Source organism: Callorhinus ursinus, unplaced genomic scaffold (genome assembly GCF_003265705.2).
Source record: "Callorhinus ursinus isolate GAN/ISIS: 27379988/994484 unplaced genomic scaffold, GSC_fseal_2.0 scaffold8, whole genome shotgun sequence".
NCBI classification, from domain to species: Eukaryota; Metazoa; Chordata; class Mammalia; order Carnivora; family Otariidae; genus Callorhinus; species Callorhinus ursinus.
In genome coordinates this window covers 29,138,214-29,210,302 of record NW_027397070.1, presented here as the reverse complement: position 1 = coordinate 29,210,302, position 72,089 = coordinate 29,138,214, and the positions used below count along the sequence as shown (strand labels likewise).

At 39.6% G+C, this 72,089-nt stretch overlaps 2 protein-coding genes across 3 annotated transcripts; one reads left to right on the top strand and one right to left on the bottom strand.

The window, feature by feature from the left end:
- Window positions 1–13,423: 13,423 nt before the first annotated feature.
- On the bottom strand, window positions 13,424–40,082 carry CGRRF1 (cell growth regulator with ring finger domain 1). Its single transcript, XM_025870018.2, has 6 exons — window positions 39,876–40,082; window positions 26,958–27,097; window positions 20,262–20,439; window positions 19,955–20,102; window positions 15,295–15,402; window positions 13,424–14,883 (listed from the first exon to the last, which is right to left on the bottom strand). Exons 1-6 carry the CDS (start codon window positions 39,977–39,979, stop codon window positions 14,563–14,565), a joined length of 999 nt encoding a protein of 332 aa, XP_025725803.1. The 5' UTR covers window positions 39,980–40,082; the 3' UTR covers window positions 13,424–14,562.
- Window positions 40,083–50,947: 10,865 nt separating this feature from the next.
- On the top strand, window positions 50,948–65,107 carry GMFB (glia maturation factor beta). Of its 2 annotated transcripts, none has more exons than XM_025870020.2 (7): window positions 50,948–51,081; window positions 55,434–55,530; window positions 57,164–57,213; window positions 57,863–57,912; window positions 58,418–58,500; window positions 59,677–59,750; window positions 61,396–65,107. In XM_025870020.2, exons 1-7 carry the CDS (start codon window positions 51,079–51,081, stop codon window positions 61,465–61,467), a joined length of 429 nt encoding a protein of 142 aa, XP_025725805.1. In that variant the 5' UTR covers window positions 50,948–51,078; the 3' UTR covers window positions 61,468–65,107. The 2 variants fall into 2 exon arrangements, with proteins under 2 accessions (XP_025725805.1, XP_073751340.1); XM_073895239.1 differs by lacking the exon at window positions 61,396–65,107 and adding an exon at window positions 60,907–61,389 and having other exon boundaries at window positions 57,863–57,913; window positions 58,416–58,500.
- Window positions 65,108–72,089: the final 6,982 nt, after the last annotated feature.

The following is a 72,089-nucleotide window of genomic DNA, read 5'->3' as shown; positions in this document are numbered from 1 at the left end:
TTTTGGTGCCCTTGGAAGTTAGAGTTCTAATTGTCAATTAATACCCAGCCATGCTAGATGTATGCAAAAATCTCACAAATGTGCTAAATATATGTCAACCCCTGAAAGACGGAACAATCCTTTCTTTCTTTTCTTTTTTTTTTCCTTCCTTCCTTCCTTCCTTCCTTCCTTCCTTCCTTCCTTTCCTTCTTTCTTTTTTCCTACAAAAAGGAAAGCCCTGATGAATTTGTAGGGTAAGTATGTCCCTTTGAATGTTTCTTGGGAAATAACCCAGACATCACTCTTGAAGCAACTTCACACTCTACTTTCCCGTGAACTTCTAGCATATTTAGACAAAGAGGAATATCTGTCACTGAAATAAGGTTTTTAGAGCCCTAGAGTGGACTCTCAACCAGACATGCTGGAAATACACCCTGCTTGATCTCACCAGCTGCCCCGCTTTACCTCATTTCAGCTGCAGCCCACCACCATCACCCCCCCACACACACACCCGGGCTTATGTTCACTTGCTCAAATGGGCCAAGCTCACTGTCTTCTGGAGGACTTTGCACTTACTATTCCTGGAGAACTATGTCTTTCTGGCTCCTCATCCAGCACTTCAAAAGGTTGACTCCTCCCTTTGCTCAAATGTCACCTTCTTAGAGAGGCCTTTTCAGACCACGCTCTCTAAAGTAGTGGCCCTTTCGTCTACGGCCATACCACCCTGAACGTGCCCGATCTTGTCTAAAGTAGTGGCCCTTTCCTTCTGGGAGCAGGTACCACAAGGGAGACTGTAAGTGCTTATTCTTTTGTTTACCGCTTCCTTCTCTCTCTCCACTCACCAGATTTTAAGCTCCACAAGTGTCGGGACTGGCTCAGGACCGTCATTATCTTTCCAGGACCTGTCACACAGAGGCGCACAGTCAATATTTGTGAGTGGAATTAACAAGTCTCAGGGTTAGAAGACCTCAGAAGACCCCAGGTCTAGTGCTCCGTCCTGTACTTAAATACCCTCGAACTGTATTTTGCGACCCAGTCCATGAGCATGTTTTTACCTAAACTGCGGCAAAACAAGAGTAGCAAGAACACTGTTTTTCGCTGTTCTTAATGTATCCAACTCAAAGGGCTTCACTTTGAGATTATGCTCTTCTTAGTTTTGGGGGTATTAAAGTATCTTATATTAAATGACAGTGGTAGTAAGGAGTATTTGACTATTAATGTCTTATGTGGAGAAATAAAAAAAACAAAACTTTGGGTGACTTTATTTGGTCTCCTGGTTTTTCTGGCCCATGAAATTTAGAAATCTGTAGGTCAGAGGTCACATTATTCCCTCTAAGCGGCTGTTTCCTGGGGTGGCCATTGACACGGATGATTATAATGTGTTTTCTTTAAGTCCTCTGTTTGTGCCTCTGTAACTTGCACCCGTGGCAGCCATAGACTTGCACTGGCCAGCTCTCCTCCAAGGGTCTGCCCTGGGTTGGTGTGGCCGACTCCATCTGGTGCCCCTTTCCTCAGGGACACCCCACGCACTTAGTAGAGACTTTCTCAGAACTGTGTTGTGGTCTGAGGCCCTTCCTCCCCACTCCTTCTTCCCTCTCTGCTTTCACGGTCCTCATCTGAAGGCTGTCCCTGCCTAGTCCTGCTCCCTCCCCATGGAACCTTCTCGGGCATTTCCCCCAATAAATGGCTTACACGTCTAATCTTGTCTTGGCATCTGCTTCTTGGAGGATCTTCCTGAACAGACATCCTATCCACTGGCTTAGAGTGACCCTGGGAATGAGACAAGGGATTCCAAATGTGATCTGACCAGCTCTGCAACCAGGGACAGATGACAATCTTATTTCACCCCCTATAAAATGGAGAAAATACTACTCATCTCTCAGGGTTGTTGTGAGACGTGAGTAAATAACACGGGCAGTGCCTCACAGTGCCTGACACTCAATAAAGGCAATGACCTGTCCCCCACACACCGTTGCCCTGAGAATACGGAAATGTCTGTTCAAACGTTGTTCTGATCTATGAAGAAGTGTTTTATAGGTTCAAGGGAAAAGTGAACAGAAGTGTAGATTTTTTGAAAGTTGTACATTTTAAAGGACCCGAATGAAGGTCTCCTAGGGTTATTAATGTATAATATCAGACAATCACATGTAAAATGAGCTCTAGTGCAAATTCCAACTTCCAAAGAGCAGATGATTAGGCAGTCATCTGGGAGGAATGGGATTTAGCTGAGCTAGGAACGTCGCTGGCAGGTGGGGGAACCATTTCCTGTTGGAAGGAGACGAGTGTAGGTGGTTCTCTGTCCTCTGTCCTCAGGAAAGGTATAGAACCACTGATGTGCATGCTGGTGAGAATAGGCTGTTCAGGTGGAGATGCAGAGAAGAATTTGACAATGAAAATATTAGACTTGGGTGAGTGAACAGAAGTGCCAGGACTGAGGAAGTTTGAAGACTCATTTAATGTGAACCAAGTCAGCATCTGCATCAGACAGAACTCTGTATTTGCCACTGGGGTCTAGCGTGCTTCCTGAAAAGCAGACATAGCTCTGGCAAAGTAGCTTCTGCATTAAAAATACTATTTAGGGGAGCCTGACTAGCTCAGTCAGTGGAGCATGTGACTCTTGATCTTGGGGTGCTGAGGTCAAGCCCCACATTGGGCAGGGAGCTTACTTAAAAAATATATCATTTATACACAATTGCAAGGTTCTCTCATAAGCTCATTAGAAGGCCTGGACATAACTGGCACATTACTTGGCTCTTAGGAAGTACTTGATAAATACTAATTTTCCTTCTTTCTATGCCCAGGTTAGAGTGTGTTCGTTTGGCTACTTTACATCTTGGGTCTGCCTCACACAGAGACTTGCTTGATTCACTCTTCAAAGACATGCTCTCTCAAAATCCACGTAATGTGGCCTAGGACAGGATTGCCAGGGCTTGAGTCAGGATTCGAGGGGATGAAGAGAGAGATGTGGAGGAAGGAACCGCAGAACTGGTGACAGATGGAATGTGGGAAGGCTAAATCAGGAGTCAGGTTTGCGAAGACAGCAACAGTGAAAGGCAAGCCGGGTAAGGCCCAGGAGCCGTGGTTTAGGAGACTACACTTGAGTGCAGCTCTCATCAGAAGCAGCTCAGGAACATCTCAGTGTTCACAGGGGCACGAATTCAGATGGAAAGCCGGCGTGCTGTGAGCCCAGGGCAGGGTGGTGATTGCCTGCATCAGCTTCCCACATCCCGAGTACACTCTCACGTGGCATCGTGGCTCAATGCAGGCCAAAACCCCAGCCCTATCTGGCCGGGCAAGACTCAGGTAAGGCAGGGGGACTGGAGGCTTTTGCTTTTCATTAAAGTTCTTAATTCTCTCAGGATAGTTTTCAAATTTTCTTCAGTTCCTCCATTTAAAGAATTCTTCCCCCCACCCCGAAAAAAGACTTCTTAAACCCAGTTTTAGGTAAATAGAATGCCACTATCCAAAGCCCTTGATGAGCAGTTATGACTAGTTATTGTTCGAGTCCAACCAGATGTGAGCTAGACAAGTATGTTTAATCCAGGAAGAAAGTGGCTTTTTTAAAATTATGATAAAATATATAAACAAAACATTAAATTTACCCTTTTTCCAAATAATTCTTAAGTGTAAAACTCAGTGGCCTTAAGCACATTCACACTGTACAGCAAATCATCACGATTTCCAGAACTCTTCATCATTCCAAACTGAAACTCCGTACCCATCAAAAAAAACAAATCCCACTCCCGCCCTGTTCCCTCAACCCTTGCTAGCCAGTACCCATTCTCTATCTCTACAATTTCTTTGCCTATTCTAGGCACCCCACAGAAGTGGAATCATACAATGTTGTCCTTTTATGTCTGTCTTCTCACTTGGCATAATGCTCTCAAAATTCATCCATGTTGTGGTACGTATCAGAATTTCATTCCTTCTTAAGACTGAAGAATATTCTATGAAGAAAGCTTTTCAAACAGCTTTCTCTAAGATGGAGTTAGATAAGAGGGGGTTAACTTTAGTTTTTAGAACACTCAGTCAGGAACACTACATTTTTTACTGATTTCTAAACAATATAATTCAAACCAATTTACTGGCATGGCTATTTAAATAAAATATAAATACTAGCAAATGAACCACAGTTTCAAACACAAATGCAGATGGATTCACACTTTTTAAAAATAAACAAATGTGTGAGGTATTAATTATAGTTTTTTTACAGTAAAACATCTCATGAGATGTCATAGGTAAATTTTAAATAAATACAGTCAGAAGGTTAAATGTAAGCATTGCAAAACTACTCCTACTTACAGGATTTATATAGGTCAGAATTACAGAAGTGGGACCTCAGACCTTTTGGAGGGATAACTTGTCCCAGATTGGCATAAGAGAGTAAAAATCACTTGTTCTCATCAAATCTTTATCCTACTCTTCGTTATTAATTTAAGAATTGCCAGGATCTTTTCAACTAAAAGTGCGATTGAAATGTGTCTACAGATTTGGGGAAAAGTTGAAATTTTAAAATGTACAAATCTAGGGTCATATTCCTTTTTTTAAAAAAAGATTTATTTTGGGGGGGGTCAGAGGGAGAGAGAGAATCTTGAGCAGACTTCCCCTGAGCGTGGAGACTGATCCTGAGATCATGACCAGAGCTGAAATTAGGAGTCAGACACTTAACCGACTGAGCCACCCAGGCGCCCCTTGGGTCATATTTCTACAATCTAAGCAAAGATCAGACTCCCCTTCCCCAGTATTCTTTTTGAAATTTATTTAATATTATGTTTGTTTATAGATTTTGTGGTACTTGTATTAATCTGCTTTGTTATATTTATAATTTGTTATACTTTCCCCCAGTGCTCCTTGCAGCAACCTCTGTATGATGAGAAGATCTCTCTGCTGCCGGCACCAACAACTACTGTTGCACAGGATATGTTAGATTAAATATTGCTTAATCCCACATTTTCCAAATCCTCAGAATGTTCCCAGTCAGAAAAGGTATGAGAAACTGCCTGGTTACATATTTTAATTTTATTGCAAGATTTTTTCAAAGCCTTTATTAAGCTAATGTTCATTATGCCTCTTCTGGAGAGTATAGTCTAGGGCAGGCCCCAAATTTACGTGAGCCCAGAACCCATTCTTCACTGTGTAGTCTTGTAGTATAGCATTGCCTGGAATATGTTTTAGGAAATGCTTGGCTCTGATAATAGGGTCAAGGAAAGCAATAAAAATGATGAAAGAATTTTTAAATTGTATCTACAGTCCAGTGATGAAAAACCATGTGTTTTTCAGACGATGTAGGAAGGGGACTAGTGACTAAGGGTACAAGCTTCAGGCAAAATAAAATACAGCAAAACTGGATTCAAGTCCGCACTCTCCCAATATCAAGTAGCTGTGTAATATGGGCTATTTAGCCTGTTGGTCTCAGTTTTCGGTCTGCTTTAGTAAATTGAGCCAGGATTATGGGAGATATTTTCTAATTGTATCAATTAGACTATAGCCGGGAGACAAAAAACACAACAATCACTTTATCAGAGATTATTAATATAAAGAGTCATTAACTGAAAAGTCGAAAGGAAAACATGAAGGTATTTTAGAGGCAGCAACTGCAGAGAGCAGCTACCATCCCCAGGGCTGGAGAAACAAAGTAAAGAAGTTGGAATTACAAGAACTGAGAAGTTTGGAGGAGGGGCCTCCCAGAGCTGAATTTCTCAGACCACTGAGGCCGGGGTGTTGCTGGGCTGGGGCTGGTGTCCTGAGTGGGGAGGTGAGGAAGCAGGGTTGGCAAATGTCAGAAGAATAGCAATGGGGATTCAGCTGCTGCTCCTGGAATCAACCACCACTGCCCAGTAGACTGAGGTAATGCTCTCGAAGGAACAGGAAGCCCACAGAAAAGACACAGGAAGGAGCAAATCTTTTCTTCCTCTTGTCTGCCAGTCTCCCCCTGTTGCTCTGATTTGCAAAGCTTTATAGGCAGCCCACTGGGGAAGCATAAATGTGGTCTACAGAGTCTTACCCCAGCATCACAAAGCAGAGAATAGAAGGACGGGTCTGGAGCTGAGAGGCAATAGCTTCATCACTGGCACAAACACAAAGTGCTTAGCTCATAGAAACTAGACAACAGCTATTCCTCCTCCTAACATGACTAATTGACTCAGTCCTATACCTGGTACAAATTTACAGAATTTCTGTAGGACGTAGCTCTGATAAACACAGAGGAGACTAAATGCTAGAGGTTCAACCAATTACATAAAACAAACAAGGTAAGCATAATGTCACATCTTAAACTTAAAATGTCTAAAATAGAACTCTTGATTTTGCACAGCCCCTTCCCCAAATGTGTTCCCCTTTGGTCTTTTAAAAGTGCAATTCAGACAAGGTCACCTCCCTATTTGACTCTATTATCTTCCCACTGCATAGAAGACAGTCCCAGCTCCTGCCATGGCTAATAAGGCCTGTCCTCTTTCCGACCCCATCTACCTGGCTCCTCCTCATTTAGTCAGTTCCGGTCACACAGGCCTTCTCTCTGTTTCTCCAACTCGCAAGCTCTTTTTCACTTTGAGTCATTGCACTTTTCATTTCTTCCACCCAAGTGCCAGATGTACCACCACCACCACCACCACCACCACCACCAGATGACTAGTCTCCTATCAGTCTCTGGGCCTTCTATCTTGACCCCTTCCTTCTCAACAACATACCAGTTCATCCTCCACATTCAGCCAGCTAGCTCTTTTTTTTTTTTTTTTTTATAAAGAGCTACTCAGATAAGGTCACCTCCTTGCCTTAACTCTCCAGGGTTTTCCCATTGTTGTTGTTGTTTTTAATAAAACAAATCAAGTTACTTCTGAGTAAAACCCTTCAATGACTCCTCTTTATTTCATAATAAAGCTTAACTCTTATCAAGCCCTTCCTGATCTTGCCTCAGTTTATCCAGTGATACCTACTCTTGTCACTGCTATTCAACATTTTGTCAAGTGCTTTCTCTGCATCTATTAAGATGATCTTATGATTTTTATCCTTCATTTTGTTAATGTGGTGTATCATAATCATTGATTTGCATGCTGAGACATCCTTACATCCCTTGAATAAATTTCACTTGATCATGGTGGATGATTGTTTTATGTGTTGTTGAAGTTACTTTGCTAATATGTTTTGAGGATTCCTACATGCAAAAGAATGTAGTTGAGCCCCCCTCCTCAAAGTATATATAAAATTTAACTCAAAATTATTCATAGACCTAAATGATAAAACCCTTGGAAGAAAATACAGGAGTAAATCTTTGCAATCTTGACTTAGGCCAAGTCTTCTTAGATATGACACCAAAAGCACAAGTAACAAGAGAACAAATAGATAAGTTGGACTTCATCAAAGTTAAAAACTTCTGTGCTTTAATGGAATATTATGCAGCCATCAAAAGGAATGAGATCTCGCCATTTGCAACGACGTGGATGGAACTGGAGGGTGTTATGCTGAGTGAAAGAAGTCAGTCAGAGAAAGACATGTATCATATGACCTCGCTGATATGAGGAATTCTTAATCTCAGGAAACAAACTGAGTGTTGCTGGAGTGGTGGGGGGTGGGAGGGATGGGGTGGCTGGGTGATAGACATTGGGGAGGGTATGTGCTATAGTGAGCGCTGTGAATTGTGCAAGACTGTTGAATCACAGATCTGTACTTCTGAAACAAATAAGGCAACATATGTTAAGAAAAAAGAAAAAGAAGAAGATAGCAGGAGGGGAAGAATGAAGGGGAGTAAGTCGGAGGGGGAGACGAACCATGAGAGACGATGGACTCTGAAAAACAAACTGAGGGTTCTAGAGGGGAGGGGGTGGGGAATGGGTTAGCCTGGTGATGGGTATTAAAGAGGGCACATTCTGCATGGAGCACTGGGTGTTATGCACAAACAATGAATCATGGAACACTGCATCAAAAACTAATGATGTAATATATGGTGATTAACATAACAACAACAACAAAAAACTTCTGTTCTTTAAAGGACGCCATCAAGAAAGTGAAAAGACAACCAAAGGATGGGAATATATTTGCAAATCATATTTCTGATAAAAGACTTATATCTAGAATATACGCTCTTACAAGCCAATAATAAAAAGTCAACCCAATGGGCAAGAGATCTGAAGAGGTATACAAATGACTAATAAACACCTGAAAAGATGCCCAACATCATTGAGCTGTTAGGAAAATGCAAATTAAAACCACAATTATACTGTGAATGGTGGTTGCCAGGGGCCAGAGTGAGGCTGGTAGAGTTTAATGAGTATAGAGTTTCAGTTTTGCAAAATAAAAAAGTTCTGGAGATTTGTTGCACAAGAATGTGACTATACTTAACAATACTGAACTGTACATCTAAAAATGGTTAGGATGATAAATTTTATATATTTTTTAACCACAATTTTAAAAGTCTAAATTATTTTTAAAACCCCACAATTATACCACTTCTACCCACTAGGATGGCAATAATCAAAAAGATAATGAGTGTTGGTGAGGATGTGGAGAGATTGGAACCTCTTTGCATTGCTGGTAAGAATGTAAAATGGTATAGCTACTTCAAAAAACATTTGGGAAGTTCCTTAAAATGGTCAAAATAGGATAATATGACCCAGCACTTCCACTTGTTGCTACATATCCAAAAAGAATTAAAACATATGTCCACCCAAAAACTTGTAACCAATGTTCACAGCAGCATTACTCATAATAGGAAAAAAGTAGAAAAATCCAAATGTCCATCAACTGATAAATGGATAAGCACAATGTGGTATATCTATGTAATGGAATATTATTTGGCAATAAAAAAATAAAATGCTGACTCATGCTATAACATGGATATAACTTTAAAAACATTATGTCAAGTGATGTTTTGTGGCCAATCACAACAGGTTACATATTGTCTAATTCCATTTGAGATTCTACATGTGATTCTATTCCATGAACTGTCCAGAATAGGCAAATCTATAGAGATCAGTGGTTGCCTAGAGTTGGAACAAGATGGCAGGGATTGGGGGTGACTGCTAATGTGCACAAGATTTCTTTTTGGGGGTAATGAAAATGTTCTGAAATCGACTGTAGTGGTGGTTGGAAAACTCTATACTATAGTAAAACTAATCACTCTATACTATACTAAAACTCTATACTATAACCAGTCACTATACTAGTAAACTATTGAATGGCACACTTTGAATAGGGAAACTGCAGGCATGTAAATTATCTCCATTAAGCTGTTAAAAAGAAAAAAAAATACAAAACAAAAAAGGCCATGCAGCAAATTTTACCCTGTTCACTAGGAATACTTGCTCTTGGAATCCTGAGCCCTCTTTAAAGAAATCTGACTACTCTGAGACCACCAGGCTGTGACAAAGTCCAAGCCACAAGGAGAGGCCACATGTCCTAGATCAGCCCCACTTTCAACTTATCACAGCCCAGGCATCAAATATGTGAGCAAAGACTTCAGATGATTTTAGCCCTCTGGCCTTTGAGTCACACTCCCAATCATTTGAGTTTTCCCAACATAACTCCCAGGCAGGCCCATGCCTGCCATATTTTGCCCCAATATTGACCACAGAATCTGTGAGCATAATAAAATGGTGCTTACTTTATACGACTCTGCTTTGGGATGGTTTGTAAATACCACTCTTCTGGCTTTCCTCCTACTTCACTGTCTACTTCCTAGTCTACTGGTTCCTCCCTAAACTCCCTGAATGTTAGAGTATCCTCTTAGTACATGGACTTCTGTTCCTGGGCGTACTCCTTCAGCCACCTCACACAGATCCATGGCTTTACATACCACACTGATGACCCCTAAATTTGTATCTTCAGCTGGACCTCTCCCCTGAACTTCAGAATTACTATATTCACCCGTTTATTTGACATTCTTACTTGGTTTCCAACTGGTGTCTAAAACTGAACAAAAACAAAATTGGTCTTTTCCTCCAAACCTGATTTTTCCAGTTGGCTCTATCTCAGCCTTGTAGTCGTTAAGTTCTCTTTGCCTAGAAATTCACATGGCTCACTTCCTGGCCCCTTCAGGTCTCCACTAAAACTCCTGGTGAGGCCTTCCTTGACATCCTATTTGAAGTAGTAACCCCACTTCCAACCTTCCCATTCCCTATGTGCCCAACTGAGCTTTGATTTTCTCTATAGCCCTTCCCTCCACCTGGGGATGATCTGCTATATCTGCTATATCTTTTACTAATTTGCTTCTCTCTCTCTCTCTACTAGAATGTAAGTGCCACAAAGGTAAGGGTCTTGCCTATTATTTTCATGCTGTATTCTCACGTCCAAACAATGTGTAATGTCTTTGGCCCTCAATAATTATTCAATTATTGAATGAATAATCAAATGAGTTCAGGGAGCAGAGACGAGATCAAGAACACAAAGTAGTGTTGGCTTCAAAAGTAGATATAATATACCTCCTCTTTTAGGGAAGAGAGAAAAGAAAGTCCACTGGCTATGAACATCTAAACAAAGTAGTAACAGTACTACATATCACACATAGGGCTTCTGTGCTCTACCCAGGTCTAAGCACTTTACACATATTAACTGGGCTAATCCTCTCAAGAGTCTATTGGTAGTTTCTATTACCAGCATTTCTATAGACGAGGAAACTGAAGCAGAGTGAGATAAGTAACCTGTCCAAGGGCCAAGTGGCAGAGCTGGGATAAAAACCCAAGACATAGGGGGCGCCTGGGTGGCTCAGTTGGTTAAGCGACTGCCTTTGGCTCAGGTCATGATCCTGGAGTCCCGGGATCGAGTCCCACGTCGGGCTCCCTGCTCGGGGCGGGGAGCCTGCTTCTCCCTCTGACCCTCCCCCCTCTCATGCTCTCTATCATTCTCTCTCTCAATAAATAAATAAAAAAAATAAAAATCTTTAAAAAAATAAATAAAATAAAAATAAAAAAATAAAAAATAAAAAAAAACCAAGACATAGGACTTCGGGCTCTATCACGTTAACCACCACACCAAACTACCTCTTGAAGGTTCTTTGCTGGAAGTGATACAGGACTGGTGGGATACAGAACATGAGAGGAGTTGAGATTTGCAATAGCTATTGGGAGTTCAGTAGGGGGGTCCAAGAGGGGGGAAAAAGTGAAAGGATTGTTGAGCAGCAGTGAAGGCCTAGACACAACTAAACAACATGGCTCTGTGGTAGACTCCATTAATTGGTTAGTTCACTTGACCTTCTGTGGTAACAGCAGTAAAGAAGCACAGTTGAGTTCAGCCAAGTTTGTGGGTTGATGGGGCAGGTAGAGCAGGTATCAAGAAAGTAAGCTAAGATAAAAACACATTTGTTTACCCAAAGGATAAAACAATACAGATTCAAAGGGGTACATGCACCCTGATGTTTATAGCAGCATTATCAACAATAGCCAAACTACGGAAAGAGCCCAATGTCCATCAACTGATGTGGCATACATATACAATGGAGTATTACTCAGCCATCAAAAAGCATGGAATCTTGCCATTTGCAATGATGTGGAGGGAGCTAGTGCATTATGCTAAGCAAAATAAGTCAGTCAGAGAAAGACAAATACCATATGATTTCACTCATATGTGGACTTCAAGAAGCAAAACAGATGAGCAGATGGGAAGGGAAAAAAAGAGAGAGAAGGAAGCAAACCATAAGAGACTCTTAACGATAGAGAACTGAGGGTTGGTGGAAGGAGGGTGGAGGGAGCTTGGCTAGATGGGTGATGGGTATTAAGAAGGGCACTTGTTATGATGAGCACTGGGTGTTATATGTAAGTAACAAATCACTAAATTCTACTCCTAAAACCAATATTACACTATATGTCAACTGACCAGAATTTAAATAAAAACTTGAAAAGAAAAAAAAAAAACCACATTTGAAGTAGTTGAGTAGGGAACCTTGGAGCAAGTTAATGAATTATTAGAATAAACTCAGGGACCCAGGAACTAGAGGTCATTATGTTACAAGGATGAAGATTCAGGAGGAATATAATATAGGGAGGCATGTTCGAAATCTGGGAAATGGAGTTGGGGAATTATCCAGTGATAGGGCCTGTCTTAGGCAGAACAGGGGTTGAAATCATCTCCTCCTACCCTTCCTAAACCCGGACTATCTATGTTGATGCTTCAAACACCCACAAGCCAAGACAAGGCTCTTCACCCCACAAAATTGGGAAGGCTTAAAAAATACAAGAGCCCCATGGGAGATAAGTCAATGACTCGTGTTGAGTCCTTGAGTTTTTAGGTTCCTCCTCTAGAACTGTTTTGGACATTAAGAACCCTTCTAGGCACTAAGTTGGGAAGAAAAGGTCACTGAAGGAGAAGGTGGCCAATCATCTGTCAAATCTGCTTAATGTAGCCCTGGGTGGGATTTTTGGAAAATAGCAACTAATCTATATCAACCAAATATTTTCTCTAATAACCCATTCAAATAAAATTCTTTTGTAGATGTTCTCATAAAATGTTACTTGTTCACTGCTACTGGAAAATTCTGACATAAGCCTGTAGGAGTCAGTGTACTTGTTTTTACTTGATTACCTACCAAATTCCTCATATTTATTACCGCCAAGGGCAGGAAGATCAATTACTTTAGTCACATCAAGAGAAGCTAAGGGCAAATCATCTTTAAAAGTTATAAAAAATGATAGGCGAATAGATAAACAAAATGTGGTCTATACATACCGTGGAATATTAGCCTTAAAAATGAAGGAAATTCTGACTCCTGCCATAGCACAGATGAACCTTGAAGACATACCCAGTGAGATAAGTCAGGCCTAAAAGGACTAATATTGTGTGATTCCAGGTATATGAAATACCTAGAATAGTCAAATTCATAGAGACAGAAAGTAGAATGGTGGTTACCAGGGGCCAAAAAGAGGGAGAATGGGGAGTCAGTGTTTAATGGGTAGAGTTTCAGTTTAGAGTGATAAAAACATTCTGAAGATGGTTACTGATGATGGTCACACAACAGTGTGAACACACTTGATGTCACTGAACTGTACACTTAAAAAAATAGTTAAATGGTAAATTTTCTGTTATGTATCTTTTACGACGATAAAACAGTTATGAAGAATGGAGGAAGATGGCAGGTAGAAATCTATCGCCAAGGAGAAAGCATATGTCTCTGACAGTTTCAGTACAACAGATCTGTAAAAAGCAGCAGGATGGCTGAGATGGACAAAGTGATCTTTGAGGATCCCCCAGTTGACACCACAGGGTGAGTTTCCCAGATGAGCTGTTGCTAGCTAGCTGCTGCAGAGGCTGTAGCTTTCGCCTGCCCCTGCTTCCAGCGGGGGACGTGTTTCTAAAATGCCATCAGTGTTCCTTTGAGGCACAGATACTTTGACCGTCAGAAGCCTTGCCTGATTCTTTGTAGCCCAGACTGCCAAAAGGTATCTGGCCCCGAGAAGGTATTTAATACATAGCTGCAGAGCAGAGATGAAAGTTTGATTTAGTTTATAAAATGGAGAATAGGTAATGGCTTTTTCAGAGCGTTATATTTGATTAGAATGAAATGATACTATGTAAAAACACTGATAAAAAGATAAGGCAATATTCGTAATACAAACAGGACAAAGAAGTCTTGAAAATTTCCCTGAAGTTCAGTTTATTTGCCGTGATCTAATTTCTTGGTGAGTGGGAGGTAATTTCCCCTGAAGACACAGAAAGCTCTGATTTACCTTTTTCTTCTTTGTCATCTTGGAAAGCACGGGGGATGGGGCTTTTTGCCTATCAGGTTACTATTCTGGAGGATATGGGTTTATCTGGAATAAAAATACAGTAGAAAAAAATAGTTATCTGTTTCTCTTAACAGCTTTTCTGGCTCCAAAACCTCTCCAGTTTTAGATGGATTTGCTATGCAGGAGGAAATCTAAGGTAAGGCATTACGAGTTTCACAGTTCTTCCCTGATAGGTCACATCCTGCTAACCTAGTCATATTTGACAATAATTTTAATTATCTAAGAAACTTTATTATCCAAGTTTTATATATCTGCTTCCTATAGATGAGTATCATTTTAACCTATGATACACTGAGAACAGACAAGAATTGTATCTTGCATTTACGATTTAAGACACTATATTAAAATTAAGACTTGTGTTTATGGGACTATAAGGAAAATTAGATGGATATTTATAAAAACTGTTATTTTAGGAAAAGATCTAGAGTTAGAAGCACTTTCCAACTCCTTTGTAAACTGGGGAACATACAATTACTTTAGGAAGAATTCAGTTTTTTCCCAATTGCTCTCCAGATGATGTCAAAGGCAAAAACATCCAGAGATCTTGACTTTCACCTCAGATTTTAGATGGGTTGCTTTTCAGAATTTTCCTAATCAACATCATATGAAATCCTCTAGCTGATAAAAGGCCAACATTTACATTCTTCTCAAGAGTTGAATGCATTTTTATGTATTAACACAGATGGTATTCCAGTATTTATCATACCAAACAGGAAGGAATTCATTTGCATCATCCATGTACCATACAAATGTGAAGTTAAAATAGAATTTTCATCGATGGTCAACACGGTAGATTCCATGTTATGATTAATTCCAAGGATACAAATTTCTACATCTTCAGTGGAAAGCATACTCTTCAGTCATAACAACACTCTCAAAGAGCTCTCAGTTTGTCTTTCTCTTGCTCCTTTTGACTGCAAAGGGTAAAAGATTCCTGAACAAACTGCCTGCACATGGGGCACTGCTGGAAATACCGAACACAGCCATCACACAAGCATGCGTGTCGACACGGCAGGAGCACCCAGTTCACAGTTCCGTTCTGGCAAACCACACAGTCCTTGCTGTTCTCCTCCGGAGGCTCCACTTCACTCTCGGACAGCCCGGCTTTTTCCAGCAGACTGTGCTCTCTGCTTTGTTCTTCTGGAGAAGAATTGCTGGAGGGAGTGGAATTATTATTTGCAGACATGAAAAGTTGCTGAAAATCAAAGAGAAAAGGTTAAGGATAATCACAAATGACAATTCTTCTTTTTTTTTAAAGATTTTATTTATTTATTTGAGAGAGAGGGAGAGGGAGAGAGGGGGAGAGGGAAGCAGACTCTGTGCTGAGTGTGGAGCCTGATGCAGGCCCAATCCCACGACCCCAAGATCATGACCTGAGCTGAAATTAAGAGTCAGACGCCCAACCAACTAAGCCACCCAGGCGCCCCAACAATTACTCTTTAAATCTGGGAGTCATAAAAGCTGCTAAAAATTTGTGAGCAAACAAACCCAATAGCAAATAATAGCTAACTTCTGCGATAACTGAAAAATATTATCTCTTTATAGATGGTCATTCTTTGAAACTCTGCAAATAAAAGGATCAGAGATAAGACAACAGGGTACTTACCTTAAGATCATGAAATTGACCTTGAGCCAGGAGTAAATATTGATACAATATTCTACAGGAAAGTTTATAAGTCTTATCAGGAATATGAATTACTGACACCATGGAAATCTAAAATAAAAATTGAATACCAGTCAGTAATTAACCTCCTTACATTATTTCACAGGTATGTGAAATAAAAGAAAAATAAAAGGTTGATAAATCAGAAAACTTACAATAATTGATTTAAATCATAGTCACTAAAGAGGAACCAGTTACAGAACATATTTTTGCCAGTTATTTTTAATTATATGCAAAGTTATAAATTTAGTGCGATCCCAACAAAAATACCAATGAGTTTTTTCATAGAGTATATGAGTTGACTCTAAAATTCTCATGTAGAAAAATAACACATAAGAATAGCTAGGAAAATACTGGAAAAAAGCTGTGGGGAGGATCAAGCCCAGTCAGATATTAAGACATAGTGCAAAGCCTCTAAAATTAAAATAGTACAGGCACATGAACAGACAGGTGGCTAGAACAGAACAAACAGTCCAGAAGCAGACCCAACTATCTATACAAATATAACAAAGGTACCATCTGAAATCACTGGGCAGTCTTTTTAATAAAAAGTATTGGGACAACTGGATAGCTATTTGGAAAAATATAAAATCAGATGCATTCCTCGAACCATATGTAAGAATAAGCTCCAAAAGCATAAGAAACTTAATTATAAAAAATAAAACCATGCAAGCACTAGAAGAAAACATGTGAATTCCTTTTACTCTCAGCATAGGGAAAGACTTTCTAACTATGACTCAAACCCAGAGGCAGATGCATTTGACTGTATAAAAATTTAAAGCTTGTATGACAAAAAGCCCCATAGGCAAAGTCAAAAGACACGTGATGAACTGGAATAAAATATTCACAATATCCCTAATTTATGAAAAACTTTTAAATACTGAAAAAAAGTAACCAAAAATCCTATTAGAAAATGGGCCAAAGATATGAACAGACAATTCACACAAAATTATAAACATGGTCCTTAGCCATATCAAAAGATGTTCATTTCACTCACAAGATAATAAACACAAATTAAAACTTCATTGAGATATCACTTCGCACTAGTGGATTAATAGATTTCAAACATTTATCAATATAATCTATGGAGAAATAGTCACTTTCATATATTGCTGGTGGAAATGTATAAAAAAGAAAAAAAGTTACAACTCCAAGGATATAACCCCAATGGAGGGGAATTTGATAATAGGTATCAAAATGACATACCTTTACCCTGCAATCATACAACTTCACCAATATGAAAATACATATGCATAGGTTATTCAGTGCAAAATTATTTGTTACTGCAGAATACTGGAAATTACCTGAATGTCCAGCCACAGGAGACTGACTAAATAACTATGGTACCTATACATTCTACATACCATCGAATGCTACACAGTCATTGAAAAACAATGTGAGGAAGAGCTCTATGAACTGATCTGGAGTGATTTCCAGAGATATTATGAAGTGAAAAAAACAGGAAAATGCATAGTATATATAGTGTGATACCTTTTGAGTAAGAAAGAAGAGAAAATAAGAAATATATACATCTGTATCTTCTCATCATTACAATAAGATGTTGGAAGGATAAACCAGAAAACAATAAACTTGGTTATCTACAAGAATTGGGGTGTATAAGAAGGGGGGCACCTGGCTGGGGTGGAGCATATAACTCTTGATCTCAGGGTTGTGAGTCTGACCTTCATGTTGGGTGTGGAGATTACTCAAAAGTAAAACCGTAAAAAAAAAAAAAAAAGGCATTGTGGGAGGAGATGTGAGCAACATCTGAGTATACTTCCTCTTCATGCATTTTTTTGACTTAGGAGAACTAATCCAAGTAATTTATGGACACAGAATTTGACTATAAACTCTGGGGCAGAAAATAAGGAAAGGGCAGTGGAGCACCAAAATAATTAAATTCAGTAATGAATTATAAATCACTGGGGGAAAAATGGAATTTGTGAGGCCATATGGATAATAAATAAACAAAGAAATAAAGGGAGGTCTATTGTTTATAGTAGAATCCTGAAGACTGGCTGAAGGGCTGGAATTGGAAAATAATCATTTTGCAACCATCATGGTAAAGATAAAATCTGTTAAGAATTATCAGTGGATATTAAATCCAGGGGGGCAAATTTTCATAAAGACTGGGATTTTGCATGGTCTTAAAAGTGCCCCCCCCGATTGCTTATTATTTGCAAGGGAGGGGAAAAAACAGAACAGAGGAGAAATGAGATGCCACCTTGCTGAGAGATCAAAATTAACATCACCAATAAGGGGAAAGAACCGCACGTGCCTCCAAAGAGGAGGAGTCCCGGGATCGAGTCCCGCATCGGGCTCCCTGCTCAGCAGGGAGTCTGCTTCTCCCTCTGACCCTCCCCCCTCATGCTCTCTCTCTCTCATTCTCTCTCTCAAATAAATAAATAAAATCTTAAAAAAAAAACAACAATCCCTGCTTCTACCTAAAATGACAAACTGACTACACTATCAAAGTGTAATTTTTACTGTTAGAACAGGAATGGTAGAGTTTAATTTTTTTTTCTTTAGATTTAGACTCTGACCCCCAGATAAAATATTGAAAAACCAAATGCTCAGTTTGCTTTTTAAAATTAAGAATAGGGAACATTAATACAAACTATGCTAACAAATATGCTTTATTTCCAATATGAGCCCAAATCTGAGTGATAAGAGATGGAGAAGCAAGATTAACAGGAAAAAAGAGAGGGAGCCTGCTGATGAGAAGAAAAGACCCAGAGAAGAAGACGTTAAAAGGAAAAGAGAAAATGCCTATTAAACTCCCCTGAGGGCCGGCCACCCCAGCTCCCCCGTGGGAATGCATCTCCCACAAGTACAGCTGGGCCATATAGTCTTCGTTCCAGTTGGATCTGGGGGCTGAGAGCAAATCTTTCCCTGTTTATGATGCCATTGACTTATACACTGGAAAGTGGTTAAAACAGTAAATTTTATGTTATACATATTTTAACACACACCTCTGTTCAGACTGAGGAAGAAAGTTAGAAAACAAAGAATACTCTGAGTTCCTTAAATAGATAGAGATCACCATCAGTGAGGGGGAAAGAAGCCAAAAGGGGAGGCTGGGAGGAAGGGGACAGATCTGACCTTTTCTGTTTTGAATGAGAGGAAGGAAGGAAGGGAGCTTGGAAGACACGGGTGACACGGTGGTGACAGAAGGGTTACCTTGCTGGGACAGGCGGGGTAAAGAACGGAGGCTGGAAATATGAAACACCAACCTAACAGTTCTTATTTATCTTCAACTGAACAGGGTGAGGGGGAAGAGGGGAGGAGGGGGAGGAAACCAGATCTCTCATATGCGCTTCTCATGCACAAGTAACTGACCTGCTGTCAAGTTCTATGAGGCTCAGTAACATTGCTTGGTATGACTTTGGGTTGTTTTTTTGTTTTGTTTTGTTTTTCACTTATCATGCTTATTGAGCACCTATAGTGTTCTAAGCACTGGGTTAGGTGCTGGAAGCATACTGTTTTTAGTATGACTTATTTGGAAAAAAACAAATTGACTTCAGTTGAATGGAACTTCAATTTGGTAAGATTAAAACCTCAAACTGTATGAGCAGGGTCTAGATTTCTCAATAAGGGTCTGCAATTTCCAAATGCATGAAAATGTACACTTGTTTCGAGGAGATATCCCTTTAAAAAAAATTTTTTTTTAAGGTACTGGCACAAAGTACAGAGGCTTACTGGTTCCATCTCTTCCTGAATGACTGGGAGTCTTCTTTAGACTCCCATTTCAGTCTTTATAAGGAGAGTATTTGCCCTAACACACAAGGTTGTTGGAAGGAATAAACAAGTTAATGTTAGCCAATGTACTGTATATATTACAAAGTATCGTAAAAATGTTACCATATCATTAATAATAAACATATCGATATCATGCACTTCAGAAAAGTAGTAAATTGGGCATGAGGGCGTTCTCACCATGAAACAGTTTCACCAAAAGTTTATTTCATGTATATGCTTCTACCATACTCAGAGGTACGTCAGGGCTCAGGTCCTCTTAGATCCCTAAGATGCTTTTATCTTACTAATAGGAACAAACTACCAGACTAACAAAATAATGAGCACATAATGAGAAAAGGAGATCACTACAATTACTGAAAATACAGGGATCAAATACATAGAAGATGTAGGTGCGGCAGGGGCTATGATGGAAACAAGGCGATCTGCAAGCATGTAAAGAAAAGAGGGAATATGGTCTTAAAGTGGAGCACTTCAGATGATTACAATGCTTATTCACTCAGTGTTAAAAATGCTAAGAATAAACATGCTTCCCAAGACATTTTCTATCTAGCAAATATGACAGAATACAGAATGATAAAATTAACTTAATTCAACTATACCTTTTGTTTTCTAAATAATATATTCTTGTAACTCATATGAAAAAAAGTCATACTCTGAAGGAGCTGTTACATGTATGATCATCATACAGGTGTACTTCCCAGGTATTCCTTCTTCAAGAAAAATGTGTCTGGGCCAAATGTAGATCCTCAGAAATTAAAATAAAACTGTTCCTATTCACCAAATAATTATGACCCATCATCCAAATCACTTAAAGGAATGCTTCCAGAATTTTAAAGTTACTTACAATATCATAAATGTCTCGGTCATCCTCATCAGCTAGGGTCAACAGTGCTACCAATGGATAGCGAGATCTGGGCACTGTACCAAAGTCTTCAATTTTAGTATCTCTTGGTAACTGGCAATATATTTCTTCTTTGCTGTCCTTTTTAATACTTTGTGAAAATGTAAAGGTAAATTGCCACTATAACCCAAAATACAGTAATACACCAAAGGTGATCAATAATAACTGAGCAAATACTTTATTTTATCCATAAAAAAGTCTAAAGTCTAAAATTTTCATTGGTTAATGGATATATCAGATAAAAGGATACAAATACTGTTCTTGATAGAGGTATTCACTATACAGAGCATCTTCCAGGGCTTGGGGAGTGCTTATTCGGAAGCAATAGAAGTGCTTCTGCAGAGCTTCATATAATTTTTGAACACTGCACCCCCAGTAGCATGTCAGGAGGCTATCTTCAAGGCAATCTGTTGTCAAAGTTATGCCAGCTGTAGAAAACAAAGAAGAAAAGAAGACAAAGAGAAGAAAATTACCTAATGTAATTTCTCATGCAATTATACACACTGAATAACAAAAGCTTCCTTTTGGAGGCTGGCCCGGCTGATGGCAGTTAAAGGAACTCATTAAAGGGCACGTGCCTGTAAATGAAGGAACTGGTCCCTAAACAAGTGATAGAAAAACCTCAACATCTACACAATTTTGAAGCACTATCAGTAAACTCTTATTTATACATTTACACTTGGAAATTATCAAGTTAGTTTTTTGTGTGTGATTTAGAGACTTCTCCCGCATAGAGTTTAAAAACTGAAATATAGTTCACTATCGATAACCTACTGCTCTAATAGCATATATAATCCTAACTACAAGAAATAGTAGAGCTGTCTCCAAAAGTGGATATACGCAAACTTGTAACTGTAAGAAACAGAGCAGGACTGTCTCTGAAAGTGGATACACATAACTAATGGGGTCCAAAGATGATCACTGGAGTAGAAAAAAATATGAAAAAGAAATCAAGCCTAACTAATATTAATATACACATTGACAACATTAATATATACTCTTGTCACACAGTTAATGTCCCACATAATATGCAAAACATCCCAAGGAAAGAGCAGGGATTCCAAAACATGAAGGGCTTAATAGCAATGCCCTCATTCATTTATTTGCTTTCAGCATAATAAAACATATTATAATTTGAGTAAACCTGATTAAGTGGAAAAATAAATTATAAGTGGACATACAAATTATATTGTTTTATTTATTTATTAAACACTCACATTGGACATACTACTAGCATCCATACGGTTTTTCCCCTTGCTCATAGCAGTTGTAGCAATATTAAGTTCAAGGGCAGCAATATCTAGGGTCTTATACTGCTGGCAGTGGAAACTGTAGCCTCTGGTGCTCAGTGGTAGTGGTGGACTTGCAAGACCAAAAGTACATGGTCTGGGGCATTGTTCCTGGCTGAACAGCCTTGGTCTCTGATTCTGGGTCTCCAAACCTATTGGCAATTCTGTAAGTTACCCAGTACCCTTTGACTGGAGTCATTTCTGTTACTTGCTAATAGGAATTCTGATGGATACATTATGTAGTTTTAAAAAGGTGATCAATGGGGTGGCTGGGTGGCTCAATCAGTTGGGTGTCTGACTCTTGATTTCAGCTCAGGTCATGCTCTCAGGGTTGTGGGATGGAGCCCTGAATCAGGCTCTGCACTCAGCGGGGAGTCTGCTTGAGATTCCCTCTCTCCCTCTCTCTCTGCCACTGCCCACCGCACTCACTCTCTCTCTCTGTAAAATAAATAAATAAATCTTTTAAAAAATATATAAATCATCCCTTTACAAGAATAAAATGAAAAGGTGATCAAGAGCATGTGTTGGAAGGATATACACAAACACAAGCAGATGCTCTACAGGATACCAAAAATTCAGTTTCTTACTTTTCTTCCCCATAATTAGTAGTATGTGCATAGAGTTTCAGATTTGGAGTATGCATAGTAGCAGCAACATAGGATAATTTCCAATCATAGTTCAGCAAAACTTTTAATCGGCAGGAACATTGCATAGGTAATTGGAACAGAATTTGATTCCAAAGTTTTATATGATTCCAATCATCAGGTATTACTCAAGAATGGGAAATTTAATTAGCTATTATTTTTCAGTTAGCTATTAAATAGCCAAAGAAAACCACTCCATCAATACAAATTTAAATATATATTTATATATATTTAATATACAATTGTTATATTAATTTATACATATATTAAAACATATATCAATATGTCATGTTCATATATACTATTTATATTATATTACATAACAATGTTTATATATTTAAAGTTAATATATATATTAAAAATCATATGTCCTTTTCTCTATGAACCATACAACATGAGGTAAGGAGAAAAGCTGACATAGATACAAAAGGGAGAAATAGAAAAGGCATATAAAAGAAAGTAGAAAAAGAAAAAAAGGAACCCAGAAAATGATTTAATATTCTTGGCAGAAATGTGTAAATGTGAAAAGATGTTATGTATGGAGCTCTAGTTATATCAAAATGCTGGAATCCACCCAAATGTCCAACAATAGGAGATTAAATGAATGAAATGTGGAGTATTCTATAATGAAGTATTATGGAGCTCTTAAAAAAGAACTGAGGCATGGCAAAATATCAGCATATACTACTTTGGAATGATCTTCAGGATATATACAAATGAAAAAGGCAAAATGGAGGCAAGTATACAGCATACCCCTGTTTATCTCACAGGAGAGGATATCCATATCTAAGTGTTTGTTTACACTAAAAAAGAACCATGGAAGGATAAGCCCTAAAACATGTAAAACTACCCAGTTTATTTGCTTTGTAAAAAGCATCAGAGTTCCAGAGATTCAGAGCTGCATAAAAGGTCTGTTTACAGACTGCATATACGTGACTGAAGTGGGGAGCGTGTCAAAGACTACTGATAAGCGGATATTAATCAGACTTCAACAGAGTATGTCTCTGAAATTAATATTATAAGTTAATGAGAAGGGAGAATACAATCAATAAATTCTACTCTCCATAATCTCTCCTACACTTGTCCATGACATAGACTGAGAAGACAATGTGTTGATTTACACTAACTGATGACAGTTCAAATCCCCCAGGAAAACTGTTCTCCCTTTTGTTTTTCCTACTTCTTCTGCAGACAGTTCTCATTCTTACATTTTCTCAGTCTTCTAAAATTCAATGCAAACACAATACCATCTCAGATCGAGAGCAATAGCAGACTTGGAACACAGCCTTAAACTAGAAAAGCCAGAATCGAAGTTAACTGAAGCAGCATGGGGGTGATTTCCCTCAACCTGCCCTTATGTGCCTTGCTGTAACAGCCAAATGAAGCCCCCCATAAGAGACAGCCTTGCAAAAAATTGCAAAAAATAAGGATTACAGTCAATGAGTTGAGCCATTAAAAAAAGGAGAAACAATGGGGCTGAAAAGCCACAAACTTTCTTGAGGAGAGTCCCTGAGAAAGACGAACTAATGTACAAGGTGATCATGCATGAGGATAATAAATCTAGAATACTGGGAGATGAAAATTTTACATTGTAGAGAATAGAGGTTCACAAATTCCTCCGAAAATGCTATGTGTGTCATTTTGTCTAACGCTTTTACCTTTGTTAGGTCTCACCAGGGTGAATAAGCCAAAATATAAGGAAGCTGTTACAAAGGGACAGGAGAATTTCTGAACCAGTTGAATTAAACTCAACTAGCACATCCTGAGTACCTCCTTTCAATTCATTAGAGCCTTTTACACTGGGGACATGGAAACATCATAAATCCAAATCCTGTATCACCACATAACAACAAAAGAAATCCCAACAAGCCACCCATTGTAAAGAGAACTAAATGACTAAGATTAAAACTGATTCTCTTGCTCATTTTTGAGTAAATCAGGTCTTTAGATATTTCCCTTCCCTCCCTACATGCCAGGCACCTTGGGTATAGTGGTGAAAAAAGACCTGGATTTTTATTTTTTTTTTTTAAGATTTTATTTATTTATTTGAGAGAGAGAGAATGAGAGAGAGAACATGAGAGGGGTTAGGGTCAGAGGGAGAAGCAGACTCCCTGCCAAGCAGGGAGCCTGATGCGGGACTCGATCCAGGGACTCCAGGATCATGACCTGAGCCAAAGGCAGTCGCTTAACCAACTGAGCCACCCAGGCGCCCAAGACCTGGATTTTTAAACTATCTACACAACAAAGGAAATAACCTTTTAAAATGTCACAATTAGTGCTTAGAATATTATTTAAAATGCCTGGTTAGACATCTTTAATGATATCCACTGTTCCACAGTTTAAACAAATGAATTTTATCCTGCCAAATATAATTCCCACCAAAATCCTTCTCCTTATTTACCCAAAGAAGATAATGAATGATAGGCACTGGTATTTATTTTATTTTTTTAAAGATTTTTATTTATTTGAGAGAGAGAGAGAGAAAGAGAGAGAGGAAGTATGGGGGGAAGGGCAGAGGAAGAGGGAAAAGCAGACTCCCCACTGAGCAGGGAGCCCAACTTGGGGCTTGATCCCAGGACCCTGAGATCATGACCTGAGCTGAAGGTAGATGCCTAACCGACTGAGCCACCCAGGCGCCCCAGCACTTGTATTTTAAAAATTAAAATACTTCAATAAGCATGCTATAAATCCACACGTTTAAAAATCTTTTTGTGTACTTTGGTAATGCTACTGTTGCTTGGCAGCTGAGAGGTCTTCTACTTACTGGATATCTTTTCATTTGCTTCGAACATTTATAGGGATGCAAGGGGGACAATTTTTGATACTATTTCTGCCTGAAAGGAAGACTGGTGGATTTCCTCACACTTTCTAGCTCACAAGTATCCTGTGTTTGCTCACAATTTTTCAGTTTTTCAGCATTTCCCGACTTGTGGAACTATGTAGCAGGAAGGACACCTTTGTACTGGCAGCTCTTTGTATTGGCAGTCCTACTCAAGACCCCAATGTGGCAGAAGGTCCAAGACCTGACCACAGAGGTCAGAGGTCACTAAGCTACCACTGTTCTGTACATTTTAATTAGGCATGTTTTCTAAACAGGTTAATTTTCTCTGTCATGTCTTGAAATTTGGTCTTCCCAAGTGAAAAATGTCAGAATGAACCCCTTATCTACCATTAGAGGGGAAAAAAAAGAGGTCCTTGGTTCTCTTCAAGTCATTGGGTGATAGTATAGCATTTACAGCTAAGGAAGAATAAGAAACTTTGTACTTCTTCATTATGAATTAGTATTTACTTAAGGTTGATAATCCCTATTGACTAAGTACATTGATTTTTTTAAAAGATTTTATTTATTTATTTATTTATTTATTTATTTATAGAGCGCATGTCAGCAGGAGGAGGGGCAGAGGGAAAGAGAGAAAGAACCTCTAGCAGACTCCATGCTGAGCACAGAACCTGACTCAAGGGCTCGATCTCACAACCCTGAGATCATGACCTGAGCTGAAATCAAGAGTCGGACATTTAACCAACTGGGCCACCCAGGTGCCCCAGTACACTGATTTTTGACATGGGATTCTGGAAGTTAGAGACAGGAAGATGACTATACAAGAAGGGTCACAGAAGCCTAGGGAGCATGGTATCAAGAAGGAAGGATTGGTCAACTCTGTTAAACTCTGCAGAGATAGTGTTAACTCAGGCCTACAAAGTGTGCACTGCTGGGGGTCAGGGTGGGGGCAGAAGTGATGATCAGTGACCTGTGGGAAAACCATTTCAGTAGAGGGAGATGGGCAAAAATCCGACTGCACTGATCTGAGGAGTGAAAGTAGAGCTGGCTAAGGGAAGAAGGCAATGCAACCTGCTTTTGAGAAGCCTGGCTGTGAAGGGAAGAGAAAGAGGGCAGTAGTTACAATAAGATAAAAAGTTGAGAAAGTTTGGGATTGTTTTTAAGATCCCAGAAATCTGAGCGCGTGTAAAAGGTGATAGGGTCTCAGCCCAGAAATCTCTGTAGAGTCATGGAGCTGTACCTAGAACTGCCCACTCCAACATCCAGAAGTTCAAAACTGAAGTCATTACCTTTCTTCCAAAACCTGCTGCTCCTCCTGTATTCTTTATCCTGGTCAAAGGATCTGTCTATGGAGAGCCCCTGCAAAGAACCTTCCCCCGCTCTTCTCTCTTACCTGTCCCACTCTGTGTTTTATCCACAACAAACCACTATTGTTTCTCTACTGCATTATTCTGTTTCTATATCAGTGCTTTGTTCATACTTCTCCCTCCACCTAGACTATCTCCCAACCCCATGAGATAAACACCTACTTACCTTTCAAGATTCTACTCAAAAATGAATAAATAAATAAAGAGAGAAATAAGATAGACCCAGCACATTCTTCAATGAAGCTTTTCCTGAATATGCCTCCCCACCTCAGCAAACTTAAACCATTTCTTTCTTTCTCTCTCTTTCTTTCTTCCCTTCCTTCTTTCATCCCTTCCTCTCTTTCTTTCACTCCAGTGGTTCCTAGATAGTCTTGCAGACAATTTATTTTTCCAAGTAAGTGCAGAAACAAACAACTATTATCTATTATTACCATCTCCCAATATAACATCTTATACCAAAATAACTTATACCCAAAATACCATAATTTCAGATTACAAACACTTGTTCTTGAGAAGGTTGGCAACCTTCCAGTAACTGTTTATGCTATACGATCCATACATTTCTCACTGCACTTAAGACTCATGAAAATGGCAGTGTCCTAACAAACTTCTCTTATTAACAGTTAAGATACTTTATTCTTCTCACATGAACGCCTCTGTTTGTTAGTTGATAAATTCCTGAGGAGCAAGTTTGGCGAATTATTAGTCTTTATATCTGCAATACAAAGTACTACATAGTACAGCTCCCAGAATAAAACAGGTGCTCAATAAATACTTGGTAATTCTAATGAAGAGAAAGCATATAGAAAGAAAAATGCTAAGAAAGGGGCACAGAAAGAAAAAGATCTTTGGAAAATAGCCACCAACTTGTAATTGAAGCTGAAGATGGATTAGTGATCTCTAAACCAAAAGGATTCTTGACTTGTCTCATTTGCTTTTTGAAAACTCTTGTGTTGAACTGGGTCTCTTCTGAATTTCTCAAAATTACTGGAACATCCCAACCAAACCTGAAGAAAAAGAAAAATAAAATAATACATAATTCTAGCAAATGTTGAAACTTTGTTTATGTGAAGTATGTTGTGCTTCATTAGTTATTCCTTTTAACATAAGCACCACAACAAGAGATCAATTTATTCAGTTTAGATTATATCACGGAATTAATCTAGAGTTGAGAGATTAGAGGCCCCATATAATTGCAATATATTGTTCAGCTGGCTGAACTGATATACTCCTGAAAATAAAGAGTTCTATTGTTAATATTATTGCTGATAACAAAGTACTGTGGTCATTACAGAAATTGTACTTAATATAACAGCAAAAATATGAGAATTATTCAATTTTTTAATTGATATAAAAAACAAATTCATATTTAATATGTAGACTATTTGACATTATTTATGGAACAAGAGAACTTTTTTTTTTTTAAAGATTTTATTTATTTATTTGAGAGAGAGAATGAGAGATAGAGAGCACGAGAGGGAAGAGGGTCAGAGGGAGAAGCAGACTCCCTGCTGAGCAGGGAGCCCGATGTGGGACTCGATCCTGGGACTCCAGGATCATGACCTGAGCCGAAGGCAGTCGCTTAATCAACTGAGCCACCCAGGCACCCGAGAACTTTTTTTAATTAATTTTATTTTATTATGTTAGTCACCATACATTACATCATTAATTTTTGATGTAGTGTTCCATGATACACCCAGTGCTGGAACAGGATAACTTTTAAACACCAAATACAGCACTTCATTTATATAACATATTTTCTACTTTTAAATTTCATGTAAAACTGTGAAAATGCACATTGAACAGATTAGAAGGAAAATGAAAGGGACCAAACTCAATTCCTTATCAAATTAGAAAGCAGCGAAGTTCACTCAATTTAAAAAAAGTAACTTAAAATGAATACACATTAGTTAAACCAGGGGACTTTAGGTTAAGATGGCATTCATACTCTGATGCACTCTCTTCTCTCCAGACACTTAGTAGTGATGGATAAAAAATAAACAGAGAAATCAAAAAAGACCCCACTGAAATGAGCAAACTGTGGTGTGTTGAAACAAAGGAATAGTAGTATTCAGCAATGAAAAGGAATAAATTATTGCTACAGCCACATAGATAAATCTCAAAAACAACATGCTGAGCAAAAGAAGTCTTAAACAAAGGAGTACACACTATATGATTCTGTAATATAAAATTAGAAAGCAGGCAAAACTAATCCATAGTAGAAATAAAAAAACAAGGCAATGGTTGCTTCTGTGGGGTGGAGGGGTATGGACTGACCAGCAAAAAGCATGAGAAAACTTTCTCTGGTGATGGTAATATTGTAAATCTTGAGAAGAGGTTTGAGTATAGATGATGTGTTTGATAACACTGAAGGCTTGTATATTTCATTGTGTGTAAATATTACTTCAAAAGGGAAAAAAGGAACTATAAACAAAAACAAATGTTGAGGGACACCTAGGTGGCTCAGTCGGTTAAGCATCCGACTCTTGGTTTCGGCTCAAGTCATGATCTCAGGGTTGTGAGATCGAGCTCCGCATCAGGTTCTCTCTCTTTCCCTCTCCCTCTGCCCTGGCCCCCTTTTCCTCTCCCTCCCCCCAAAAAAACAAAACAAAAAAACCCAAATGTTGAGCCCCAGTTAATAATATGTAATACTTTAGTGTCTATGGGAAGAGTAACGACTTACTTTGAAGTGATCAAGAAATAAGATGGACAAGGGGCACCTGGATCACTTACTTTGAAGTGATCAAGAAATAAGATGGACAAGGGGCACCTGGGTGGCTCAGTTGGTTAAGCGACTACCTTCAGCTCAGGTCATGATCCTGGAGTCCCAGGATCGAGTCCTGCATCAGGCTCCCTGCTCAGCAGTGAGTCTGCTTCTCCCTCGGATCCCCCGACCCCGCCCATGTTCTCTCTCTCTATCTCATTCTCTCTCTCAAATAAATAAATAAAATCTTAAAAAAAAAAAGTAAGATGGACAAATATGTAATAAAGACTCTATAGCAAAATATTGATTGTAGAACCTAAGTGATGGGCATATATATGTTCATTGTATAATTTTTTCAAGTTTTCTGTATGTTTGAAATTTTTAATAATAAAACATTGTAAAAAAAAAGAGACATAGCAGGTTCAAAGACAAATCTTTATGGTTCTGAAAAAGGAAAGAAATATAAAGTAATGAGTAAGGCTGATGCCATGGTTTGATGGGTCCTGAGTCTGTCAGCAGGCATTGGCAAGTAAGCCTTCCCATAGTAAAAGGACCTTATAGGTTGTCCACTTAAAACAAGAGCCAGAGCAAGGTTCATAATTTGAATCTAGGAACTGGGTTAAGCCAATATCAATATGGAACAGAACTGTCATTGTAAGACCTGGTCCTTGACCAGGGAGCACCTAGGAATTGGGTTGGAGACAATTGTAAAATGGTTAAACAGCAAGGGTGATGACAAAGGGTAGGGAAGAAAACTTCTACTAAAATTTAGGTTGCAAACCAAAATTTCAAAACACATGAATGAATCTAATGCCAAGAGAAGGCCAATAAAAGTAACACATGGAATAAAGTTACACTCTAGATGAATTTAATTTTATGGAACAGTTAGATAAGGCTGTTCTGGTCCTGCTTAAGAAAGCCAAAAAGCAAGCCTCTAACAGATCAAATTGTTTCCAAGTAAGTTAACTGTATCCCAAAACAAAGCTCAAGAATATATATATATGAATACAAAAACATCCAGCACCCTAAAGTAAAATTCAGTGTTTAGCATCCAATAAAAAATTAACAGCCATGCAAAGAAGAAAATATGACTCATTATGAGGAGAGAAACTAATCAAAAGAAATAGACCCTAGAAATGACATGGATCCTAGAACTAGTAGACAAGAACATCGAAATAATTGTTATAACTATACTCCATATTTTCAAAAAGGTAAGTAAAGATTGAGCAGACTATATGGAGACATGGAAGATATTTAAAAAGACCCAAATCCATTTCTGAAGATGAAAAAATACAATATTTGAGATGAAAAATACACTGGATGAGATTAATAGCTGACTTAACATTACAGAACAAAAGATTAGTATATTTGAAGACTTATCAACAGAAAGGATCCAATATGAAACAGAGAGGGAAAAATACCTCAAAACATCAGTGAACTGAAAGACAACTTCATGCAGTTTGCAGAGAAGGGGCAGAGAAGTACAAGAAAACTACAGATGCCTATCACTCAGGAGCATAGATGCAAAACTTAATAAAATGTTAACAGATGAAATCCAACAATATATTAAAAGGCTAATACATCATGACCTAGTGATGGCTTAGCATAACATTAAAAATTTAATGCAATTCACCATATTAACGGACTGAAAAAGAAAAACCATATGATCATCTCAATACATGCAGAAAAACCACTTGCTAAAATCCAATGCCTAGTCCTGATAAAAACTGGCAGCCAACTAGGAAGGTAAAGGAACTTAACCTGGTAAAGGACGGCAATAAATATGTAGAGCTAACATCATACTTCAGGAAAAACTGCTTTCCTCCTAAAATCAGGAACAAGACACTTAATAACTATGTGTCCTTAAGCAATTGCTCAACCTCTGTGTAACAGGTTTCCAGATGGGAACAGGGCTTGGCACTATATAAGTGCTAGCAATGATAATGCTGATCATGGAGTAGACACAGGGGGTGGCAGAAGAGCTAGAGAGAAGGAACAAATCCAGTAATTTCTCCTTTTTGAACCTCAGAATCAGTTACCCCACAGCCTCTGTGTCCGCTGCCCAACATTGCCCCAGTGCCTTTTAGCGGTTGTCAGGAATGTGAAATGGTAGGACACAAGATATAATCTTCTCACGAGAGCCATAAGATAACACCTTCTTCTTCTTTCCTTCATCCCGTGGAGTGAAAAAAACAAAGGGAGAAAACACCATTCTGTGCTATACATACTCATTCTATTTCCTGGCCCCTTCATCATTTGAATTCTCCCTACCGTCCCCTACCCCTTTTTCTTTCTTTACCCCCACCGCCTGGCTCCTTACACCCACACTACCAGCAGTAAACCCTGGAATCAGAGCTCATTGTGTTCAGTTCTACTGTAGGTTCGAGCATTATATTTCAGACACTTTATCATGTTGTACCTAAAAATTTCAATTAAAGAATCTTTAAAGGTATAGGAGCCAGAAACCCAAACAGCAGGGCTTTGAAGAAATACCTGGAAGCAGCCTGTTGTGAGCACAGAATTCCTTTACAATATGCTTTATTTATTGTGTGTCAACTATACTTCAATAAATAAATTTTCAAAGAAAAAATATGCTTTATTTATTCCATGATATATCTGGTTTTAATATAAAATGTATTATTTCTCCAAATCTTTATATAAAATCAGTGTTGTAGGAAGATATGCCATATCTGGTCTGTGCCTTTGAATACACCTCAGAATGGAACAAATAATTTGAGATGTAAAGTTTTGCTTCTTTTTAAACATGCTTATCCAAGGCTGCTTGGCCCAGCATCATCTCAAGAGCTGCCAAAGCACACCTATTATTAAAATAAATTCATCTCCCTAGATTTTTTTATTTCTCTGCCTCATGCTTACTCTTGGGTCTGCATTTTCTAATAGCCTCAGGTCCTTGATTTGAGTCAAATACATCTTTTAAAATTGGTATTATGGATCATGCTAAACCCTTGGCCTTTTTATGCTACATAACCTTTTTACCGTGAAGGATAACATACAGAAAAGTACACAAGACACAGTTCAATGAATTAGAAAGTAACTGGTATTCGGGTTAAGAACCCAAACAATATTCTCAGACAGTCTCTTGTGTCACCATCCCTCTCCACGATCTTGACTTCAATTACTGTAATTTAGTGTATTGTTTTGGAATTATTTATAAGTGGAAGGATGCTGTGTATACATTTATTTCCTGTTTTACAGCTTTATGCTTGCAGATTCATCCATGCAGCTATACTTAGCACATTTTTGTGGCTGTACAGTATTCTATTGTACAATAAATGTGGTGTAACTTGCTTACACGTTCTACTCTTAACGGACACTTAAGTTGTCCTCACATTTTGGCCATAATGAATAATGCCTATACAAACATTTTCACATAAGGCACTTGGTGCACATGCGTGTACCTGCATTTTTGTTAGGTCCACACACGCTGAGAATGGTATTTCTCGGCCATAAGGTCTGTGCTTCTTCAACTTCAGTGGGTAATGCTAACGAATGTTCTACGGGGTAGTATCAATTTACACTCCCATGTTCCGCTTGCGCCAAATCCTTGCCAAAACCTTATTAGACACCTAGTAGGTATGTGGTGGCACTGTGTTATGGTTTTAATTTCTATTTCTCAGATGACTGATTATCCTTATTTATAGGAATTCTTTACATATCCTGAATACGAGCCCTTTGTTGGATATATCTTCACCCGTCCTACGTCTTGCCTTTCACATTCATAATGGTATCTTTTGATGAACAGAGTTCTTAATTTTAACACAGTTATTAACCTTTTCTTTTAAGGTTAATGCTCTTGCTCTTTGGCTTTTCATTACTGGCTTATCTGAATTATGTCCTGACAGTGCCACATTTCTGAATTATGATCTCGGACATTTTTGCATTCCTGTCCTCTTAAAAGACTTAGCCAGGCATGACTAGAGCAGCCAATGCTGAATCAAGGCGTCCATATCTGACTTCACCAGCCCTGTTACCCCGATATCCTTATGCTTTGGGGGAAGCAAGGGTTGGGGGAGGGAGGGTATTCACTGTGTAATAGAGTGATGTCGCAGTCTGAACACAGCTCTTGTCCTAAGCATTATGTTTAATGTAGTCTGAAATCATGTAAGCCGGTTTTGGGGCAGCTGACACACGGATGACTCACGCTGAACTTTCAGCCTAGTATAATCCTAAACCTTTTCACATACCTGACCCAGCATGAACTTGCTCATTTTTGCACAAAAATCCACAACTGCCACAGTTTTAACCTGTTTGATGTGGACCAATATTTCTATCTTTAACATATTACTCAAAAGCCTATATGCAGAGATGACCTGGAATAAGGTTAAAAATTGGAGACTGGTCAAACAGTAATCCGTAATTGGTGCTGACAAACGGTTCTGTAAAATCCTGGTAAACAGACCCAGTCACGTGCCTCTGGCCACCATCCTAACATCTGGTCTTTTCCACATTTTTAATCAAAAACTAGAATAAAGACATTATGCCCTGTGTATCAGACCATGGCTGATATGACATTACAAGGAATAATAAAATAAAATAGTAAAAGAGAAAACTGACAAATTTTCTTTTCAATCAAATTTCATCCTATATCTTTTTACAATCAAAGTCATGTTGGCAACTGTTAGTAATAGAATACCAACTAAATAAATGTTTCTAAACTAAGTTTCTAAAACTTTCTTTTATATAAACTTAGTTCCCCTTTTTTTCATAAAGAGAATTTCCTATTCTCTTTCCTTTACTGATACAATTTTATACTTATTCCTCCTGGATTTTTCTGTAATTCTAGTTTTTCCCATTTCTAAATTGTTTGTTGTACTTGTTCATAATGTTTAAACTTCTAGCACAGCAATAATCTGTGGGCCTCCAATTCTGACATTTTTCTTATTGCCTATATAATGTCTTACTCTGCACATACTTCTGAAGCTTCTAATCAGAGGCTGAATTGGTAGACTGGACCTCCTTTCCTTGTGTCTGGAGTCTCATGGAGCTCCTCATAAATAAAGCCTACTTTGAAGCTAAAATTCCAGGCTCAGCAGTACAAGTTTTATTACCCCTGCAGCCTTGAGTTCTCAAGCCAATCAGAAAGCAGACAGGCAGTTGTTAATTTGGGGGGGTCTTCTCCCCAGGGCGATCTCCCAAAGGTGGTCTCACCCAGCTAGCTGGATACTGACACTGGATCAGGATATAAAAGCCATTCGTGGGGCAAGGCTTTGCAGGGGAGGACAGTCTCTGAGGGAACTGCTGTGCTAATGCTATGACTTTGGGAAAATGACTCAGTCTCTAAAATTCTGTGCCTTTACTTATAAAATGAAGGGTTAAAATAAGTGACCTTAAGGCCCTACGAAGGTGTGAGATGTCATTTCTAACAGTTTTGTGTTTTCTTCTAGATTGTTCTAAAACATTCTTGCCAATGCCAGAGTCAAGTATTGTGTGCTCTAAGCAAATACAAACTAAAGTCATCTTCTCTTCCTAAGGAGGAATCTGTACCTCATCACCAGCGTCATCACACACACAAGCTACTGCATTCAACAAGCGAGATGAGAAATAGTCAAGGTCAGTGTATCAGGCAGGGTCAGCAGGAGACAGAAGCCACATCTGTTATTTAAACATAAAGAATTTAATACTAACATAAAGAATTGTTAATCAAGTACCAAAGACTGAAAATGCAAGAAGGGGACACTGAGGTATCCTAGCACGAAGCAGTTACTCACTCCTAGGGTGGGGAAACAAAGAGAAGAGTGGGGATTAATTACAACTTATAAGCTTCGATAAGGGATCTCCCAGAACTGGCATGCAGACTTTCATGGTAGGAGAGCTGGCCAGCTAGTGCTGATATCTCAGAAGGAGTATGATAAGGCTAGTTCTAGGTCTGAGGAAAAGTTGTCCGCCAAAATAAACTGCTGCTACTCAGGCCAACTGCCAGGGCAAAGGTCAGTGCTGCAGGAATGCAGACCAGGAAAACGAAGCAAACTGTTAAGAGGAAGTCCCTTCTTCCTCCTCCAGCCTTCCAGTCTCTTTCTAGCATCCTCTACTGGCAGATTCTAATAGGGAGCAAAGGACAAGAGAAAAATGGTTTGCAAAGTCCCATCCCCAGTATTACCAAGCAGAGCACAGAAGAGCATGTTTGCTTCTGAGACACAACAGCCTTTGAGAAAGATCTGGAGGATGATTGATCGTATGTCCTTGTGGCAGCACTGAAGGGTACAGGGTCCTTCGTCTAGGGGACCTCACCTCCCCTTTAATCAGACGCTCCAGGTCTATGGATTGGCTTATATCTGTAAACTGGGTGAAAGATGCTAACTCTCCATTGTGATGACTCAAGTCAGGTTTCTGGCTCCAGACGTGGAGTTTTTCCTTCTATGTAGTTCATGTAGCATTTAGTAGGCTGCCCACCTATTTTATTCCTAGAGACACTATAATGCATTAGCCACTGCCAAAAATCCTTGTGAGCCAAAACATTCTCTGCTTTATCCTCCACTGCCCATTACGGAGCATACGTCCACCTCGACTCCTGTGGGGTGCCACTGGACCTCAAGTCAGAAGCTCCCACCATCATAAACAGCCTACAGAGAACAGAGATTTTCAAGGATACAAGTCTCCTCCCAGCAATTTATTTCTCAGTGCCTTCATGAAAAGTGTGTCTTCTGCATAGTCTTAAAGGATGCAGTAGCAGGGTGGGTGTGCAGGTTGCACATAATAAATCCAGTCCAATATTCCTATCTTTCTAAGCCTTCAGAGTCCTTCCTCATTATGCCAGGAAAGTTCTAGCACCTCAACCTTATTACATATAGGCCATCACTGAGTCCAAGTTTCAGTCAACCAAATCTGAGTTAATACCTTAGATTCAAAATTTCTTGAGAACACACCCAGATCAATAAATTTTATCTGGGGCACCTGGGTGGCTCAGTTGGTTAAGCATCAGACTCGATCTCAGCTCTGGTCTTGATCTCAGGGTCATGAGTTCAAGCCCTGCCTTGGGCTCCACACTGAAGGTGGAGCCTACTAAAAAATAAATAAAGAAAAGAAAGAAAAGAAATAAATACATTTTATCTGATTTAGTGTTACATCCTATCCTTCCTGGCCTAACCTATTTACAACCCATTCTCACAGATACTGCTCCTTCCCAATGATACAAATTAGCAAACGTTTGCAAATCTTTTAGAGGCTAGGCTCTTTCCAGCCAGGCTGGATTTTCTCCCTGTCCTTTGGAGCATGAAGAGATCCGGGCCTCATAACAAAAGGTTATAGAGATAGGTCTTGAGTATAGACATCCTCTGCAAAGCAATTACTCTAAGAAAGGTTATTACAGGACCTTCAAGCCAAGAAGGGACAGTTTTTTGGACATGGAAAGCTAAGCAGGCTGCTTCCATGAACAAAGGAGAGTCAGAATGACCAGGGTTTCAAGACTCTCAGTTTTATCCAAGTCAACTTAGATGTTCCCATTCCAAGTCTCAGGGCTCTGGTTCTTTCCACTCAGTGCCCTAAATGAGACATTGACAAGGTGGTGTAATTCTATTACCAGCACAATTAAAACTGTGTTCAATGTTTAGTTCTGTGGCTACATGACAGAAAGTGCTTTAGAACCCAGACCCTCTCTAATTCTCTAAGAGTTAACCTGGGTGTTTTAAGATCTTAGCTTATCATTTTCTTTTTGGGCTCCAGTGATCTCAGAAGCAACCATCCCACCCATCCCTCAGTCCTTACAGTCAAAAAGTGCTTTAGCCACTAGGTCCCCCAAACACTTCAGAAATCTTTTTATCACAATCAATCAAAGGTAGTAATCTGATGAATTGTGATGCCAGTACATGCCATGGATTACTAGAACCTTATATCCTGTTGGCAAGGAGCTGAAGATGTGACCAAGGTAATCCCTGAAGCCCATCTTTGAGAGTTTCTCCCCCGGGATCCCAATTGTAGTAACAACTTCTTTATTAATACCTTTTATAAGTCCAATCAGGAGACAAAAAACACACCAGTTATTTTAGGAGGGCATTTAATATGAGTAATTGTTAACCATATGCTGAAGAACTGAAAAAGCTAAAAGGGGACAGTGAGTATCGAAGCAGCACCAGTAGGAAGCAGCTATCACTCCAAAACAGGAATAAAGAGAATTACTACAGCTATCACTCCAAAACAGGAATAAAGAGAATTACTACAGTTGAGAAATTTGGAGGAAGGACTACCATGGAGCTGGGACTCAGATCTTGATATCTTTGAAGGGGTACGATAGGCTGGTTCTAAGAGAGTGGAAAACTACAAACTGGAAAAACTGGGGCCAACTATTAATGCCAGAGTGAGGCACTATCACTGTGGTGAGACAGAAAAGAAAAAGAAGCACACAGGAAGCAGCAAGCCCCTTTGTCCTCTACCCTTCCACTCTCCCTCCCCTGCTGGCAAAGCCTGCTAGGCAGCCAACTAGCAAAGAAGAAATGTGGTTTAGAGGTTCTGCCCCAGATTCACAAAACAGAATCTAAAGGGGTGCTACGAAGCTGAGGGACAATAGCTTAACAACCTGTAGTCAAGAGGAAGCAGGGAGCAGCTGCCGGGTCAGGGTACCTGATTATCTGAAACTGTTAAAGGATGTGTGGCATTTTGGTCTCCTTTTTGCACAGTGCCTGGCAAATAGCAACGGCTTAATAAATGTGAGCTATTAGAGCTCACGAAACCACTGAGAGTTAAAGAGAAATACCATACTTCAGTGGCATGATTCTTTGCTATTGCTATTGGGATTCCAATATTCAGATGTTCTTGTTCTTTCTCCACTCCCACACAGTGCAAGCAGACAAGGAGAACAGTAGAAAGAAGCAGTGGGAAAGAAAATTAAAGCAGTACTGAGATAATGGTGAAGACACAAAACAATAGGGATTATATTTTGGGAGGTTAAAAAAAATGACACAGGTGAAAAGCATAGTGGATTCATGGGTTTACCTTCTGTCTGGGTACTATTAGAAAGTTGCTTTTATGAGATCTAGATGGTTTTCTTTTTTTCTACTCAATGTATCTGTTGCCTTGGCTTAGGTTAGCAAATAAACACTAGTAAAAAGTTTATCTATATGGACAAAGCTTACCCAGCTAAAGGGAATGGTTGGGTTAGGTTCAAAATAACTGGTTAGGCCCAAATCAGAATGAAAGTGATTGGCACTTACATGGTCTTGGGTCCTCAGCAATGCTTAGCCCAGATTTCCAAAAATTCTACAGGTATCTGGCCTTCCACCCCTCTAAAGTCATACCCAAATGGAGGGGTTATGCGATCATTAAGTTTTCAAAACAAGTCTTAAACTTGGCAGAGCCAGAATTTGAATCTAGGTTTGTCTGACTCCAAAGTGTCTCTTAACCACTACAAACATGAGGTTCCTGACTACCCTTACCCACAGATGCTGCCCATCATTGTCCATGGTCCTCACTCATTTTCCTCTTCCCAATATTATAGACAGATATCTAAGATATCTAATTAGCTGGCCTACAGAAAATTAAAATTTAAGGATATAATGCAATGATCAATGAGTTAACTATTTTCCTGAATGGAGGAAAATTACATTTCTTTAAGAGAGTAACATTAACATTACAGTCATTAAGAAATCTTGTGTTCGGGTACCTGGGTGGCTCAGTTGGTTAAGCGTCTGCCTTCGGCTCAGGTCATGATCCTGGAGTCCCGGGATCGAGTCCCACATCAGGCTCCTGCTCAGCGGGGAGTCTGCTTCTCCCTCTGACCCTCCCCCCTCTCATGCTCTCTCTCTCCCTCTCTCTCTTTCTCTCTCTCTGTCTCAAATAAATAAAAATCTTTTTAAAAAATTTTAAAAAAAGAAATCTTGTGTTAAGACTGCTTTACTCACTTAGGCAACCAAGTTGCAAATTCCAGTTACAAACTTTCTTGAAATGAACAATAAATAACAATAAAATTTGAGGTGTCAATAACAAATTGCATAAGACTAGTCTTAATCTTCTCCCACCCACAAACAAGGAATTTTGTGCTCTACAGCAGGCAAGGTGAGGGGCAGTATGGAAATATTAAGACTGGGCTTAGTTTTTAAAGATGGCATATCGTTTGAGAAATTAACAAGGGCTTGTTTCCTTTCTGTAAAGTAATCCTATATATGTGATCAAAGGGTATTTTAAGATTTGTTTTACACAGGCTGATCCATTCACTAACACGCTTCCTCTGTCCCTCTGCTCATGTTGTATCCCTGAAATGCCTTCTATTCTCTATCATACACACTTAACTTCATTTGTTTCTCAAAATACCGATTCTTCAAAATCCAGCTCATGTCTCTCTCCGCAATGGATGAATTAGTAAGATGGTTTCAACTAGCCGTATTTATAAGGCTTCTCTAAACATGATACAATGGCTTCTCCTCAAGAGAGAAATTTTAGAATCTCTGAGCTAGAAAAATTGCTCAGGGATTATCGAACAGTCTATTCTCCTTGTCTCCAGTGGGTAAACTGCCCCTACCCGTTAACGTAACTTATCTCAAAGGTCTTTTCCAGCTCTAAAATTATGACTTCATAGTTCTATCGACTAAATATTACTTCAAAAGGCGTAGAATATATCTAGAAACCATTAAATTCCCAAACGGTAACGGAGTTCAGTTAGAAGTTACGCTGAAAGATCTGAGGTCAAGTGCTCAGTTCTGGTCAGAACAACAATCAACTGTGTTTACTGTCCACGTCTGTGCACTGTACCGCCGGTGACTGATTCACTCTGGGCACACAGTAGGCCCCAACCCGGGACAGAAGCCTGCTGGTCAAGCACTCTATCCCAACACCGAGACGAGGCCCTCACTGACCGCTTTATCTCTTAGAAACAAACCTCAATCCGGCACCACCCCCAGATACCCGCTGCGACGGGGACGGCACAGTGATACAGAGCAGTGATGCAGGTGCACAACGCACCTTGTTTTGCTCCCGGAGCCAGTCGGAGTTCGCGATACCAGCTCCCCGACAGCCCCAGGAGCGCCAGCCTCGCAGCACCCCCGGCTCCGATGCCCCCCCACTCCGCTCTCCGCGACCCCACTGCCCCAGCGGTCCGCCCCTACGTCCCTTGTTTCTAACCATGGGGCACTTACCATCCCAATACCAGGCCGGTGGTCACGATGAAGCAGGTAAAGACCACCGCGATGTAGAAAAGCGGCGAATACTCATACAGCGTTACCAGAAACACCGCAGCCATCAGGATGTCCTAAACTGAGCCGAGCTTCAGCCGCCCAGCCCAGCCCAGCCCAGCCCACTCCGCCGGTGTCAAAGCCACTACGGTGCCTCAGAGCTGTCAAACTTCATAGCTACGCACTCGCCCGGGGTTCTAAGGCTAGACGTCAGGGCAACCTCGCCGGCTGCGGGAGCCAGAGTGCCAATCACGACGTCGCCTGCAGGGCTCGCCCCGCCCCTCCTGCTCCAGTCCCGAGCTATTGGCTTCGCAGAAGGGCGGTGCCCAGACTGGACTCACGGGATTGGTAACCGGAGAGCGTCTGTGTGTCCTAGCGGTCAGGGCTTTTCTGCGGCAAATTCTAAATACGCATCGCGGCCAAATCTGTTCAAGGCTCAGGTAAGGTTTTTGATGACGCAGAGAGGAGGCACAGTCCGAAATTCACGTCACAGAGTCTAAATCCCGCATCTTGGATCCTCGGCAAATTTGAGAGGAGGAGAAGAGCCGGCATCTTGGGTTCTACAAAGTGAAGTAACCTCACATCTGCTCTTGTTTTATCTAGAAAAGTTACAGTTAGACACTACGAAAGACCAAAAGGAGTCTTACAAGCAGTTTATACGAAACTTGTCGGCCTTTTCAAGTTGGATATAATGATAAAGGAAAATTAGCATTGCGTATCAAGATTCTCATAGAAGTAAATCAACTGTCCTCCCACATTCCCTTCTTTTTCTCCTCCCCCTACCTCCTTCACATTAGAATTAGATATTTGAACTTTTTTGTATTAATTTTTACTTTAATAATAATTTTAAATATATATATATGTATATATATATGCCTTTAAGAAAGGAGCGAAATGCTCATCCCCCTCTCCTCATCCGCATTCAGCCAGCCCCATCAAGGTAGCCTCCTTGGAAGTCCCTCACACCTCCACTGACAGCTCATCGGTTTGGGTTTAGCCTTGGCCACACGCAGTTACCACAGAGACAGGTAATTTAGTCTTTTATTCTGAGCAGCAAACCACTAGTAAAATTAATGCTGGAGAAAGATGAGCTAAATTTGTTCTATGGCTTCACATATCTCTTGGCTAATGACCATGTGTTGTGTACTCTCTGGAGTAATGCTGTGTAAGCAGCTTGGTTCAACAACATAATTTTTAATAACTACATATATGATTTGTGAAAGTATATAGTTTATTTATTGTTGGATAATTTTTAAAATTATAAACAACACTGCAATGAACATTCTTAAAGCTAAATCATTTCCTTAGGTGAATTCCTAGAAGTGGAACTTTTAGTTTCAAAAAATATGCACATTGTAAGCCTTTAGGGAAAAAATGCTTCTCCAGAAGTATTATACCGATTTATGCTCCCACCCTTTTTCATCCTCAGTTTTGTGATCATTTGATATTGTCACTTAAAAAGCTTGGCCAATGGGAAAGGCAGTTTTATTGCAATAAGCAATAAAGAGTTTTCATAATGAAAACAGGGAATTCCAAATTAAAGTGGCATATTATACATATGCCTATAATTTTGCTCTCTCCCCAAACTCCACTAAAACTACAGTAAAGGGATGTAAAAAATAAATCAACAAAAAGAAGAAGAGGAAATAACATAACAGCAGCACATATTGGAAGATGGAAAACAGCTGAACAAGGATAATTCACTAACCAGCCCTTGAAAGTCAAATCCCAAACCAGCAGTGGAGAAAACTGACTCAACTTGATTTACACTGAAGAATTCTCAAAAAGAACATGAACTAACACAAATTTAACTCAAACCTTTAATTCCCATTTGGATATCTGCTACAACAATTCCAACTTGTCACTTTACTTGCAACATTGATTCTTTCTAACACATATTACACGATACACAGTGCAGGCAAAAATTATTTTTTAACATGTATCCTTTATTTTTAAGCACGTTTTATTTCATTCCACCACCCCAAATCCTTGATTGCCATGCTATGTATCCTTGAGGATGAAGTCTTAAGTTCCTTGTTTGACATGCCCATCTCTACATGATCTGACTCCCACTTACCTCTTACTTACTCATTCACAAAATGTTTGTTTTGTGTCAGATATGTGCCAGACACTGTAGAAGCCATCAGGGATACAATAATAAGCCAAAAATGACATATCTCTGTTCTCATGGAATTTATCATCTACCGGAAAAGATAAACATTAATCAAAGAATCTTGAAGAAAATATAAAGGCAAAATTATAATAAGTGCTATTAAAAAGAGGTACATGGAGCTATGAGGGCATATAATGAGAGACTAGTGAAACATAAGGAAGACCAGGAAAATCTTCCCTGAAAAACAGATGAGTGAGCTGAGAGCTGATGGAGAGAGATTTACCAGACAAAGGGACAGGAGGGGAGAAAGCATTTAGGACAGAAGCTCTAGCATGTGCAAAGGCCCTGAGGTGGGAGAAATCATAGCACACCTGAGAAAATGAAAAGCCAATATGACTAAAGCATGGAGAGTGAGGAAGAGCATGCTAGGGGGTGAAAAGGAGAGATAGGGCCCAGACCATACATGAGTCTTGCTATTTTAACTACTCAACTGTACCCTTAGAGCAATGAGAAGCCACTGATATGATTGAAGAAGGGGCATGTTATGGACTGAATTGTGTCCCCCCGAAATTAATATGCTGAAGTTCTAGTTCCCAATGTGACTGTATTTGGAGATGGAGCCTTTAAGGAAGTAATTAAGGTTAAGTGAAGTGTAGGATGCTAATTCAATAGGAGTAGTGCCCTTATAAAAAAAGAGAGACACCAGAGATCACTTTCTCTGTGCAGGTGTATACAGAGAAAAGTCCATGGGGGAACAGTGAGAAGGCAGCTGTCTGCAAATCAAGGAGAGAGTTCTTTCCAGAAATGCTGCTGGCACCTTGATCTTGGACTTCTCACCTCAAGGACTGTGAGAAAATTAATTTCTTTTGTTTTAACCACTTGGTCTGTGGGTATCATATGGTAGCCAGGCAGACTAATACAGGAAGTGACATTCTGTTTGCATTTTCAATCACTTAGGCTATTGTGTAGAGAACTTATTGGAAGGAGGCTAGGATGGATATAAATGAATATGGGGATATCAATTAACAGATTCTTTAAAAAGTCCAGGCAAGAAGTATTGGTAACTCTGATTAGAATAGCGACGAGGACTTGCAGTGAAGTGGATTATTAGTCAGAAATTATTTCATTTGTAAGTAACAAAACTCAAAACAGTAAATCACTTGAGATAGAGATGTATTTCCCTTTCAGGCAAAAGTCTGGAGGTAGGTCAATGCAGGACTGATACGGTGCACAGTGCAAGGGAACTAGGCTTCTATTTTGCTCCACCATGTGTAGCCCCCATTCCTAAGGTCGCCTCATGGTTCAAGATGCTTGTTGCAGCTCCAGCCATCATTTCCATATTCTTACTAGCAGGAAAGAGGACAGAGAGGGAGAATGAGATGATACTTCAGTTTAAGGAAACTCTAAGGAGGCACCACTCATTCCATTGGCCACAACTCAGCCTCATGTTCACCTTTAACTGGAAGGAAGGTTGGAAAATACAGTCTTTGTTCAGGGCGGCCACCTCTGCTTTTGAATACTATTGCTCCTGTTCAAGGTGGTACAGAGCCAAATGCAAATCCTCTCTCTCTTATTTTTTTTTTAAGGGAGAGAGAGGGAGGGAGGAGGGTAGAAGGGACAGAGAGAGAGGGAGAGAGAATCTTAAGCAGGCTCCACACCCCAGGGAGGAGCTGGACTCTTATCTCACAACCTATCTCACAACCCTGAGATCAGGACCAGAGCCTAAATCAAGAGTCTGATGATTAACTGACTGGGCCCCCAGGCGCCCCTCCTTGCCTTCTTTGTTAAGAGAAAGTGGACTACCAATTTCAGTCTTTTCAGCTTCTCCAATATCATACCTATTTGGATGCTTTACTCCAACCCCTTCCAGCACCCACCCCCTTCCCGTTCTGAGACTGCAGTCTGGAGGGGAAGCCAGAACATCAGTACGGTCTGGCCTGCTGTACTTAGTCAAGCCCCACCTTATTGCCCCGCTCCAGCACACTGGAAGGGAAAAACTTCCCCTCCTTCCCACTTGACAGATACAGGCCTTCTGTCCTCGCCCCGGTTTCCCTTACCACATGGCATAGGCTAAATGCCATTTTTAATTTTGCCATGGTCTGGATTTTGAAATGTTGGTAGAGCTTTAAAATTTTATAAAACCTTTCTTGGTAGTGTCTGGCTTTTTCTAGATTGACTGTGTTTCTGGGGATTCAAAAATCTTATTTTGGTAGCCAAAAGCTGCTTGCTTGCTTCTGCATTCCTAACATCGCAGTTCTATTTATTCTTTGAGGCTTATACATGCTTCTGACTGACCAAGGAGAAGGTCTCATAAGAGAAATGCACGCAAATATTAACGTGTTTTTAAAAATTATTATCTGCATTGCATAATTTTCTTGGTGCTGTTAACTCTTTCATTTTATATGGTCTTTCTATAGCCTACATTATTTCTTGGAAGGGCAAATTTATGTCTATTGTGAAGATACCAGTAGAAACATAATAAGCATCATAACTCTGAGTTTCAAACTTTGAGACAACTATTGCCCAACAGAACTGAATGAGTGTGCAATTGGGTATAATCCCATAGATGACAGGAATTGTGAAAAATCCTGTATGTGGTACCTTGGCAGAACCTGACTCCTAGTAGCCCACTGAACTTCCAAGTCCCTCTAGTAAAAACCTCTCATGGTCTTAGCTGTTGGACTTCTGTCATCTATATATACTATGTGACAGGAGGCTACCTGAAGCTCACTCCAACTGAACTGACACCGATGACTTATGTGATACATGGTCTGTGGCCCAAAGCTTAGGACATTCGTCTAGGACAGTGGTTCTCAACTGGGGTTGCTTTCCCACCTCTGTGCCCTGGCAACATTTTACAATGTCTGGACACATTTTGGTTCCCAATGGGGGAGGTTCTACCAGCCTCTAGTGTAATCCCTCCCCGCCCCACCCCTGAAGCCCTGCATGGCATTTGGTATTCTGCTAAACACCCTACAATGCACAGCACAGTGCACCCACAACAAAGAATTATTTAACTCCAAATGTCAGTATTGCTAAATTGAGAAACTCTGATACAGAAAATTCTTTTGGTTCTGGACACTTCTCACCAAATCACTGTTTCCATATTGGCCCAGGCCATGTCTTCCCTGGATTCCCGAAATAGTCTCCTAAATGGTTTTCTTGCTTCTCTATCTCCCATAGTCTATTCTTTTTTAATTTGTTTTACTTTTTTAAAATTTAATTTTTCATTTACATACAAGTAAAAATCATTACGTCTCATGTACAGTTCTATGAGTTCTAACAAATGTATAGAGGTCATAGAACATTAGCACCATCAAGGTACAGAATGGCAGCTCAATTTTCAAAGTCTTTATTATGCTCTTTGGGTCTGTCCCTCACAGGAGCCACTCTGGGGTTAATCTGAGCCTTGGCAATGGTTTATATTGTAGGTAAGTTCTCGTAGTCTTTGCTATGCTTCTGTGGGTGTGTTCTGCACACATGGACCTGGGGTATGTGCCCCGGTTCAGTTTCAAACTCTGCTCTTCAGGACTTCCCTTCTACCCCTGGACTCCCTTTCCCTGTTCTTCTGGTCTGAAAGATGGGACCCTCCATTCTACACTGTTGTGCAGTTCTATATGACTGAGCCTGTCCTTCAGATGAAATGGCAAGAGAAAAGGAAGAAAAAAAGTAACTGACATACCTCCTTCACTCTATGCACAACAGTGGCCCTTTCCAAATTCCTCACAGAAAGATGGATTTTCTCTCAGGTTTTAGGTGCCTATGCTCCTGTCCTGCTGAGACAGAGCTAACGATTTTGGTGGTTGGTGTTGCCCTCGGGGCAGGGTGAGGAGAGAAAAAAGGGGAAGGGGGGGCAATTCCTTCCATATTCTCCTGTTCCACACTCTTCCCTGATCCAGTCTGCTCTCCTGTCATGCAGTAGAAGAGGAAAAAAGTACAAGAAAATTCACTGACACTCTACTGGTCATTCTTCAGGTTCTACCTTCTTGTGGTGGAAGACCTAAAATTAAGGTCTCATATTATGTGCTGCCATGACATTTGGTGACATTGGGCATGACCTTAGTACAAGCTCTGCTCCCTACTCTGCTCACATAGATAAAGTCCTCTACCCAGACAACCCTCATCATGGGGACCAGGCACAGGGCCTGCTTATCCTTCAGTGGCAGGCTTCAGGTCCCCGCCAACCTGGGCACCACAGCCTCTTTAAGCCTGCCTCACACAGCCTCTAGTTGTTCACTGTGTTCCCAAGGGCAGCTGCCTGGCCCTGCATGGCATTTGGTGTCCCCCTCCCCTGGACTCTGAGTATATATGACTACAAAACTGCCATCAGTCTCATCTGTCTAGTGTTGAGTGTTATGTGTTTGGCTATCCCCATAAGCCCAGGGCAGGAATCCCTCCTTCACAAACAGGATGAAGAGGAGACCATCAAAGCTTTTCCATGGTACTGGCACAAAAACAGACACATAGATCAATGGAACAGAATAGAGAGCCCAGAAATGGACCCTCAACTCTATGGTCAACTCATCTTCAACAAAGCAGGAAAGAATGTCGAACGGCAAAAAGCCAGTCTCTTCAACAAATGGTGTTGGGAAAATTGGACAGCCACATGCAGAAGAATCAAACTGGACCATTTCCTTATACCACACACAAAAATAGACTCAAAATGGTTGAAAGACCTAAATGTGAGAGAAGAGTCCACCAAAATCCTAAAGGAGAACAGGGGCAGCAACCTCTTCGACCTCAGCCACAGCAACTTCTTCCTAGAAACATCGCCAAAGGCAAGGGAAGCAAGGGCAAAAATGAACTATTGGGACCTCATCAAGATAAAAAGCTTTTGCACAGCAAAAGAAACAGTCAACAAAACTAAAAGACAACGGACAGAATGGGAGAAGATATTTGCAAATGACACGCCAGATAAAGGGCTAGTATCCAAAATCTGTAAAGAACTTCTTAAACTCAATACCCAAAGAACAAATAATCCAATCAAGAAATGGGCAGAAGACATGAACAGACATTTTTCCGAAAAAGACATCCAAATGGCCAACAGACACGTGAAAAACTGCTCAACATCGCTTGGCGTCAAGGAAATCCAAATCAAAACCTCAATGAGGTATCACCTCACACCAGTCAGAATGGCTAAAATTAATAAGTCAGGAAACGACAGATGCTGGTGGGGATGTGGAGAAAGGGGAACCCTCCTCCACTGTTGGTGGAAATGCAAGCTGGTGCAGCCACTCTGGAAAACAGTATGGAGGTTCTTCAAAAAGTTGAAAATAGAGCTACCATACGACCCAGCAATTGCACTACTGGGTATTTACCCCAAAGATACAACTGTAGGGATCCGAAGGGCTACATGCACCATGATGTTTATAGCAGCAATGTCCACAATAGCAAAACTGTGGAAAAAGCTAAGATGTCCATCAACAGAGGAATGGATAAAGAAGATGTGGTATATATACACAATGGAATATTATGCAGCCATCAAAAGGAATGAAATCTTGCCATTTGCAACGATGTGGATGGAACTGGAGAGTGTTATGCTGAGCGAAATAAGTCAATCAGAGAAAGACATTGTATCAATTACCCCACTGATATTAGGAATTTTTTTTTTTTTTTTAAAGATTTTATTTTTATTTATTCATGAGAGACAGAGAGAGAGAGAGAGAGAGAGAAGCAGAGGGAGAAGCAGGCTCCCTGCTGAGCAGGGAGCCCGATGCGGGACTCGATCCCAGGACCCCGGGATCATGACCTGAGCCGAAGGCAGACGCCTAACCATCTGAGCCACCCAGGCGCCCGATATGAGGAATTCTTAATCTCAGGAAACAAACTGAGGTTTGCTGGAGTGGTAGGGGGTGGGAGGGACGGGGTGGCTGGGTGATAGACATGGGGGAGGGTATATGCTATGGTAAGCGTTGTGAATTGTGCAAGACTGATGAATCACAGACCTGTACCTCTGAAACAAATAATACATTATATGTTAAGAAAAAGAAGAAGAAGATAGCAGGAGGGGAAGAATGAAGGGGGGGAAATCGGAGGGGGAGATGAACCAGGAGAGACGATCGACTCTGAAAAACAAACTAAGGGTTCTAGAGCGGAGGGGGGTGGGAGGATGGGTTGGCCTGGTGATGGGTATTAAGGAGGGCACGTTCTGCATGGAGCACTGGGTGTTATACGCAAATAATGAATCATGGAACACTACATCAAAAACTAATGATGTAATGTATGGTGATTAACATAACATAATAATAAAAAAAACCTTTCCTTCTTCAATTCACTGACTATTTTGTTATTATTTATTCTTTAGAGTCCTTAGGTGGTTGTGTTTATATTCTGCCCAGAGCTTTTAGTTGTAATCAGTGAGAAAGAGAGACTGCAGCTTGGTTATGCCGTCTTGGCTGGCTCTGGAAGTCCCCCTGTCCCTACAGTCTGATGCAGTAGCAGAAGGATCTTCTTAAAAGGACACTGAGGTCAGAATGATTCTGCTAAAATGCATGACAGACCACATCATTCCCCTGCTCCATCTCTCCAATAACACTGTATCTTGACTCTGTAAAAGCCAGAGTCCTTATGATCATTTACAAGGCTGTAAGATCCGGCCCTCCAATCCCTCTATGACTTCATCTACAACTCACCCCAGCCTATCCACTCCAGTCATTTGATTGATTTTTGTCCCCTGTAATAGCATGTATGCTTCTGCCTCTGGGCCTTTGCAGTGTTTCCTCTGTGTGGAATGTTCCTCCAGATATCCACATGGCTAATCTCCACAGCTTCCAATCTTTGTTCAGACATGACCTTCCTAATGAGGACTAGGACTACTACCCTATTTAAAATCACAAATCCCTCATCCCCTGCACTCCCAATCTCTTTTCCTATCCCCTCCCAACACTAATCACCTTCTAACTGAACAATTGTTTACTAATTTATTATTCTTATTGTCTATTACTTCCTCCTCTACATTAGAATGTTAGTTCCAGGAGGGTAGGGATTTTAAATCTGTTTTGGAGCTTGGTGCCGATTCTATAATGGGCCCTTATTAAATATTTATTGATGGAGCGAGGCGGTGGGAATATATAAATAATACAAATATACTTTAGCAAGTGTGCTGTTACAGAGAAAAAAGGACTTAGAAAAAATTCAGGCCAGAAAAGATTATTCTAGTTCTGATCTTCCGTCAATTTTTACTTAGAATACTCCTTTACCATTGACCCTGATCTTGTTTTCATGTCAAATGCTTCCCCGGGGATAGAACACATTTCAGTGACTTCAACACAGCTTAGTATTGATAGGTACTTGACTTTTTTATATAGGTTAGCCAGGCAGAAAAGTTTTGGAAAACATTCCGGAACTTTGTGCCATACCAACCCCCCCACCCCCTGCGTAAATAACCCAAGCCGGATGGCATTTCCAAGCCCCATTTAAAATAGCTGTAATATTTTTACTGGTTAAAACATGTTCTATAGAATGAGTTCAAAGTTTCTGTACATAGTCTATATTAATTTTATACCTCCCATAAAAGAAAATAAATCACATTTTCACCAGTGTTCTTGTCAGTACACCCAGTTCAACCTCTCTTCCGTGTAATATAAGACCAGCCCATTTCATAGCCCGTAACACTTGGGAAACATTAAAAAAAAAAAACAGAATGCAAGGGGAAAAAAAAAACCCAACGGATTTTCTATTTATCAGGTGTGATATCATGTAGCTTAATGTTAAATTTTTCACCTTTTCCTCCAATTCCTCCTATAGATGGAGAGAGAGGAGATTGGGAAAGGGTGGGGAAGGTTGGGAGAGAACTTATGTTAAAGTCACATATAAGCTCATGGACCACTAACATCATTTTATCTTCCATCATTTGTTATATGGTACTATTTGTCAAACTTACCAGTCCCCTTCTCATAATAAAAAGTATTATGGGGGCAGATCACTATGAGAATGTAGCTGAGCTGTGGAATTTCTTATAGCTAATACTTTTATTTTTCTAATTTATGAGCAAATGTAAGTATTGTATCAAATTAGTTTATGTATTTTGAACCCTGACTTAATGTTATTTATTAACATGCTAACAATTCTTTAAATTTAAACATTAATACAAACTCTAAAAATTCTAATAATTCTAATGAGGAAGGATGGCAGTGGGAGCATGTTCTGGAATTTTCTTTTTCTTTGGTTCTTTCACTCACCCAGCAAATATTAATTGAGCACCTATTATGGACCAGGCACCATGCTAGCACTACCCTGTAAACACCATGATATCCTGCCCCAGGAAGTTTCTTTATTGAAGGCAACTGTATGAATTCTAGAGTTCAAACTTTACTTCTTCCAAACTACTTTCCTCACTACATTCAAAAATTAGCTTGCTCCAGTGAGTCTGCATCTCCTACAGAAACTTCTTTAAGTGTCATGAGGCAGTGGTTCATAACACCTATACAGACAGCAATCCTCATTTAATCATACTTCAATAAACAAACGCCATTGAGAAAAGGAATGTATTCATCAAGTCCTGGAAAGTGGTGGGGACCCCGGGGTGGGCGTGGTCAGAGAGGGTGGGAGGAAAGGCAGGCGTGCCTAAGTTTGAGGGACCTTTGAGGGACCTGGGGGCTTTGGTTTCAGTTCTCGAACGGGTTGAACTCCACGCTCAAAAATAAAGTGGAGAGTTAAATTTGGAAGGTAGGCTGTGGTCAACGCACATATTTGCCACTGAAATGATTGACTCAATCATGTCACCATGAAATTGCTCTCAGAGTTTGAGTAAAGTTAAAAAGGAGCAAGAACGGGCTTGAATGTTAAGCGTGTATTTCGGCAAGGCGGCCCCACTCTCAGACGGACAGAACCTCTTTTCCTAAAAAGAGCAGGAGCAAGCGGGCGCTCGCGTTTCGGCTAATTTTGAGCCGCGCCTCCCGCCGTCCGCCGTCACGTGCCGGCCCGCCCTGGCCGCGTTAATGGGTGGGCGGGGGGCCACTCTACCAGGCGCCGGGGCAGGAAGGGAGGCGGCCGCCGTGCCATTCTTAAAGGGGCCCGAGGGAAGGCGAGGAGCCGCTGACGGCCGGAAGGAAAATGGTGAGTTGCCGCCGGGAGGGCGGGGGCCGGAGGGCTGGGCCAGCCTGCCGGGCTCTCCCGTTTGCCGGAGCCGAGTTCGGCGGTCGGCGGCCGCTTCCGCCCGGCTGCTGGCGCGTGCCCACAGCCAGGGACTTGGCCTCCCCCCGCTGCCAACCCGCGTAAGGGCAGCATCCTCCAGCCGGGCCTGGGGTCGACCCGCCCAGCGGCTCCTGGGACTGGGGTGCGGCCAGTACGGCTGGATCATCCTCCCCCAGTCTTTCTGGATGGAGGCTTCCAGCTCCTGAACTGCAGGGTCGGAGGGGCCGGGGGTCCGGCCCAGCGAAGGGCTGCCCCAAACGTCGGTTTCTTTGCCAGGACCCGGGCCAGGCCGACAGGCGCTGAGTACCTTCCTCCTGACGGCCTTTGCAGGGAGGGCTCGAAATTTCAGATTCCATTCTCATGGCCTCGCCTTAGCTTCTGTTGTCTCCTTCCCCGGCCTGCCTCTAAGGATTTTTCCGTATTCTTGCTTTCTTCCAGTTAAGGCAGTTGGAAATCTTTTGACCTAAGGTTTTGGTCCTTAGCCTTAAAGTGACCGTCAAAAGCTTTAGTTTGTTCTGGGGCTTTGGCTTCCGTTCTCGAATGGGTTCAACCCCTCGCTCAAAAATAAAGTGGAGAATTAAATAAATTGCCCAGCAAGAATTTTCTGAATCTTTCCTATCGGGTGTTTAAATATGCTTATTTCTTTAATTAGAAACAAAACACAGCCCCCCACTGTCCTATCTCTGACCTCCCACTCATTTCTCAACCCACCTCCCTCGAATAGATCTTGTCGTGGTCACCAAATCCAAGGGACTGTCTTCGCTTCTCATCTTTCCTGACTTTTCATCTGCATTCCAGGCAGTTGACTACTCTCTCCTTTTTGAAGCATTTTCTTCCGGCATGCTTTCCCCTTGGCTTCTGTTTTTTTCTCCTACTTTTTCTGTTGGTCCATTTGTGTCTCATGCAGACTGTTCTCCTTACCTGGATATCACATGTAGGTGTTCTAGGCTACAGTCTAATGCTTTGTTTTCCATTCTGTATTCTTTCTTCATCCTTTCTTACACTCATAGCTTCAATTACCTCCTACCTGTAAGCAGATGACTTGTGAATTTTTATCACACTTGCTTCTGAGATCCAGTCCAGACCTATATATCCTACTATTTAGTTATACTCTAGGAAGCTTTTCCCCACTTGGGTGCCTCAAAGCCACTTCAGTTCCTCCAAAATAGAACTCATGCTCTTTCCCTCCAAACCTGCTCTTCCTCAGTGTTCTTAACTCAGTGAAAGGTATCATTTAGTGTGTTACACAAGTGAGAAGCTTCGGAGTCATCTTGATAACGCTTTTTCCTAATTCACCCCTCCAATATCCAATCTGTCACTAGCACGTTTGTAGTGGTTAAGAGAGTGGCTAGAGATCAGGCTTCACTAGTTGTGTAACTTTGGGGGGTAAACAATCTCTCTAAGCCTTAGTTTCTTGCAAAATGGGAATAACAGAACAAACTCATCCTAAGGGATTGTCTTAAGGATGAGAGGAGATGCGTGTAAAGGATATAGCACCATGTTTCTCTCATAGTGTTTAATACATGTTAACTGTTATTAGCAGTGTTTCCCTACTTCTCTTGATCTTCATCAACCTAAGCTACTTTTCATCTCTCCCTTGTACTAAGCTTGCCAAGTAGTCTTGCTGTATTCATCTTGGCACTCTGCCTGTTTCCTGCATGCAGATCTGGTCACGTTTCCCATCATCACTCTGCTTAAAACACTTTAGTGACTTCCCTTTGCTTAAAGGATAAAGACCAAAATATGACCCACTGGGACCTATGTGGTCCAGCCCCTACCCAACCTCCTGTTATGCCATGTTCTTTCTCATTCTTTGTGCTTGAGTCACACTGGCCTTTCATTAACTTAGATGTGCCATGATCCCTTTAATCAAAGGGATGCCTTGCATAGGCAGTTTTGGTCCTTCAGATACTTTTTTCAGGCAGATATTTTGTGACCATGGTGTTCTTCCTTAGTCATAAGTTCTCATAGCAGCCTGTGTCTCTCCTGCCTAGTTCTTATCACAGGTGCAAACAAGTATGTTTTCTTACCTGATCCTTTTGATGTAGGTCTGTTCCCTATAGACTATATTAGAAGCTCCCTGAGGGCAGGCCCATATTTATTTATTTATTTTATATTGATTGATTTATTTTATATGATTGTATTTATATGAATAGCACTTAGCACAGTGCTTACACTCACTAAATGTTCCTTACATGGATAAACCAATAAGTGAACACTTGTTCAATACTCCACTTTACTGTGTGTTAATATTTACCCATACAGAGTTGTTTGCAGGGTGTTACACTCATTCCTAAATGCTTCTACTAATTAAGCAATTAGAATTGACTGAGCCTGGATTCCTTTTCTTGTAGGAAGGAATTTTTGGCCTTATTACGATATTGGGGGGATGAAAATACCCTCCAAAAGAACTGTATAAATTAAATCACAGCATGTTTTTCACTTGGTTCCTGGTCCTTAGAATGTCAGGATTGCACAAGCAGCTCTGAGTATCAGAGCTGGAAGATAAGACATTTGTGATAAATTGGTCTTTGCCTAAAGAGGAATCTAAAATATTTATTAGTTTCAGTAATGGGTTCTACCTTTAGTTGAAGAGAGAATGAAAATTCTAGTTTTTTGACTCTAAATCTTTCTTGAAGATAGAAAAAATAGACTAGGATTGAATACTACCTTCAGGAAGCTTCATATGATTTAGCATCTCTTTCTCTAAGGAGAACTAACAGGACGCATGTACTTGACTCCTACAGGAGCCTTATTCATTGGATAATACTTATTGGTGGGATGTTCTTTCTAATTGTAAATAGCATATCCTATATCATACCTCACATATTACCAGTGTTCTGAATTTAAAGGACAATTTAAAATGGACAGCTATTTCCTGCTTTAACCTATGCTCTCATTTACCCAACATGGTGTCAAAAAACCAGGCTTTTATTAAATTTGTGTTTTAACTTAAAATTGAAAATGTTAATCTTTTTGGGTTATAATGAGACGTGTATTTAGCATGGGTCTCAGAACTGTTCTAATTCTCTTGAAGGAGGGGGGATCTTATGTATGAAAAGATCAAAGAATGTGGACCTTGTTTGGTACCTGACTCAATCGAACCAACTGTTGGGGGAAAAAAACAAAACAAAACGTTGAGGGGAATTTGAATTCTGTTTGATTATTTGAGATTGGAATTATTGTTAGTTTTTTAAGGTGAGATAATGTTATTGTCCTTATATTCTTAATGGCACATACTGTCATTTTAATGATGCATACTAAAATATTTACAGTTGAAATGACTTCAGGTCTTTGCTGTGTGACAGTCTATCGGGCAGTATTGAGAGTGTTGATGCAGTAAGATTGGCTGTAGGTTGATAATGTTTGAAGCTGAATTATAGGTGCATAGGATTCCACTATACTATTCTCTCCTTTTTTATGTTTGAAGTTTTACACATTAAAAAAAAAAAGAATAAAAACATTTCCATGCTTGTGTTTGCAATCAATAATATATTTGCATTACTAAGAGAAGAGTCCTTTGGTCATTTCCTTGCCACATTTCTGGAGAAGAATCTTTTACATTTTTTCATAATTTGTAAAAGGTTCTTTTAGTTTTTATATTTGTTTCATCTGGTTTTGCTTCCGTAGTTCTTCTTTTTTTTTTTTTTTTAAAAGTAATCTCTACACCCAGTGTGGGGCTTGAACTCATGACCCCAAGATCAAGAGTTGCATGCTCTACAGACTGAGCCAGGCAGGCATCTTGCTTTCATAATTCTTAATAAGTTCTTTTTTTAAATTCCCATAGTCATTTTATTAAGATATAAAATATTATTGGTCTTTACTCTTGTGGTTTATTTTTCATACTTTATATGTATTTTTTCATAGTTGTGAGGTGCAAAAATGAACCAGGGTCTTATTAATTCTAAGTATAATAAAGATTACTTTCCTGCATAGGGCAAAAATATTATACTTCCTAACAGCAGACAGTGATCCTGGAATTGCCTATATTCTTCTCTTCCTCTCCAGTTCTGATGAAATTGCACATTATTGTATCTAGTTCTCTAAGACATTTATTAGCCAAAGAGAAAGTTAAAGTGTAGCCTAGATATAAGGTGAACAATTAATGTAGATACAAAGGTTGGTAGATTTAAAAGCTCTTTAAGTATTCATGTGTTTCATGTTAACTCACATAACTGTGACATTTGTAGATGTCAGTGTATGTTTTTAAAGGTATTGTTTTATAACTTAAACACATACATGGCATTGAAGTCATGATTTTTTTTCTTTTCTAGAGTGAGTCTTTGGTGGTTTGTGATGTCGCTGAAGATTTAGTGGAAAAGCTGAGAAAGTTTCGTTTTCGCAAAGAAACGAACAATGCTGCCATTATAAGTAAGCTAAACGTGATTGCCTCAGTTACATGGCCTTCGTTGAATTTTATCTTATAGCTACATTGAATAAACTGAGCCATTAGGAAATAATTTGCCTCCTTCTGTTTTAATCTTCCCCCTTGCTTTTATTTATTTGTTTGTTTCTAAAGATTTTATTTATTTGTCAGAGAGAGAGCATGTGCCAGGGCACAAGCCGGGGTGGGGGGGAGCGGCAGGCAGAGGGAGAGGGAGAAGCAGGCTCCCTGCTGAGCAAGGCTGGGTGGGGGGGCACCTCCATCCCAGGACGCTGGGATCCTGACCTGAGACAACAATGGTTGCTTAACTGACTGAGCCACCCAGGTGTCCCTTCCCCCTTGTTTTTAGATCATTTTAAAAAATAAGTAACAGCTGTTATCCTAGAATAGAGGTGGAGTGTCCTACCTCCCTCCTCAGCTGCCTTTACAGCTCTGAAGAAGATGATCTTCCTAGTTACCTGGTCATTGTAATGACCCATCCAACTCCATCCTTTAACTTCTCAGGAGACTAAAAATTGTCTGGTCATTCAATCTCAGCCAGAAACTTCTGCCTGCGCCTAAAATGGTAGTGTTCAGCATTGTCTTCACAGTGATTTGGGGCCTTATTTCAATTCTAGACTTGAACCCCAGTTTCGTGGAGAGTACTTTTAAGTGTCACTGACTTCTGACGGTAGAAAGAATGATTTGTATATTTCCTCTCCCACTGTGAACTGTATCTGATGTTATGTAGATTTCTTTTATATTCTTAAGTAATATTTAATATGTGGGTGGTGATTTAGAAAGATGAAGGGAGGGCAAGGGGGTAAGAGTGTAGATCTCTATAGACTGCTTAACAGAGAGGCATCTGGCAGATGTGAATTAATGAGGTAGTTACAACCTGTAATCAGTTTTGGTTCTGTTACAAATAAATACTGCAACATAGGCATACAGTTCTTAAAAGTGAAAATTCATGTCCGTGCCATTTTGCTGCGAAAGGTAAAGCTCTGAGATCTTACCATATCTTACAGAATTTACTATGAAATTAGTGTAAAACCAAAAATGGCCACCTTTCCTGAGTAATGGAAAAGAATAAAGGCATAGATTAAACATATTTCAGTTTGGCTTTGGATTATGTTACATGTATTTGAGTATAAATATCACTGCTATTTGGTAATCCACTATCTCATAATAATCCTACTGCATTATGAAATCTTGACTCTGGAGAAGCTGGGAATTGGTGGTTGTTCTATCGTAACCCCAGTCTGCTTTTCCCCTTGCAACTCTAACCATGTTACATAGACCAATCTCATTTACAGTCACCCTTTCAGACCTTATTATGTAGGAAGTTGCATTTGAGTTACAAAATTCTTCAGACACACAGAAAATGAAAGGAGTTCACATAAAATTCTAAGTAAGCAAATTAGGTGATGGGAATTATGGGTAAAAGCCTTTAAATGCTGACTGCTTGAAAAGCACAGCTAGCTAATAGACCATAAACTAAACTGCAAATGAGTTTCTTAATGTTTTAATTTTAGATGCCAGAAAAAAGGCTGAAACTCTGTGGGTTGGGTAGATCAAGGTCACATTGGAATCAGTTTACAAAAAAAAAATCAGTTTACTTATACTATATTTTTATTTTAGTGAAAATTGATAAGGATAAACGCCTGGTGGTACTGGATGAAGAGCTTGAGGTTTGTTTGATCATCTAAGTACATTTTTATAGTTAAGCGATTATTATTGCCTAAAAGATGCTATGTTAGTTACATGTACTTTTAAAACGAGTCTAAATACATGCTCATTATGCATGAAAAGCATGTGCTAATTATTATGTAGCACATTGTCTTGCTGATTGAATCACCTTCTTTAAAACATTACTGAAATCCAGTGTAATAAGTGGTAGAAGTTAAGACTACATGTCCAATACAACTTCTAACTTGCTTGGCCAGTAATTAAAAACTAAAATGCTATAACCTAAACATTAGTTTGTCAAATTAAGTAACAAATTTAGACTGGAAAGAAATTCACTTTTTCCCCCCTAAGTCAGACGTTGATGTTTCTTTTGGGGGGTGGCTTTTTATCTTATTCAGTATTTCCTGCCAACTGGAACATGAGCACGACTATTTAGTTAATAAATGGAACTAAGCTGAGTGGGCTGGAGTGGGCTTTCAGTGGATTAAGGGTTTAGTAATCTCAGGTTATATGCAGTTTAGTAACATAAGATTTTATGTTGTGGTATATGGTTATGAATTTATATCTACTAGTAGAATGGGTGCTTGGTATATCTCTTAAGGATTTATGGGTCAGAAAATGCTTAAAAGTTGTTTTTCTTTATGGTGCCAGGGCATTTCACCAGATGAACTTAAAGATGAACTGCCTGAACGACAACCTCGATATCCTTTTCTTAGTGCTTTAAAAAGATTTGTTTTCTTTTGTGGTCAGAATTTTATTTATGAAGTTGGTTTGTTCAATTTTTAAAAGCCATGTATTTTACAAAAATTTCTCCTACACCATGATCACAATCAAAATATGTATGCACATATTGGACTAAGAAAAATGGGAAGTTGACACAGTAGTGGGATGAATTACTTCCTTTTTAAAAAATTCCTTTTATTATTATGTGTTTACAGTAAAAATTTAGAAAGAGAAAAGAATCCATACTAACTCCATACTTTTAATACATTTATTTTTGAGAGATTATATGTTTTTATACCTTATCTTTGGAGCTCATGTATACTTTTATGGAAAGATAATGATAATAAAGGTACGGCTCAAATGGAGAGAACAGAAATTTACCACTCACTAGCTCCCCAGGTGTGTATTGTCTTTCAGAACTTTGTTGGTAAGTACTTGTGTCAAATAGAACAGTAATTTTAATTTCTTTAACTTGAGAAAAACCTTCATTGTGTATAGTTATAAATACCAACATGATGATGGAAGAGTTTCATATCCTCTGTGCTTTATTTTCTCCAGTCCTGTTGGTGAGTGACTTTCTTTAAATAGTGCATATTTGGTTCTGATCTAATTAAACCATTTTTATAGGAGACAAATTTCATGCTTGTTTTAAAGGTGTAAAGTGTTGAATAACCTAAATAGAGGTATGTGTGTCTGTGCACACGAATTCATCCCTAGAAAGAAGTTTGCTATAAAGCGTCCCCTCTTAGAACTTGCTTGTTTTCTTAGGATAAATTTCTAGAAGTGTAATTGTATGGTCAAATCATACATACATTTTAAGGAATTTGAAATGTAGTGACATTTTAAAACACCAATGTACATTTTCTTTCTAGGTTTCGTGTATAAGTGCATGAACTTCGTGTATAATCATGATATATATTTGCATTTATCTTTAAAATAGTACTTAATGTTGATATTCCTGTAACCTTAAGAATAGTCCCAGAGTAGCTTACATTGGATATTGAAGTGGCTTATTGTTATTTAAGATATATCCATTATCACCAGAACTCCCAGTACCACTACCATTTAAGCCCACAGTAAACTCTGAACTCTTCTTTAAACTTTACTATTTGTATCATTTACTTAGCACTTAAAATAACTGCAGTACCTTTTTCTTTTTTTAAGATTTATTTATTTATTTATTTGAGAGAGTGAGAGAGAGTACATGAGAGGGGGGAGGGTTAGGGGGAGAAGCAGGCTCCCCGCTGAGCAGGGAGCCCGATGCGGGACTCGATCCTGTGACTCCAGGATCATGACCTGAGCCGAAGGTAGTCGCTTAACCAACTGAGCCACCCAGGCGCCCTTAACTTAATCTGTAAGCAGCCTGTAACTTTTTTTCAGGGCAGATCTCCCCACATTGATCCATCACCATCCCCAAACCTATATATGTTAGGCATCCATAAAATCGATCTTGATATTTAATGTCAAAATTAAGATTGTGCTGAAAAGTTCTTAAGTATTTACAAAGTTCTAAAAGATGTGCAGGGATCTAGCCACATTTATTTTTGTCAAGCCCCAGGTCTTGTTTTCAGTTAGCTATGGCTCCGTGCAGGCAGTGAAGTGCACCTACACAGTTAGACTGAAGTTTTCTGTAAACCTGATAGCATAAGAAAATCCTACATTTGTCATTTTATAAGTAAAAAATGAAAACCCATCACATTTTTAAAATCTAAGTCTCATTTCTATACTGATCTCTTTTCCAGGATGTAAGCCTGAACAACAGATGATGTACGCTGGGAGTAAGAATAAGCTAGTCCAAACAGCTGAACTAACCAAGGTGATATTTGTGTTTTACTTGCTTGTTGAGATAATATTTTTCCCTCACTATTAGACCATTAGCTAAAATAATCTTAACAGTTAAGTATTTTTTATGCAGGTGAAAATTAATTAGAACAGAGCAGTAAATTTAGAGAGTTTTACTGTTTGGAAATAGAATGATAGAAGTCTTTAATCAAAGTGTGTTTTTTGAATGGAAATTATAAGTTGATTAGAAGAAATCACATTTAAAATATAGGCAGCTTTAGAAAAGCCACTGCCACCATTCAATCTATTCAGAGTTTTTCATCTTCCATAATGTAGTTTCTAGTAGATAAAAGTAAGCATTGAAGCTTCTCAGAGCTCTTTACCATAGGCTAAATGAACCAGATTCTGTGCAGGAATTCCATATTATGCAGTTAACTGTATATTATTCCCAAGTCTGAAATTATTAAGAATACTTATTAGCTTTATTAAGCTAGACCATTCTGTTTATATGAGACACTTTCCTTAAGATTTAACAGGCCCCATTGTTTTATGGCATTGTTGAAGTTTAACGGTAAGAGGGGTACTTGTTTTCAAACTTTAACTTCCAAGTATTAGTTTGAGTTGAAAAAAGTATATACTTCTAAGGTTTTGAAATAGAATATTACATCACTAAAACAATAGTAAATAACATTTCCTTTCAGGTTTTATTTTAAGGACAGCATCAGTGTTTTACCCTTAGGTGTTTAACCATCAGCCCAGGAGATGTCTTTAAGTGCCCTCTGCCTTTTCCCTTTAGCTCATGTGATTGTCATTTGACACCACCAACTTATAGATGCTACTTTTTCTCATTTGTACCATAGGAACACCCTGGGGTTGCTCTAAGGGGGTTGGGTGATTAGGAGGGAGCTCTGTTAACAGCCTCATTTCCATTCTAATCCCACGGCACACCATCAAGTGCTGGAATTAAGGCATTACAATTTATAAGTTACTGTTACAAATAATCATATTGAATCCTCACCACAATCTTGTGAGGTTGATGATGATATTCCTATTCTGTAGATGGGAGAACTAAAGTTCAGAAGATAGAAGACTTGCCCACGGTTGCATAATAGTAAATGACAGAGCTAGGATTCAAACCCACATTGGCCTCAATCCCATCCTTTCTGCTCTATTATGTTGTTTCTGTATAGAAATACTTCCTGGGCCTGCGTGTGTACAGATTCTTGCAGAGATCCGTGGCTGAGGACCTGTAGTCCATCCTTTTCAAAACAATCCACAGCTTGTATTTCCTCCAACTATGGAAGACCAGCATATGTTCTTCCACTTCCTAACTAACTAGATTGATTTTAGTTGTGTGTACTTGGGGTATCTTTTCTAGTGGGTAAGATGTACAGAACTGTTCTTTTAGAATATTTGTAGATTTGATTGGAGATTTGTAGATTCTTTTAGAATATTCAAAGCTTTTAAGAGAGTTTTGGTTTTATGCCATCCTGATTGCTAAACTTTGGTAACTCAGTACTTAGCACTTAAAAGAAGTAAAGGTATATCTAATTTACAAAGATATGTCATGACCAACATGAATGAAGGAAGGAGAACTTGGTATGTAATACATATATACAATGTGTTTGATTTTTTTTTTTTGAGAGTGTCAAAGTATGACCTAACGTTTTTTTCTAAAGGTATTTGAAATAAGAAATACCGAAGACCTAACTGAAGAATGGTTACGTGAGAAACTTGGATTTTTCCACTAATGTGAACTTCTGTGTTTCTGAAGTATTTATGTATTAACCTGACCATACTGGAACCAGACATAAATACTTATGCCTAAAAATGCACTGTTACTTACAGTTTGTTTCCTGCAGTAAAGAAAAATTCTTCATTTGTTCAAAGTTTGAACAAAGGGGAAATCATCTTCATAGTAATGAAACTTTGTAAAGTGTTTCCTTATATTTGTAATTGTTAGGTGGACTACTTCTCTCCAGGGACTTTTTGCACTCTTGTGACTAATTTCTATAACTTACGGTTCAGAATTTGTTACTATTTACAGACACCATTGGAAAGTGGGTATTAGATTGTGATAGACAACAGTTGCCTCCTTTTGACAAATACTGGATATTAGCAGTTTATATATGAAAATAGCGTATTATCGCTTGTCAAATCTTTAAAATTTATTTGGGGTAAAAGACTTGAATGACCCAATTCAGAGCCATGAAAAATAATTTACTGTAGTGTAAGCTGCATTACAAGTATACTTGTCATCAATTCCATACCTTTTTTGGTTTCCTATATCTTTTTAATCAAGTCCAGAAACTTTGTTCATCAGTCATTCGTTCTTAGGGTCTGGGAATTAGATTTTATAGTAGTTATGACTATTATGTTTTCTTCTTACAGGAAATAGCATCTTAGGCTTGAAAATTGATAGGTTGGAACTAATCAAGGGCTTCATTCCTGGTTGTGTCATAGCTAGATAGTTTTGGATCTAGGTTAATAACACTTTATTTATAAAGCACCTCTTAATGTTGTCCTGTGAACACAAGTTATTTTAAATGTGTTAATACTGTGCCTTTGATTTGTTGGCTTTAAAGTTAGTTTAAGACTTTACATTGCCAGTATTCCAGATTTGGTGAAATTAATACTTTTGTAAAGGGTCCAAGTAAAACAATTTTCTAATGTGTATATCTGAAATTTGTAATAAAATCAACTTCATATTTTTAAAAATTCCAACTATCTACTTGCATTGGTGAATATATGGCAGTTGAGAGTTATAATTTGGGGTGTATTTATGATTACCTTTGTGCCATAAGAAAAATTACTTATCTTAAAACCTTGGCCAGAGTTATAACATTAACACAGTAATAGAAATTGCATCTTATATCCTAAACGTCAGAAGATATTCCCAACTGGACATCCATCTTGTTGGCATCCTTGGCATAAAGCAAGGATTCTAATATATAGTGTACTTTAAGAACAACATATAAGTGACTGTTTCACATTAATTTGACAAAAGGTCTTGAGACTGTAAAAACTAACCAAATTTGGTGAGTGAATTCTTATATTAGAATATCTTAGTCATTTCAAAACTAGAAAGGCATTATTTTATGTTGGTGTATGTTTCATTTATATATTCTTTGCATTTTTTTGAAGTTTCTGTGCCAACACTAATAAAGAGGTAAAGATAGTTGGAATTTTCACAATATTGAATCTTCTGTGGCCAACACTGTTTGGCTTTACTAATCTAAAAAACAGGAAGCAATAGGAAGTTAGTTGGAGATGAGGAAGTGCTAGAGTGGGCATTTGTTTTGGTTAATGAATGGGAAGGACTCTTTATTCCAATTTCCAGAGAGAGAGAGAGAACTTCAAACCCAGGAAGTTTACAAATTCTTTAAACAGCTATTTTGATATTGGAGAATAATGCTTATAATTCTGTGGAAATGCAGATATAACCCAAGTGAATGGAGAGTGTTTTTAATGTTTTTAAATGGAGGAAATGAGATTTCATTTCACCATGTTTGCAGCAATAAGAGAAACTAGTGCTGCAAGAATGTATTTTTTAATGAGGTTCCTTATTTTGTCTTGCATGTTTTTGTTTTGTTTTTAAATTTGAAAATCCTCCATATTGTCAGATGATCCTGACTTCCATAAACAGAACTTAGTTCCCCTGTTCTCTAACAGGGACAAAGAGCTGTGATAAATCATGCTTTTTTGAGCTTATTTGACTCCTTATCAATAACATGTATTTTGCAAGACAATAGATTATGATTGGGGAATCAGTAGAACATGTTTTGACTCCCTCTGTCCTATAGGGAGACTTACAAATCCTATGCTCTAGAGTGTTCTCAGACTTTTATATAAATTTCCCTTCCATGTAATCAAATTTTGCATTGTTCTTTTCAAGATATGTTCAATTTGCTCTCTTTTTCTGCTTCTCTCAAATAGTAACTCCAGATTGGATAATTGCAGTTTTTACATTCCATAGCTTTCTGGTGCAGCCATTCCCGTTCATATCTTAATCTTTCCCTTTTGGCATCAGCTTTTTTCCTGGGAACCTCCTTCATGGTCTTCTAAGTCAGCATTAGTTTTGAAATTGTTGGCCTTGCATGAGTTCTGCATAGCATCTAATGTTGTCACAATAGAGCCAACTAGTAATCCTAGCATGCTTTCAGTATGGTTTCTGTGGCAACATAAATGACATATGAAGAAAAACTGTTCTCAGGTTACTATGCTGAAATTCCAAAATGTCAGAGTTCTGAATAGTCTCGCTTTGTTCTGGTATTGAAGCAATCATGTTATTAAACATCCATTGAAGATCCATCTAGACCATTTTTGTTTAATTGACTTCTAAAATAAATGTTCAAATTGTCTATTTCTAAAAAGTTTACCAAATACCTAGTGCAGTTAAACATACTCTTGTTTAAGAGGGTGTTGCAAAATTTTTTACTACCGTTACTAAATAATCTTTGTAGGAAAATGTCTGTCTGCACTTTTCTCTCCCCTTTTGTCTCCTGTTTTCAGGAGTCAGATGTAGCCATAAACTGTATCCTGGTCTGACACTTTAACGAAAAATTTCCAGTTAGAGGAATTTATTGCCAAATTAAATTTGGCTGTCTTTATTCCCCACCTATATAGGTAGTTAGGAAGGTATACTTAAAAAATGTTTGGACTACTTTAAAACCTGAGCAATGTCATTAATCCATAACGTGGACTAGTGATGGATAGATATTCTCATGAGAGTTTAAATGCTGATATTTGGTGAAAGTAGAGAGTAACTTGTATTCTATCAATTCACATATTCTTAGTATGGTTGCTTTCCCTATTTGTTCAATAGACTGATAATACTGGAATCTATAGAATTTGAGCCTTTACAACTTATGTGAAGAAGTGTCTCAAACATTTCTGGACAAATCTTATTTTGTATTTCTGGAAGAATGTAAATCTTCTTAGGCCACTTAACACCAGTGGCCCCAAGTTGAATATTCTTGCAAAATTTGTTTCTTGTTATGCCATTTGACATTTCAAATCAGTGATCATGTTCCTGTAATACTCAGAACAACTATGTTAGGGTTGTGATAGAAACTGTGTTTTCTTGCTTTTTGGAATATAGTTCATACACATATATTACTTGAATATTGTTTGAGATCACTAACTTGCCAGGGCAGTTCCCACTGATCTAGATGGTCCAATATAATCTCATTCAGGAGGCTTGAAACATTAATGGTTTAGTCTTGTGAATTTTAACAGTTCCCTGTCATCATTTAACAAACTCAACAACTGGCACAACTTCTTAAGCTGTGATTTCAGTCTCTGCTAGTTCATATTGCATGTTTATTTTGGACAGTCTTCTGTTAAGCATGGTGCTTGTACTGGTTTAAATAAAATGTTAACATGAAAGGACTTCTGGCTTCTCATTTTTTTCTCACCTCCTCTCCATTTTGGAATTACTCTCACCTGCCTGGCTCAGTTGTGGCCTTTGCATGAGCCACAGTGATTCAGCAGTTTACTTTCTCTGGAAAAACTAAGAGGCAAAATAAACAGGAACCACTTGGCAAAGATAGGATTGGGTGAGGGAGAATGTAACAAGATTATATCTCAAACTTGTTCTGAGGCTAAAATGATTTGTTTGTAGTGGCAGAGGGCATTATCTCAAATGATGAACCCTTGCTCTTAAAGGGAAAACCATAAGTTAAAGGGGCTGTGTACTTCCCAAGAAATCAAAGTGAAGGATCTTTTATTGAATGTAGTGTGTCACTATTTATTAAACATCCATTGAAGATCCATCTTGCCTTTGTTTTAGACTATTCTGAATGGTTTGTGTTTCGTATCTGTCGAATGAATACAAATCACCACTACTTACCTAATTTTTAGAGTCTTAACGTACACTTCTTGTGATTGAATATGTGATAGGAGTCACGATTTGTTCATGGTTTGTGAAAGGAGTAGTTTATTGTCTTCCTGTCTTCAAGAATCTCATAAGGAGAATTGGCCAGAGTTTGGAAATGTCTTATTTCTCAAATTTGTCCATTTACATATTCGAAACAGCCAGCTCCTAAATTTTTTCACCTTCATTTTTATTGCGGGGGGGTCCTTTTACTTTTCAGGAGAAAAAAGCATTTCTAACCACTTAATGTCCCAGGGTGGGCACACTCTCATTTGTATGAGGGCATACCCTGAATGGATATTGGATCCTTTACAGTAATATTTTTGGCTATGTTGGGGAGCCAAGTAGATTAAAGATCTTACTGCTGAGCATCAGGGAGTTTTCACACCGGCTCTTGTTCTTTACTTGAGATCTGTCCCCAGGTGACTTGAAAGCACCCTACTGAGGTATCCCCCTTCTCCAATTACAGGAAAGAAAAAGCAGAATGCCTAGGTCGCATCCAAAAGCCATGCTGTAGTCCCCAGAGAAAATGTGTGTATGTGTGTGTGTGAGAGAGAGAGCATGCGTGAGCGTGACGCTCCTTTTCACTACCACCTACATGATTAAACACAGCTTCTCTTCCTAGAATGTAAGGCCCTCAACATTTTGGCCCACTCCTCACCTGTGGTGGACAGCCAAGCCCAAATGTGCTGTAAGCCCTTTGTTAGATAGAAATGCCCCAGGCACTGCTCCTTGCTGAAGCCCTTTAGGTAGCCATGATTTGTCCCACATGGATGTACTTGCCTGTCAGCCTCTCAGCCTCAATACACAGAGGACCTCTCACTTCCAGCACCCCGTGGTTGAACTCAAGAGCCTCGCCTCTAAGATGTTTGCCTGACTGGTACCAAACAATGAGCTGGGCCCATCTTTCCCGGTGTCAGGTACCAAGAGTTACTTTACAATTCAGTTCCTGACATTGGAAAGAGGAGCCCGTTCTCTTAAGTGGCAACTAAGCTCAGAAGAATGCCATTAGATGGTGAAAAGAGAGACAATGTCGGCTGGGGCAGCGTAGAAGGAAGCAGGCTTTCAGAGTAGCTGAAGCATGCTGAAGAGCCACACTCCCGCCTTTTAGGTTCCTAGGGCCTCCTCTGACCCAGGGCCACTCCTCAGAGTTCCCTTTTTCTGAGGCCTGGTAGGTTGCTTCGCTCTTTCTGGGTTCCTCTACATGGCTACCCCTACCAGAAATTAAGTTAATGTGGACATGTCTGTTTTACTTGCATGCCAGAGAAGCTAGTTCTAGTAGGACCTCTGGTTTCACCTGCCACCATTCCCTACATTCCTACATTTCCACCCCAGCCTAACTGAACGCCCTTCTTTCATGCAAGCATGCTCTGGGCCTTGCCTCTACTGACAGAAACACCCCAGGCTGCTGTGGCCTGTCAAAATCAACAATCTTCAATAATTACCTCAAAAACCATTTCTACCATGAAGTTGATTGTTTGTTGAACTAAATATAGTAACTAATTTAGGAAAAAACCCACAAAACTTCTATTAAACCAATATCATTAGAGAAAAATTAGAAAATACAAGCGAAAGGAAGAAAATGTCTATTCCCCAAGAAATCCATCGTGACATTTTTGGTTATCTGTTTCCCTATCTCTGGAGGAATTCTCTGGCCCCATAGCTTTTTTAGGAACCCTAAAGAATGATAGAATTACACTCATTTTCTCAGGTAATAAAAATTCCAACCTAGTCGAATGTCAAAACTTCAATATCTTACTTCCTTTAAGGCTCCCTCATCTCTCTTTCCTCCCACTCCACTTCCATCAAATCCACATCAGGCTGGGAACCCACCATGGGGGTGGGGATGGGGTGTGGTCTGTCCCTCATTATCACCCTCCTGCCTTGCTCCCCCATTCACTAGTTGTCTCTAGGCCCTCGGATTGGTGGAGGGGGGCAATGACTCATTAACCTGGTACAGATGTAATCTGGAGTGGGTGCCCTCTGGGCTGTGGCTAATGTCAAGTATCAATTCTTTTTCCTCATGGCATGCTTCTGTGAGTTCCTTGCCAATTTCCACTGGGGATTTTGGCTGGAAGTCCCCTGACATGGGTCATGTTTTCTGTGGCTAGTGGCTTTAGAAACGCCCCTCCCAGCTCTTGGCTTCTGGTAGTGAGCTCTGTCCCTGGCACCTCGCTTCTGCAGATTGTATCTTGAGGTGTGTCCCCTGTTTGGCTCCCTTCCTCAGGGTTCATACTGGCCCCCAAGAAGCATGCATCTTTGCCTTGCTGCCATCAGGGAGGGTACAGTTTGCTTCCTTCGCCATCAGGGGCAGCTCTCAGATCTAGCCCCTGCATACTTCTCTGACCCCATTTTGGCCCATTCTCCTAGCGCACTACACCTGAGCCATGCTGGGCTTATTTTTGTTCTTTAAACACGCCAAGCTCAAACGTTCTCACTAGCTGTAGCTTCTTCCTGGGAAGATTGCCCACTCTCCCTTTTCTGTACCCACCTTCCAATTGTCATTTGGCTGGCTCCTTTATTCTGAACTGAGCTTAAATGTTGCTTCTCACAGAGACTTTCCCTGATCATTCAGCCTAAGGTAGCAACACCTTCACCATTATAACCCATCTGTTCCAATTCTCTGCCTAATGCTGACCACCATCTGATAGTTTTCTAATTTATGTAACTGGTCAGAAGGACTCTCAAAAGTAATCATGTAAAGACAATTTTGGGGTTTTTTCAAAACTTGCTACCTCTGTTTCCCATCAAACCTCTCTTTTTTTCCTCTGGCTAAAAGGCTTGCTTGGTGATCTATCTCCATTATAGTTCAGTCGCTTAGGTGTTACAAGTGCCTTTTTCCGTCACTAAGATTCAGTTCTGTTCATTTTATTATTTTATTTTATTTTATTATTTTTAAATATTTTATTTATTTATTTGACAGAGAGAGACACAGCGAGAGAGGGAACACAAGCAGGGGGAGTGGGAGAGGGAGAAGCAGGCTTCCCGCTGAGCAGGGAGCCTGATGCGGGGCTCGATTGCAGGACCCTGGGATCATGACCTGAGCCGAAGGCAGACGCTTAAGGACTGAGCCACCCAGGCGCCTCCAAGTGGGGAGTCTTTTGGGCATGTACTCATCACTCTTTGAACACTTTCTTGCTTTCAGGCCCACCACAGATTGCCTTGATTTAGTCAGTAGAAGAAACTTCAAGTGGAGTCTTTTTTTCCTTTTTTTAAGATTTTATTTATTTATTTGACAGAGAGAGACACAGCGAGAGCAGGAACACAAGCAGGGGGAGTGGGAGAGGGAGAAGCAGGCTTCCCGCCGAGCAGGGAGCCCGATGCGGGGCTCGATCCCAGGACTCTGGGATCCTGACCTGAGCCGAAGGCAGACGCTTAACGACTGAGCCACCCAGGCGCCCACTTCTGTTCGTTTTAAAAATTCAGTCTCATATTTGATTCAAACCTCTTCTTTCCTTCAGCACATCCTACACTTGTGGCTCTGGGAGGGGCACGAAGGAGCATTTATCCTCAAGTTCTCTCTTATCTTGCCACTGGTGCTTCCCGCCCTGGTGTCGGGGATGCGAGGGTGGAGACAGAAAAGACGTTAGCTTTGACTCTAAGCTGCGGGATCGATTTCCTTTCTTGCGCGTGCACACCTTGCTGGTAAGTAGGTTGCTGTTCTTTTGGATGTCATTGCTTCTCTATTGAACACTGACCGGCCATGAGTGCCCAGAGTAGGGCAAGCCTTCAAATGCTGATTTTTCCCTAGAAGTCATCTTCTGCTTTGTAGGGTTTCTTCATGATTACCCTTTCTATAACTTCTGTTTTATTTGAATTAATAATGATCTTTTGTCCCCATTTTCTTAGTTTCCAATGTTGTTATTATTTTTTTCCCTAAATACCTTCAGTGGATTGCTTAAATGCCTAGCAATTCTTCCAAATGCTTCAACAAATAAAATCTTCCTGTTCCAAAAGATTCGAATAAGAAAGGAGAGTTGAAATAACGTATATTTAAGTAATTTGCAGTTAAATAATAATTCCCAGTGAAAGTAAAAAAGAAAATCTATAAGGTTTTCTTTTTTTTCCCCCTTCTTGGAGACCTCCTTCCCCATCTTCTGTCCTCCCTCTAAAATCTGTATTGGATGCTCCGTAGGCGTGAGTGTGTCATCCAGAAGCTTTCCTTGCTTGCTTCTTAGTTGGAGCCCCTTGCTTGGATCCCATGTATTCCCTATTTTGTTAACCCATTTTGCTATAGCTCATGGTACATGGGAGGAGAGCTTTCGTATTTCTGAAAATATTTTTGCTCCATCCTCACAATTGATCAGTGGTTTGGCAGCTGTCCTGGATGTTTTCTGTTTGCCTCTCCAGAATCCCTCTCCACCCTTCTCCACCCTGGCTCTGCCCCCCAGGAGGCTGAACTTGAGGAAAGACATCAACTGGCTCCCTTGCCTTCTGGTTTCTGCTTGAGATCAGCCAATCTCTGGGGAGGATGGAGAGGGAAGACAGGTACTTATTCCCTCAATCAGTCCTTTAGGGTCTCCGCAGGCTATGGCCCTCCATTGAAAATCATTCATCCACTCGATGGGGCATCTGGGTGGCTCAGTTGGTTAAGCAACTGCCTTCGGCTCAAGTCATGATCCCGGAGTCCTGGGATCGAGTCCCACATCAGGCTCCCGGCTCACTGGGGAGCCTGCTTCTCCCTCTGACCCTCTCCCCTCTCATGCTGTTTCTCCCTCTCAAATAAATAAATAAAATCTTTAAAAAAAAAAAAAAGAAAGAAAGTCATTCATCCACTCGAGACAGTCTTCTCTTTCTGAATCCTGGTAACCCCCCCTCCCCTCCTTCCTTAGGCTTTAGTGATGGAAACAGCAGAGCTTTGAGGACAGAGGTATCTCTTCCTAGCCTGTAGTAATAGCCCTTTATCAAAGGACTCAAATTATCTTAATTGAGAGTGCCATCTCTTTCCTGGGTTTCAATTCTAGAATGGAAATGATTTTCCCTCCGAATTTTAAGGGCATTGCTCCTCCAGCTGCACTATGCTGTTAAGAAGTCTGATGCTAGTCTGACTGCAATTTTGTTGTAAGTTAAGTTTTTCCTTTGGGGTCTTCTCCTTATTTTTGATATTGTGGAATGTCTCTGTGATGTGATTTGGTGTGGATCTGGTTTCATTCATTGTGCTAGATATTTGATGGACTATTTGAATCTGGAAATTCATATTTTTCAGTTCAAGGAAAAATTTCCTATTATTTGTTTGGTAACCTTCATATTTTTCCTCTCTCTAGAACTCTTACTGGTTTGGATGGTGGACTACTTGCTCTGATTCTCTGATTTTCTTATCTTTTCTATTGTTCATCTCTCTATCTTTTTTTTTGTTCTTTTTCTGGGAGAGTAACCTCAACTTTCTCTTCCACCCCACTTGGTGATTTTAAAATTTCAGTTACATATTTAAAAGTCATACAAGGTTTTTAAAAAGATTTTATTTATTTATTTGACAGAGAGAGACACAGTGAGAGCAGGAACACAAGCAGGGGCAGTGGGAGAGGGAGAAGCAGGCTCCTGGCTGAGCAGGGCGCCGATGCGGGGCTCGATCCCCGGACCCTGGGATCGTGACCCAAGCCGAAGGCAGATGCTTAACTGTTGAGCCACACAGGTGCCCCTAAAAGTTTTATTAGTAAGATTGAACAGTAAAGCAAGGAAGACAAAATTTCTTCATAGTCTACAAAATATTTTATAAACCCTTTATATCTCAACAAAGGACTTTTATCTGGGAATAGGCAGCTAATAGCATTTCTACAAATAAATATTTTATGAATACATTTAAAAAGAAACTACAGGGGCGGCTGGGTGGCTCAAGCGGTTAAGCCTCGGACTCTTGATTTTGGCTCAGGTCATGATCTCAGGGTTGTGAGATCAGCCCTGCATAGGGCTTTGCCCTGGGAATGGAGCCTGCTTGAGATTCTCTTTCTCCCTTTTCTGCTGCCCCTCCCCCACTCTCTCTCTCAAAAAAAGTAAAAAAAAAATAATAGAAATTTTAAAAAGTGAGATAACTGTGCATGGTTTAAAAAAAAAAAGTGCTACAGTTGACCCAACAACACAGGTATGAAACGTGTGGGTCCCTTTATACGTGGATTTTTTTTGATACAGTATAGTACTATAAATGTATTTTCTCTTCCTTATGATTTTCTTAATATTTTCTTTTTATCTAGTTTATTGTAAGAATATGGTATATGATACATATATAACATATATGTTAATTAACTGTTTATGTTACTGGTAAGGCTTCTGGTCAACAGTAGGCTATTAGTAGTTAAGTTTTTGGGGGAGCCAAAAGTTATTCGTGGATTTTTGACTGTGCAGGGGGTCTAACCTCCATGTTGTTCAAGGGTCAACTCTATATTTGTGTATCAAATCATCATGTTGTACACCTTAATCTTACATGTTGTATATCAATAATATGTCAATAAAACTGGGAAAAACATTTTAATATATATTAGTTTCATTTCAATCTATTTCCAC

What these genes read in the sequence shown, in the direction of transcription:
- CGRRF1 (XM_025870018.2), bottom strand. Translation starts at nt 39,979, where the DNA reads ATGGCTGCGGTGTTTCTGGTAACGCTGTATGAGTATTCGCCGCTTTTC. An exon ending in ACCGGCCTGGTATTGGGATG is followed by an intron (nt 27,098 to 39,875) that starts GTAAGTGCCCCA and finishes CTTTTTCTTCAG; the next exon opens with GTTTGGTTGGGATGTTCCAG. An exon ending in ATCTTCAGCTTCAATTACAA is followed by an intron (nt 20,440 to 26,957) that starts GTTGGTGGCTAT and finishes TGTTTTCTACAG; the next exon opens with CTGGCATAACTTTGACAACA.
- GMFB (XM_025870020.2), top strand. An exon ending in TATTTTCTCCAGTCCTGTTG is followed by an intron (nt 58,501 to 59,676) that starts GTGAGTGACTTT and finishes TCTCTTTTCCAG; the next exon opens with GATGTAAGCCTGAACAACAG. An exon ending in AAACAGCTGAACTAACCAAG is followed by an intron (nt 59,751 to 61,395) that starts GTGATATTTGTG and finishes TTTTTTCTAAAG; the next exon opens with GTATTTGAAATAAGAAATAC.